General features: G+C 33.8%; 1 protein-coding gene across 3 annotated transcripts; it reads right to left on the reverse strand.

The window, feature by feature from the left end:
• Window positions 1-29008: 29008 nt before the first annotated feature.
• LOC149532059 (BEL1-like homeodomain protein 1) lies at window positions 29009-42773 on the reverse strand. 3 transcript variants are annotated; one of them, XM_089810355.1, is made up of 6 exons: window positions 41848-42773; window positions 41122-41650; window positions 35849-37629; window positions 30705-31081; window positions 30470-30530; window positions 29009-30357 (listed from the first exon to the last, which is right to left on the reverse strand). In XM_089810355.1, the coding sequence occupies exons 3-6, from the start codon at window positions 37028-37030 to the stop codon at window positions 29464-29466; spliced, it is 2514 nt and encodes an 837-aa protein (XP_089666481.1). In that variant the 5' UTR covers window positions 37031-37629; window positions 41122-41650; window positions 41848-42773; the 3' UTR covers window positions 29009-29463. The 3 variants fall into 3 exon arrangements, with proteins under 3 accessions (XP_089666481.1, XP_089666480.1, XP_089666479.1); XM_089810354.1 differs by having other exon boundaries at window positions 40784-41650; XM_089810353.1 differs by lacking the exon at window positions 41122-41650.
• Between the last annotated feature and the right edge of the window lie 29316 nt (window positions 42774-72089).

The raw sequence follows: 72089 nt of genomic DNA on the forward strand, positions 1-72089 counted from the left end.
TTAACTTACTTTTGAAGACCAAAGACCACACACTCTATGAACCTTCCTTCTCCATTGATAACTGTTCCACTTGTGTGAAGATTTTGCTTTCTTATATTCCGTCAATTTTCTAGAGTAAGCATGTTAATTATCAGTCTTAATACCAACTACATAATATAATAATCATTTATAAACTTAGTGTCATCAATACGCACTTAACATCCATTTAAAAATACTTCATTCAATTTGAGATGAATAAAAATTAAACGCACTAGGAGCTTGCTTAGAGTCCTCTCTCAAATTAAAACTAATAAACAGACCGCTTATGTTCCTCTGAGCATTTGCAATAACATGATCACCAAGCATCACAGTATCATAAATGTTATGGATATGGTGAATAAAAGGATGCCTCATGTTATCCATATGGAAATATTGCAATCAGCCAACGTTCTTAATTTATTTTTGGGCATAAACACACAGGGATTTGAACCTATTACATAGTTGTAGCGACATGTTGAGTATGATTGTTGGTTTCAAGGTTGCCATTTCATAGAAGTCTCCTTTTAACACTTGATAAAAGTTTTATGTAGAAGTGATTGACCATGGGATTAAACTTCCAATGTTTCATCTGAAGTCTTAGGTATGGAGGGCAGATCATTCGATTTACTTCTAACTCATATTTTAGAGTGTGGAATGTCATGAAAGTTGGGACCCGTGCTAGAAACTTCCATACATGAATTCACAAGATCGATGTCTTCTTTAACAGATATAAATACTAGCAGTTGCACGTTTTTGTATGTGCAACGATGAGCTGATAGGAGTGTTTTCACTGTGAAGATAAAAAATTTACCAAAAAAAATGTCAACTCAACTCACAAACTAATATGCCTTTGAAACCCTACTCAACATTACCTAGTCAACATTATAGACCACCAAAACTATGAGCAAACATAAATGTCTTTTTCTTAAATGACTTGATTAATTTATACCAAATAAATACATTATAGACTATAAAGAAAACTTTGTAGTAATAGAAATAATTCTTTTAAAATAAAAGAATCTAATAATGTTACCATCCAATATTTTTTTGAAATAATTTTAACTTATGATAACTATTGTTTTAATTGGTGAAAAATTAAATATCTCTCTTTGAATTTGGTAATAAAACTTTTAAAACATTTTATTATTATTATTTGCATTCTATAAATAGAACTTAGCCACAATCATTTTTACATTTTAATAAATTATCGATAATTTTTTTTTAAATCAAAGAAATCAATTGCTAATTTCTAACCAATATATTATTTTAACTAAATTTATACCGATAAATATGTGAAACATTATAGAGAAAATTGTATAATAATATTTGCAATATTTTTACTAATAATTTTTTTTTAAATGTATTATTAATATTTACATTTTATAAATGGTACTTGTAATCATCTCTATTTTTTATAACTTGCCAAACCAATATATTTCTAAAAGCTAATATATTTTCCTTATCTTATATCTTGTCTCTTTCTTATATGTTTTTGCATAAGAAGCCATAAAATTTTATTAAATTGAAAAAACAAAAGACAATTCATTACCTCAACAAATGTATTTGAATGATAAAATGCAAAAATATACATTTTCATTGTTGAAGTTGTGTTTTTAGGAAAAACACCTTCACTCACCAACATTTCATAAGAATTTTTTTTGAAATATTTTAAACTTATGATAACTATTGGTTTTAATTGGTGAAAAATTAAATATCTCTCTTTGAATTTACTTGGTAATAGAAGTTTTAAAATATTTTATTAACATTATTTACATTCTATAAATAGAACTTAGCCACAATTAATTTCACATTTTAATAAATTATTGATAAAAAAAATTTTGAAATTAAAGAAATCAATTGCCAATTTCTAACCAACATATTATTTTAACTAAATTTATATCAATAAATACATGATAGATTATAGAGAAAATTGTATAATAATATTTTTAATATTTATACTAATGATTTTTTTTAAATACATTATTAATATTATTTACATTTTATAAATGGTACTTGTAATCATCTCTATTTTTTATAACTTGCCAAACAAATATATTTTCCTTATCTTCTATCTAGTCTCTTTCTTATATGTTTTTGCATAGAAATTCATAAAATTCTTATTAATTTTTTTTAAAAAGACACAATTCATTACCTCAACAAATGTATTTGAATGATAAAATGCAAAAATAGACATTTTCATTGATGAAGTTGTTCTTTGGAAAAACATTTTCACTCACCAACATTTCATAAGATTTTTAATTTATAAACAAGCTCTTAAACAAAATTAGAAACTGGGTCTCTTATATCCTCATGATGGATCAAATCTTGACACAATCATAATCCAAAATTCAAATGAAATCTAATGGATTGTGGAAATCTTATAGCTCTAAAATTAGAAACTGCTTAGAGAATTAGAAATTTGCCAATGATAATTAAAAAGTAGAGGAGGTTCAATACAATTTGGTTATCAACTTAAGTAGATTTTTTCAAGTTGTTAAAAGAATCATAGCTGAGTGATGACTAAGAAAACTTACTTAAAGAATAAAACAAAAGAAAAAAATTGTTTAAATTAAACCATTTTTGTGATGGTAAATGTTCCCTAATGTTTGGATTGGAGAAATCATAAAATTGTAAATTTATATTGTGTTGCTTGATTATGAATAAATTCTAAGTCAAAAGGCTACGAATTTTTTTAAAGGAAAACATATAAATGTCCTGAAAATATTCTCAAGATAGAAAAATTACCTTTAAAATGACACATACAATGGTACAATTGATTTTTTTTTAAAAATTTATGTTTCTATTAAGATAGATTGTGTTTTAAATCTAAATAGAATATAATTTGGAACATAAATGAAAAAAATTCAAATCTAAATAGAGTGTAATCTAGAACATTCATGAAAAAATTCTAACAAAGTATACTCAAAGAAATCTAAAATAAATAAAAACTTGATACTTGTATTTTTTCAAAATCTCATGTAGTAGAAACACAATACACAATTCGTTTAGAAAAATAGCATATTAATTAAAATATTCTCTATTCCATCAATTCTAAGAAGTGCAACATATAATTATTCAAAATAATTATAGCTTTACAATATTTTATGACCTATTCAAATCATTAAATTATTCAATCGTACAACAATAATATTGAATATTAATAAGAATATTAATTACGAACCTTAAAATAAGAGTATTTAATCTATTAACATATCTATGAATACACATTAACAAGATGAAAAAATATATATCTCTAATTAAAATATATATATCTCTAATTCCTATCCAATCTAAAAACCCACATACCAAAAAATAAAAAACTCCATCTCAGAAGCCAAGTTTCTATTGTACAATTTCATTACCACAACCTCCAAATACTTTTGATCACAAGTTTTCGACAAATTTAATGTTCTATTGCTAAAAATTTGCATTGGAAAAAAAAATGTAAGTTGTGGCTCAAAATTATTTTTGCAACACATAAACTAACCCCTACAACCAACATGCCCTCCCAAGAAAATCGTCATTGCTAAATTGTGGAACAAATTTGTGCAGAAACTGTTGAATCAAATAATAGACAAAAGATATGGCATCTTGGCATTGTTCCATGGTAGAAGCAAAAAGATAAACACCTGCATCCACCTCTATTAGTACTGAATCCATTGCATAAATGAAGAGAAATTATAGTTGAGCATTACATTAAGAGTCAAAATATTTTATAGAAATAGTGGAAAAAATAGAAATTTAAACTAAACAAATAAATGGAAACTTTCTAATTATTAATTGGTTTTTTTAAATCATGAAGAAGGAAAGGGTTTTTATCCTTCATTGAAAAATAGTCTTACAAAATTTCCGGCGAAAAAATAAAATCCGGGAGCAAAGCTCCCACAATAAGCCTATCAGCTTAACAAGGGTTTTAGCATGAAGCAAGGGAAAATAAATAAATTGTTGATTTTTTCTCTTTAGTTCTTCCACCAAGTGGACTTATGGCACATTTTATTTCAAGTTGCAATGGTAGAGGTATTTGATTACTAAGCTTAGAATACTTCCAAGTTATGTGCTTCTATATTTTATATGGTTCATTTGTTTTCTAACATGTTCTCAAAAATGTAAGTTGTATTTTGTGCATTATGATTTCAAAAATGAGTTAGTTAAAAGATTTATACTCTAGAAGATAGTAACATTTAACTCGTATTTAAAAAGAATTTCCTTTAATATTGGAAATCCAAGTGTATTTCATGTATCATCATTCATTTTTAGATTTATGTGCTATTATATGTAATTGTGAGTGCTATTATTAGCCAAGTATCTTTTATGTTAATCTCTTTCTATCACTTTGTTGCATATGGATAATGTAGATAGAAAGAGATTATCTTTCATTCAGTTAAGCCAAATGATATTTCAAAGCTTGCACTATGCGAAGCTACGTACTTTCTCATTTATTATTGGATACATGGACATTTTCTAGATAGATATTTATATTCATACATAAAATTCAAAATCTTACAGATATTTAGGGAATATATACATTGTGTAATCATGGTCATAAGAATCTATATGATGAAATTTCTTCCAATGTGTGTCAAGAGATTAGTATTTTTTATCATAACTTGCCCTATGTTTCCATATGAACCAAAAGAGAAATTGTGTAATGCTACATCTACTTTGATTATTTGAGAGAATAAGCATACTTGACATCCCTTTAATATCAACTTGTACATGCGAGTGTGGTTGATAATGACATCAATGGTCCCATAAGTGGCATTAGTTTTAGTAACAACATGTCTTCAATGTTTGTGGAGACACTAGATGTGTATGATTGCATTGTTTAGATATTCTTTTTATCTTTCATACCACTTTCCGCACTTTCTCACTTTGTCCTTCTTATCATGTTATCCTCTATCCTGTATTTTTATTTATTTCTTTCCCTTCTTGGGCTCATCTTTTTATGTGTGTTGTTTGGCACCTATACTTTTCATGTCCTTTATTTTCCCATGTGTATTTTCTTTTCTTTTCTCCATCTCTTCACATAAAGGAACTAAATATGCATCATCAGATAGGTCAATTTACATGTCTAATAATTTTGAATTTATTTTTTCTCAAAAATGTTATATTAATCCACCAAGGTGTGGGACATACTAAAACCCATTCACCCAATCAAATTGGTAAGCTACTAAGTGTTGGCAATATAGTCAGCTAGATGTATTGATGGTTGTCATTTATGGCAACATATAGTCAGCATTTCATTTATGCATTCAAAGACAAAAAATTGTCTAAGTATTAGACAGTTTGCAGGAGTACAGTATATAGATCTTAATAGTATGGACAATGTGGAGAGAGCTAAGCTTATGCATAGTTAAGGAAAGTTCATAACTTTATCATGATGATGTGTACCAGTGTGCATGTGTGTACGGTTAGTACAGCACAAGTTACAGTAAGTTTAACTGTGCTAGTAGAGAATAGTGCAGAACAGAGCATAACAAAAAATAGAATTGTATGACTTTAGAAATAATTTTGATTACAAAATCATTACTAAGTCATGTTAACTAGACTATGTGGATATTATTTTATGTTATATCAAGATTGTGAAGACATGGAAGCCAACTGGGCAACAATTTTTTAATGCACAAGGTATAAGTAAAGATCTTATGTTGTGCAAATGGTGTGTAAGTGTGTTGCGCAGTGAATAGATGTGATGCGTAGATACTGTGGAAGTTGCATAATTAGATGTGGCATGCGAACTGTTGTGAGAATCATTTGCAAGGCTCATGTAACGCAAAATCTGATGTAAAGGTCAGAGTAAGTGTGAATTAATACATCAAGCAACTATTGTATGTATATCTATTCTATGAAGGAACTAAATTGTATAAATGCATGTTAGAGTAGTGGGCTCTTCTTGCATACATTGTAATTGATCTACCAACTCCTAATAGGGTTGAGGCTTCTAACAAAGCCTAGTCCTCTAATAAAGACTCGAGACACTATATGTACTTCATAAACTCCTAACAGGGTTAATATCCTTAACTGAATCCTATTGTTTAGTGAATCATCTAGTGGGTATCATCCCCACTTGGGCTTTCCCTTGGCTAGGGTTTCCCTAGTTGACAAACAATGGTGTTATGAGTTCTCTATGTATGGTTATATTTACTATTTAGCATTGTTGGTTTACTTTCATATGCAAGTTATAAAGTAATTAACAATATTCAGTTGTGGGCAAAAGTTTGTAAAATACTAATTCAACCCCCCCCCCCCTCCCCCCTCTCAATATTATATGTTTTTAACAATTAGTATCAGAGCATAGTTACTTTGAAAAGGCTTAACAGCTTAAATAAGATCTCAGTGAATATGGAATAGTTGAAGAAGAATCTTGAAGAAGCTCTTGAACAGATTGACCTTCTTCCTAAAGAGAGAGACAACTTGAAAGATGGATACAAAGATGCAAAAGTTTGCATTGACAAACTAAAGGATGATATTGATGATTTGAAATTTGGCAAGGATTCATTTGCGCAGACTAGTGTTAATGATGATATAGAAAATCTCAAGAAAGAGAATTAGATCTTGAAACATGAGTTGAAAATTGATTGATGAACTTGAGTCTTAAGATTGGTAGCAATAAGAGTGAACCTGGTCTAAAATCTAAGAATGTAGAACTTAGATCCCAGCTAAGTCAAGTGACATCTGAATTAGATTCTATTAAGATAGAGCATGCAAAGTTGGAAAAATACAACATCATTGTGAAAGGAGATTTGACACAAACTAAACAACAATTAGAGAAACTTTACACAAGGTCTGAGAAAAATGATGAATAGATATTTCATCAAAGACCTTATAACAAGGTAGGCCTTGGATATCTTCTTGGAGAGAAGTTAGCAAAGAAAGATGATATTAGGATAGAACCAAATTCTATAACATAAATCCCTAAAGAAAAGCTCAAGTGGTCTGATGAAGTTGAGAAAATTGAATTGATAAAGAAATTCGATGAACTTAGAACAACAGAGCAAGTTGAAGAACCTAAGCAAGATGATTCATGCAAAGAGGGAAGACATTAATTCAAAGGTAGATGTTTCACATGCAATGAAATTGGACATATGAAGAGAGATTTTACAGGTAAGTCTTTTAAACCCCTTACTAATTTCTATTGTTATAATTGTCATGGTTATGGACATAAGGCGGTAGAATGTAAGAAACCTAAATTTGCTGATGATAATAAGAATAGTAGAATTTTTAGGAATACTAACCCTACAGGCAATGGAAGAAGTAGATCACAAAGAAGATCTAATGATGGAGAGAAACCTAATGGTGAGAGGAAGCAGTTTTTTTGTTATAAATGTAACAATCTTGGACATATTGTAAGGAATCACATAGTACTTGAGAGTCAAAATTGAAACAATCATAGGAGGAATACACTTGTATGTCAATAATATAATAACTTTGGACACACAGCAAGATTATGTAGAATGATCAGAGGGAACTTTAACAGGAACCTTAATCACAAAAGGAAAACAAGAATGATAGGAGGAATGAAAATGGAAGCAACAATAGTCAGAAAGAAGCATTCAAGGAACATGTTGAGAAATTCAAATAAGCATTTGTGAAAGCTTGTAAACCAAAAATTTCACATAGAGTATTGCAAGGACAATTCTTTGATGAACTTGATGGAAAGTTGAAGTCACAAATTGTTTGTGACTCAACCTCCCTGAATTAAGCTATTGTAGTAAGCAACAGAGCATCAGTGATCAGAACTGATGTTAGAGAGTGAGTTAGAGTTTACACAATTAATAGAAGGTAGATGTAGTGCCTACCCCTAGTTTGCATTTTGCTTTTAATGCCAAACTCTTTTAGGCTAGTTTTATGCTTATGATTAGTAGCATTATTTTAAGATTATCATATATTGTTTCATATTCGGTTGATTTATGATGAGATTACTTGATACTCTATATTTCATGTTTGCATGATGATTATTACAGTGATTCAACTATTGACGATGATTAGTTAGATGGTTTATTATCCTATGTGTTTTTCTTATGAATACTGACCCCATATTGCATGTGTATAGTGTGTGTGTTTGTTTTCTTTATGTATGGTATTTCTAATGTGGTTAAGGAAGGGAGTCGTAGTCACCTGCTAGTCGGGATCTACACGATGCACCACTTCCTACCATTGCATGTTTAGCTTAGAATATTGTGTTTGTACATGTGTGGATTTTATGCAAGTTACAGGTACTGGGTATCGACTTCCCTAAATTGTCAGGATGAGCGTACCCTATCGCATTATCTCAATGGTAAGAGAGGGAAGATAAATTCTTAAGTCCAAATCCTAAACCCTTAAACCATTTATCCTAATTGAAAATTAGGACAAGTATCTGAGTCGAGTACCCTCTGAATGCATCAAATGACGTTAATTCGTGATTATAACCTTTTAGTTTGATTTTGTATGTGTTTTTCTTGATGGGTTTTAATATGTTGTTTTATGAGTCTTTGGTGGATTTTCTATTAATTAAGTCTAATTAAAAGATTAAATTAATGATTTAATTTAATAAAAAATTATTATGATATTTTAATATTTAATTATATTTAATTAATTAGAAAATTAATTAAATTTGAAGATAAAAGTCATAAGGATAATTTAGAACGTGATAATATTTATTTAATTTAATAATAATATATTTAGAGTTCATTTTTAAATAAATGTTAAATATTATTATTTAAGTTAATAAATATTTTATTAATTAAGTTTTGAAAATAAATTTAAAAAGTGAAAACATATTAATTTATTAAAAAATTTAAGTTTGCATGATGTATGCATGAGATTTAAAATTTAATAAATTAATTAAAAGTCAAGTCAAGTAAAAATTAAATAAAACAATTTAATAATTCAATTTAACGTGCATGGAAAATATTAAAGAGAGATTAAGAAAAGTTAGTTTGGAGTTCAAGTCTGGTGAGCACAAAGTTCTCCCTGGTGAACGCATAATTAGTGCCCTGATTTAAGGAGAGAACTCTTTATCACAATTAGAGGGTTCATTTTTTGGGGACGCAAATTTGGAAGTGGATTTTGGAAGGGAAATTTTGGAAAAAAAATTAGAGAGAAGATCTTGGATAGAAGTGAATTCTCTCGCAAATCTTCTGGATGTTGCGATTTTAGCATCAGAACTAGGTAGGTTCTTGAGTTTTGTTCACCCAGTTAAAATTACATTATTTAGATAATCTTGTCTTCTTCGTGATTGTTGAAATTGATTCTCTAAATTTTGTTGTGTGAATCTTTCATTCTCTTGTTCAGAATCTACAATATGTGTATTGTATCTCATCTGTATAATATGATTGGAAGATAAATAAATCAATTTGAAAACCTCGTTCTAGGTAAAAAGGAAATTCCAATTAATCTGGGAAGGGTTTGAAATAAAAGAAAAAATTTAATTCGAAATTTGATTGGTTAAATGTATTTTTCCTATTAGACTAAATTTGTAAATGTTATTAAAAATATATTTTTAAAATATATATATATATATATAAAATGTGGGGTGGTCTTTTTTTTTGGAAAACATTTATATTAAAAATTTATTATTAAAAAAATTAAAATTAAAAATATATATTTTGGGAGGGGAGGGTTTTACCCCACCCCATCCCCACTTACCTTATCGTCGACAACTCCATGTTTTCTATGCACTGTGTGAATCATAGTTTACATGCGATGGGGAGTGTTAAAGGGTCGCACGACTCTATTAAGGGTAACACAGCTGAATTAACAGGCTGGCAGAATTATTTTAATATGCCATGTTTTGATTTATTTAAAGGTTTGTTTAAAAGTTATAAAATTTATTAATATTTTATTTTGATTTAATAATAATTTATTAATATTTTATAATATAAAAAATTATTGTTATTTAATAATATTATTAACGAATTTTAATAGGAATTTAATATTATTTAATAATTGTGTTAATGAGTTTTAACATTTTCATTATTATTTAATAAGCTTTATTAATATGTGTTAATATTAACTTATTATCATTTATTAATAATGTCGTTAATAAATTTTATTTAAATATTTAAATAATATCCATATAGTTATTTTTTATGATGGTAAATTAATTTAAGTTTAATTTATTAAGATTTGGTTAATGTGATTAAAGTTTTATTAATAGAATAATGATTATTTTATTATTAATTTAAAATAAGTTATGAAGAAGTAAATAATATTTAAATTTAAAAAGTTTTAATTAATTAATATTATTATGTATTTGGAGAGTAAAGAAAGATTATTAAATTTTAACAATATTTAATTAGATTACTTAATTAAACTATTATTAAAATAAATTGGAAACAAAAGATATGACTAATTAGTAGACAAACTTGTGATGTTGTTTCCTAGTAGGGTTAAATGAAAATGTAAACTTGAAACCTTACTGTAAACTGAAACTTTATGTTCTTTAAGTCAAACCAAACTGTGAGACCATTATGTTTTCTATGTGATGTCCATGTTTTGGGGTTTCTGGGCTATCCTAGTATTGACTGGCTTAGGTTGTTACTAGAGGCTTAGGGGTTATGTGATTGTGATGTCATACTGATTTGATCTCGATCTTTTTATACCCAACCATGGTAATGTGATGGTATGCTCTATGATATAGTTGTATTTATTGCTTTTTATTGCTTTCCAGTCTTCTTGTGTGAAGCTGAGGTGTATGTTTATGAGATATCTAACTTAACCATTTTTTAGTTCTCGATCAGTTATACTTGGGTTACTTTCCAGTCACCTTGATGGGACTGAAGTGTTTGCTTTGATTTTGCTGATGTCATTTTGTGACATGTTTCACTTGACCATTTTGGAGTCTTCGATCAGTATTATTTTGGGATACATTTTGGTTGCTTGATGAGAACTGATGGATATTGTGATTTATTTTGGGATACCTTATGGTTGCTTGTTGAGAACCAATGGATATTGTGATTTATCATTTGATGCTTTTTAGTTGCTCGTGGAGAACTGATGTGAATGTTGTGAATTATCTTTTGATGCTTTTCGGTCACTTGTATAGGACTAAAGTGATTTTACCATGATTCTGTGAATTGTGATTTTATGAGCCTAAGGTAGGTTATCTACTTGTAGTGTCAAGAAGTGGCTTGCAATGGGGGTCGGGGACCCTAAGTGGTCCTAGGGGTAACCCATTGTAAGTTGTTTTAATAAGTGAAAACATTACACTAAATGGGGTTTAAAATGAACCTAATAAGAGTCTTGTATGTTCTCGCCCATGCCTCGAGTGCTAGTACAGACTAGGATGGGAGTAGAGAGAATACTTGGTTGCGACCTTGCATTCCGTAGTATGCCTTGTCAATACAAGAGGATACTAGTGGCTGCAATGGGATCACTAGGGACTTGGGAGTCCTAAGGGACTGCTCGAGTAACTCTGAGTGCAATTCATGTGATGACACTTTCCCCTTACATAGTAGGTTTCCTACATGTCTTTGTGTGCCTCTAGGAATTAGATGTCATTTTATTTTAAAACCTTCGAGTTAGATTACTTTTAGGATTTCCTAGACTTAGAGAGTATTTTTGTTATGTGATTTGATTTCTATTTGGGACTTGAGACTATCTCCTCAACGCAGTGAGAGTGAGCCATTTAGGTTCCATGCAGTCAGGTGGTAGTGCTTTTTCACTCTGACCATTGAGATTTGTTCATAGTCACCGTGGCTGGAGCTTCTTTGGATGCTTGTTTATCATGTTTAGATGATGTTATTTACTAACAAATTTCCTTATATTGATGATTATCATGTGATAGGTGATGTTATCTACTTTGTAGGATCATCTTATGCTTTATTCTAGCATGTTAGATTTCCTTGTGCATATGTTGTAGCATGTTTTAGTAGTGACGTCCCTATTATGATAGTACCGATGATTTGATCAGTAGCTTGGGATGTTACACACAGGGGATGGCTAGGGCCCACAATGGTCTTATGATGCTATTGACAGTTGGGAGGAACCGCACACTTAGTTAGTTGTGTTTTATGATGGATAGTTGTATTTCATTTTGGATGTTTATATCTTTTATGATGGATGGATGTATCATGTATCGTGGATGGTTTCAATTATTTTACTGTACTTTGTATCATGGATTCGAGGAGGAGGATGTATTTCTATTTCTACATACGTATATTCTTTTAAACCTTTCATACCCTGTGACATGTACAGTTGAAGATTGAGCATTTCGAATTAATTTTCCAAGTGGTATTTGAAACAAATGTATATTATGGACTTTGAACGTTTCATTATTCTTTCATATGGATGTGGTAGTTGTTAGACTTAGTATTAGATTAAATTTAAATGTGATTCAATGTCATATGATCCTTAAGGGATGTAATATGTTATGTATGCTTTAGTTGATTGTATTTTATTGCTTCCACTACTATGTGTTTGATGTGTATGTTATTCTTTCTTATTTTATTTTTTTTAAATGTTCGGCAAATTTAGTAAAACTTTAGGTTAATTCTTTTGGATCCCTTGGCAGGGGCGTTACAGTAGAAGACATGGAGAGAAAGCTACATTTCAGTGCGCAAGTCTTGATGAGATCGCAGTAAGAGGAAATTGTAAGATCAAGGTCACTAGTAAATGGAGACAGTATTTTGAGTTTGTGGTAGATACGCATTTATTGCACAGTGTGATTTGAAATGATTTAAGGATTACAAACAAGATTTGATGTACCATTTGTTCATGCAAAGTGTCTTGAGCGAATTGAAGAGAGATTTGATAGTAATTGAAGTACAAAGAAAGTTTGTGAAGTCGAAAGTTGTAGAAGCCCTAAAATCATGAATTTGAGGTATTTTATGGAATATTGAATCCATTTTTTGAAGTATTTACAGTTATTGAAGAATTGCTAGTCAAAGAGTGCATGATGTTAGTGATAGACCAAGGTATGAGTTCAAGAAACATCCATTTGTTTCTTTACTTGATGATCCTGTAGGTGTATTTTTGCAAGTTCCAAAAAATCTGTTACATGTAGAGGATATAAGGAATTATATACATTGCAAAATTGAGAGTACAGGTGATAAGGAGATTCACAAGGACTTAGGAGTCATGTGTAATAATGACTTATCCCTAAAGTCTAAGTATGCACACCTTGAAGATTTGAATTTGGTCAAGTATATGTTCTACGCAAAATTTGACAATCACGAGTAGACCCGAATTATACTAAGCAGAGTTCATGACGATATGTTCTAGTTAGGTGACGTGTAGATTGTCATTGACAATGACCTAATCCACAAGGTCACAAAATTTATAAATGATGGTTGTAATCATGTTAATGAGAAAAGCATCAAAAAATTAGTAGAGATAAACCTAAAAACCAAGTTCAACGGAAGAAATATGAAGGTTGATCCTATTCAAGATAAAGCAGTCAAGTTGTTGACTAAAATCTTAAGGTGCAAGTTGACCCATGGATCAGGGCTAAAATTTGTACTAGTTGGATTCATTTGTATAGCATATGTGATGTCCAATGAAATGAGAAAAGTTAATTTGTGTGACATTGTTAAAAGGCAGCTTTTGGACAATATTGTGAAGATAAAGAAAACTAAGAGTGTAGTGTTTAGATCTGAGTCCCTATTGACTCATTTATTCTTTTATGTTACTAAGAAGTTTCCTAGAGTAATCAGTTGGGATAGCAATGGGTGCGCAATGAAGATTGTCACTCAAAGCTACAGATCTAAACCTAAGAATGTTAGAGACATTGATATTGACAAAATGATGAATCATTTTCAGACTGGGTTGAAATTAAGGTATAGGATACCTCCCTTTATGGTAGAGAAGTACAAGGATGATTTGTGCTTCATGGTGGGAACTAATAACACATGCATGGAAGCATTGATACCTAGAGTGAAGTTCATTGAGCCTATGGGCTATGATATGAGCGCAAAAGTTATTGAAGGGTATGCATAGATCATACTCAATTCTGAGTAAGATACGAAATGTCCTAGATGGGGGACATATTATGAAAGGTCAAGAATTGTAGAGTCTGAGCTCCATAGCAAGGAAAGTAAAAGGAAAGTAGAGAAGGAGATAGATTCCATACTCAAGGAATCTGGCATGACTAGATAGGAATTCAATGAGATAAAGGGAATTGTGCTAGAGATGAAGACTAGTGGGCAAACAGAAGTGTTAGCAGCAACACCTATTGCAGTGGCAAGACCTTCAAAAGGTGTAAAAGTGGCACAACCATGTGCGCAAGCTCCCATTGAACCATATGCAGTAGTTTCTCAAGTGCAACATGTAAGAGAAAGCTATGAGAAACTTACAAGTTAGTCAGAGGTGGAAGCATCTATTGCATTGAGGAAGTGAGGAAGACTGATGAAGGTTAAGAAAGAACCTGCACCCCAAGCAAAGAAACAAGTGAAGAAAATCAGCAGTGGGCCTGGAAAAAGGAGAAAAACCATGCAAGTGAGCAATTTTGAAAGCTTAGAAGATGATGCTGATGATGAAGATAAAACTGTTGAGCAAGATGTGCAAGAAGCCAAGACAACCACAGGAAATAAAGCATGGAAACCTAAGGTAGAGAATCTGAACATGTAGATTATAAATGATGACAATTTTGTTCAATTGAATAAATTCTATAGTATGTACAGCAATATGGATAAGAGGCAATTAGAGAATGCCTTAATTAGAAATATGATTTTGAGAAATAAAAGATTTGACAATATTCATAATAAGATTCCAGAAGACCTATACAATAGGTTGATCAACAGGAAGAGAAGGGTAGTAAAAGAAGATCTAAATATGAGGATCGTGTCCATAAACAAGTTATGTGATGTTGGATCAAAAGAGGAATCTAAGACAATTTTGAAGGATATTGAGTCCTTGCTGAGGAACAAAAGAAGAGTAATTCTTCTAATGGGAAGCAATTATGAGGAAGTTAGACAAGAAACAAAGGAGGCTATATTGAAATATATGTCCTTAGTACCCAAGGAGAGTGCACAAGAAAAACACCAAGTTCAGTGTATATTTAGGCAGACACACCTTCCAATAAAGAGGAAGAAGTGGAAGAGACACAACAAGCACTATCTCCACCCCACATTTTTATTGTTACTAAATCCATGCAAGTGGATAGTGCGCATATAATTGTGGACACAAAAGAAAATTCATTTGTACGTGTGGGGAAAATATTGTTGGCAATATCATTGCCTATACCAATTATGATGATGAAGAGGAAGAGGAAAAGAAGGAGGAAGAAGAAAAAAAGGAGAGAAAGGAACTTGAAGAAAAGAAAAGGAAGGAAGATGAATAAAAGAAGATGAAATTAGAAAAGAAGAGGAAAGAAGAATGGGAGAAGAAGCAGAAAGAAAAAGAAATAAAAAGATTAGAGGAAGAAGAGAAGAAGAAGAAAGAGGTTGAGGAAAAGAAGATCGCAGAGGAGTAGATGAGAAAGACTATTGTATCTTCAGTAGTGTTAGTAGCTAGAACATTAGCAGTAGTACCTATTCCATCTGATGATGAAGAGCAGAAAGAACTATTGGGTACTTCGAGCAAATTATTTGAGAAAAAAAAATCTGTAAAGTCTTTGGAGAAGACTCTTGCTGAAGTCTTGGAGCACATGCAGAAGAAAAATTCTACAACTATAGCTAATCCAGACTTGAAAGCTAAGGCAAAAGAGTTGGTGAAGACCTTTGATGGGGAATTCACAACCTTAGCTGAAGTAGCAATAGTACAATCACAAAGCAATCATGATGTACCACTATTCAACATAGTGTGCACCAATCTGCACAATGATTTGAAAGCACTTGATTGAAACATCAAGGAATTGAGACAGGATATTGCTGAAGGTAAGAGTTTATACGGATAGTGTGTAATGTCCTATACTTATCTAATTTTGATGCAAAGATCAAAGTCCATGTAAGTGAGATTCAGTCACTCACTACAAGATTGCAACAAACTAAGACCAAAATTGAAGATTGTGAGAATAAAATTTAGGAGATCCACAATGGTGTCAGAAGCATTGAATTTGACAAGGAGAAGGTAATAAAAATATTCTCTATTCACAAAGAATATTTGGCACACAAGATTGTAATTTTGCAAAGGCAATTGGAGAAATGTCTTTCAATAAAGAATTCCTATGACAAATTCGCCTATACTGACTTGAGCACAATTGAAGTAGCATATTATGTACTTTACACACTCATTAGTATATCAGATACAGTCAAAGGTAGCTAGAAGAAGGAATTTGACAAGCTGAAGATTGATTTTGCAGATTGCATATCCAGAATGATGAACTGATTAACAGTAGACAACAAGTTTTTGAAATACAATTTTTATTTTGACACATTTTTCATTGATGTCAAAGGGGGAGTATTATGTAGAGAAAATTGTATAAATGTATATATATGTTAGGGGGAGCTTATGTATATATCAATATAAAGGAGTGATAAGGAATGTAATGATCCATCAAAACATAAATAAAATTGTTATGTTTTGAAGGCAATTAAGTATAGTTATTTTGTTTTGTTTTTGTTGTGTATGACATCATTTTGGGACTTAGCCAATTTTTCAAAATGTTTCCATCAATGCCAAAGGGGGAGATTGTTGACAATATAGTCATTTACATGTATTGATGGTTTTCATCTATGGCAATATATACTCAGCATTTTATTTATACATTTAGAGACATAAAATTATCTTAGACAGTTTGTAGGAGTATAGTGTACAGATCTTAATAGTACAGGCGATGCACAGCTAAGGAAGGTTGATAACTTTTTCATGATGACGTGTACCAGTGTGCATGTGCATATGGTCAGTATGGTGCAAGTTATAGTAAGTTTAACTGTGTTGGTAGTTAACAATGCAGAACAGAGCATAATAGAAAACAAAGTTGTACGACTTTAGGAATTATTTTAATCACAAAATAATCACTAAGTCATGTTAAGTTGACTATGTGGATATTATTTTATATTATATCAATCATGTGAAGACATGGAAGCCAATTAGGCAACAATTTGTGAATGCGCAAGGTCTAAGTAAAGATCTTATGTTGTACAAATGGTGTGTAAGTGTATTGCGCAGTGAATAGATGTGATGCATAGATACTGTGGAAGTTGCATGATTAGATGTGACATATGAACTATTGTGAGAACCATTTTCAAGGCTCATATGATGCAAAATCTGATGTAAAGGTCAAATCAAGTGCCAATTATAGTAGCAAGCAAGCATTGTATGCATATCTATTCTATGAAGAAACTGAATTTTATAAATTGCATGTTAGGGTAGTGGGCTCTTCTTGTATACATTGTAATTGATCTACCAACTCCTAACAGGGTTGAGGCTCTAACAAGGACTTGAGACACTATATGTACTTCATAGACTCCTAACAGGGTCAATATCCTTAACTAGCTCCTATTGTTTAGTGAATCATCAAGTGAGCATCATCCCCACCGAGGTTTTCTCTTGGCCAGGGTTTCCCTAGTTAACAAAAAATGGTTTTATGAGTTCTCCATGTGTATGGTTATATTTATTGTTTGACCTTTTGGGTTTACTTTCATATGCAAGTTATAAAGTAATTAACAATATTCAGTTGTGGGCTAAAGTTTGTAAAATACTGATTCAAACCCCCTCCCTAGTATTATCTATTTATAATACTAAGATATTAGCTACAAACGACACGCCAACTTTGATGTGTCTAAAAGGTGAAGGAAAACATTTTTTGTAGTGATGTTTCTATTAGATTATTTCTACACTTCCTAGATAAATATAGCACTTAAGAGAAATTTAATATATACATAACTGATTTATGCACAACTAGAACATCAAGCATTGTTTCTATATTGATGCAAGAGCATCTTGGGGTAGTTGGCTATCCTGCATAATTTAGGAATTTTAGTGGAGTTGACGGGACCTATTTGGGTCTTGGTTAATTGGTTTTTATGTATTTAATGAGTATTGTAAGCCTTTAAAGGAATTTCATATTTAATTTCTGTTGGAGGCCGACTTGTAGCTCTTCAAGTATTTAATGTAAGGGATATTTAGTTTGTAGCTTACTAGGCCAACTTGTGGCTTAGGTTGGTATAAGTAAGGGTTTTGGTGAAGTCTTTAGTCATTCTTCATCCATCTTGGAGAAGAGGAGGTGGTAGAGGAGTGAATTTTGGGAAGGGCTAGTAATTGAGGCTTAGGAAACAAGGAGATTGCTTGGTAGGCTTGCAAGTACCAGTTGGATATTCCGTGGAGGTTCTATGAGAGTGTGGATCTAGACTAGCTAAGGTTTGGATGGGAGCTTGAGGGATCTTGCAAAACTATTACTTTCTTTGTATTTTGCTGTAACCGGGAAGGCCTTACAGCTTGACACTTTGCATGTAATCAATTCTATCTATGAATAAATTATTGTGATTTGGCTTCAAATCTTGCATTGTTATTGAGTTTCTATTTTGTGGTTATTTTTTGGGGGCTAGGACATCTCCTTTCAGGATTCTCCTACCTTGCACTAAATGAAATGGTATCGGAGCAAAGGTTGTTTCTGAGTGTGTAGATCGAGCGACGAAGTTGAGGTAGTTTGTACCAAGATCTTGATATCAGAGGGTTTGTGAATATCTTGGAAGATGCCTCCAAGAAAATTGGACCCTAGGACAATTGATGATGTTTTGGAGGAAAGGATCTCATAGAAGATTAGAGAAGATTTCAGATCTAAGATTGCATTGATGAAGAGTGACATGATTGCTGAAATTGTGAGTGTTTTAGGTGGTGTACCTCGGCATGCGGGTACTAAAGATGGTTATAAAGAAGTTGTTGAAGATTTTGAAGCCTCTGGATTGAATGGTGAGGATAGGACTGATCATGTGGAGAGACCTATGGGAAATAGGGTTGGTCAGTTTGCTAGACCTAGATCTCTATTGAAGTTGAAGCATAAGATGGAGGTTTCTAATTTCTTAGGTACTTTGAATCCTGAAGCCCTGATTGATTGGATTGGTGAATTGGAAGACTACTTTGAGCTTGATGATATTAAGAATCCACTCAGAGTATGGGTGGCACAAACTAAGCTGAAGGGGAATTCTGCTCTTTAGTGGAAGGAACTGCAAAGAGACAAAGAGGAGGAAGGTGAAATGAAGATCACTAGATGGAGATTGATGGTAACTAAATTGAAGGCTAAGTTCATTCCTATTAAGAATTGGCTAATGAAGATATGTAATTGTTGTCATTTATGGCAACGCATAATGTGCATGCTTGTAGAGAACCTTGGAAATAAAGATACTTGGCTTTTGGTACTCAAAAAATTGTCTAAGTATGAATTTGGTTTTCAGCAGTGTATTATTTTGTATGTAACTTGTTACTAACGTCATACTATGATTAGCGAAGTTAGATGGAGATCGTATATATATTGATGATGATGTGTATAACCTCAAACATCAGTATGGACTATATAAAAAGAGATGTCCATGTTTTACTAGTAAAATAGGATAGTGGAATTAAAGGAAAGGAATTATTTTGTTTACAAAATAATTACTTGACCAATGAGGGTTGACATCCTAGATGTTTACTCTAAATTGGAAAAGTATATTATGGTCTTAGCTAACCTAGCAGCAATTTTTTAAAAAGGCATGGTATTTATGCAAAGGACATCTTGTGAATTAAAGTGTAAGTGAAAGTGATGTGCATCAATGTGTAATTGTGATATGCAAACTTTCTATCAAGTGATATATGCAAAGTTTTAAGAACCTAATTTTGTGATCCAAGATCTAGTTGAGGTCTGAGATCAGTCAAGAAAGAAGTTACATCACCTATATACTAGAGGATTGATTACTTTTTTGGGCAATGAGCTCTCCTTCTAATTGGAAGTGCATGTTTAGGCAGTGGGCTCATCTTGCATATACTCTACTACAACTCCTAACAAAGTTGGAATCTCCTAACATGGATTCAAAGTCTCCTAACAAGGACTCTTTTTACTGAAATTTCTCATTGACTCCTCACACGATCCATCCTCTAACGAGGAACATATATATCAGTATATCATCTAGTGGGTATCATCCCCACCAGCGTTTTCCCTAGTTAACAAAATATGGTGTTATGAGTTATCTTTATGCATAGCTATTATTACTGTTTAGCATTACTTGTTTACTTTTTTATGTATGGTTCAAAGTAATAAATAATATTCAGTTGACAACTAAAGTTTGTAAATTATTAATTCACCCCCCCCCCCCCCCCCCCCCCCCTATACCCCCCCTCTCAGTAATTCCTATTTCTAACAATTCATTTTGATTATGAACTTGATTTGTTTAAGAGGTTGCAGAATCTGAAGTAGAAGGATATGACTATAAAGGATTATACTGAGGAGTTCTACAAGTTGACTATTTAGTCTAGGCATAGAGAATTGTCAAAGGAGAAGGTAGCTCAGTATATTAATGGTTTGAGATTCAATATTTGGGATGAGGTTGGTATGCTGAATATTTCTTCGATTGAGGATGCTTTTCAGTATGCTTTGAGAGAAGAGAATTTGAAGAGGAAGAATCAAGGAAGTTCTCAAGGGAAGGAGAAGCAGGACTACTTGGCAAAGGCTAAACTGAGTGCAGAAGATGAACCAAAACCTCTTGAGTAGAAGAGAAGGACAATTAGACGTGAGTTTAAGGGTGCTTGTTTTAGATGTCATGAAGAAGGACATAGATCTTATGAGTATCCGTAGAAGTCTAGTGATAGAAGAGTTGTTGTTATGAATGAAGTTGAAGACCATGAACCTGAGCAAGGAGAGATTTTATTGGCTCGAAAAGTATTGGTTGGTTAGAGGACACTAGAATCTTATCAGAGAAGTAATTTGTTCAGGACTCGTTGTAAGTCTAGTGGTAAAGTCTGCAATGTGATTGTGGATGGTGGTAGTACTGATAACCCTTTTGCTAAAGAGATGGTTTAGAAACTTGGTTTGAAGAGAGTGAGACATCCTTATCCTTATAGGATTGGTTGGTTGTGAGGTGAGCATGCTTTGGAAGTGAGGGAGTAGTGCCTTTTTGATTTCCAGATTGGGCAGTATAAGGATCAAGTGTTGTGTGATATTGTGGACATGAACAGTTGTCATGTGTTACTTGGAAAGCCTTGGCAGTGTGATTGCAAGGTTGTGCATGATTATGTCAAGAATGTGTTTACATTTGAGAAAGGTGGTAGGAAGCATTCCCTGATTCCTTTGTAGAATGAAGAGGTCGGTAGAAGGAACTTGAGTATTGGTAGCTGAGTTGAGTTGGCAGATTCTGAAAGGGTTAGTGATCAGTATGGATAGAAAACTTGTGGAACACCAAGGATAGAGGTGAAGAAGAAACAGAAGAGCAAGGGAAAGAGTGTACAAGTTGAAGACTTGAAGGACATCTATGTGAAGAACTAGTTTGGGATTTATGTGTTGAATCCCAAAAGATGTTCTTCCAGCTATTGAGAATATCTTTTCACACCTAGGGAGTCTAATGCAAAGCATCTTGGTGTAGTTGGCTATCCTGCATAATTTAGGGATTTTAGTGGAGTTGAGCGGACCTATTTGGGTCTTGGTTAATTATTTTTGATGTATTTAATAAGTATTGTAAGTCTTTAAAGGCATTTGGTATTTAATTTCTGTTGGAGGCCGACTTGAGGCTCTTAAAGTATTTAATGTAAGGGATATTTAGTTTTTATCTTACTGGGTCGAGTTGTGGCTTAGGTTGGTATAAGTAGGGGTTGTGGTGAAGTCTTTAGTCATTATACATCCATCTTGGAGAAGAGGAGGTGGTAGACGAGCAACTTTTGAGAAGGGCTAGTAGCTGAGGTTCGAGAAATAAGAAGATTGCTTGGTGGGCTTGCAAGTAACAGTTGGATCTTCCTTGGAGCCGAGAGGTTTCTACCAGAGTGTGCATCTAGACTAGCTAGGGTTTGGATGGTATCTTGCAAAACTATTACTTGCTTTGTATTTGGTCATAACCAGGAAGGCCTTACAGCCGAGCACATTGCATGTAATCAGTTATATCTGTGAATAAATTACTGTGATTTGGCTTCAAATCTTGCATCGTTGTTGAGTTTTCATTGTGTGGTTATCTGTTGGGGGCTAGGACATCTCCTTTGGGATTCTTACCTTGCACTGCATCATATATACCTATGATACTCTAAATATAGATTGTCTATATTCATTTATCACATTAAAGTTGTAAATATTTTCATGTATGTAAGATTAATGACATGCTTTTAAAAGAAATAGTATGCATGTCAATTTATTATGGTGCTTATTTCTTTTGCATTAGGATTACACTTCTAGTTCATTCACCATCTTGGTTATTTTTGTTCTTGGAGGATTCATCATCTCCAAAGGTACATACAAAACCCTTATAAGTGTCATGATTACATAGTATAGTGCTTTTGTTGAGTACATATAAATAAGAGTTACTGACCAATGCTTGGTTATTGTGATAGATGATATTAAAGGCTAGTGGATATGGGGTTATTGGATCTCTTCTCTCGTGTACACTCAAAATGGTATTGGTCAAGGTTCTAAGTTTTTCTTTCTCGTGATCATTTATATGTGTTTTTTTTATTGTCAAATAGTAATAGTTATATTTGATGGTTAATCTCATGTATTTATTGTTGTTGATGGTAATCTCATTGTTACTTATCAACTTGCATTATGGATTTTATCACTTAAAATCTTGCTTATTTATATCATATGGTCCTTCATAGACCTTTTTAAACTTAAAACATAAACTAGATCCCTACCACCCCAAAAATAGAAGTATGTCCTCTTTGACTCCTTGGTTAAAAAGGAAAAAGAAAATAGTCCATACTAACTTTCTCCCATGGCCTCTCTGGTACAAGTAATGATTGATATTAGTCTCTATTCTACTTGGTTCCTATTTTAATATGTTGATTCAACAACTTTGTATAATCTTCCTAAAATATTATTGCAATTGCACCCAAAAATAATGCTCACTAACTAGAGAATAGGTTTATCTTGACCAAAATGTCGAGTAAATCATTTGCAATGCATCTTCTTTTATTATGTTCTCCCTCATGGAACTCTTTAGAATGCATAATTGGATATCTACAAATAACATACCGTCTTAGACTATAAAATCCAACCATTTGGTCCTATCTAAAGTAATAGGTTCTTTGCACACTCTCCAAGCCTCACTAAAATCACAATCCTCTAGATACAAACTTTTGAGCTTCTTGGACCTAATAACTTTGATCTACATCTCTAACAACAAATTTGTCTGACTCAAAACAACTCTAATGACATTTCTACTAGCGTCATAATCTAATTGAAATACCTTATTAAAATGTGAAATGCCAAAACAAGTTGCTTTGTAACTTTTCTTTCTAATAAATCAAAACCCTTTGCTTCTCATGTAGTGCAATAAATCTCCTCTATCCTCTATCATTTTTTCAATTAGAGGTCTACTTATACTACTAAATTTTTTGATAAACTTTATATAAAAGATAGTGAAACCATGAGAAGATATTACCTCGGTAGAACTCCTTGGAGTGGGCCATTAAAGTATAGCATTCACTTTGAGACAAAAATATATATATCAAGCATCGCAAAATTGCACTTCTTTAATCAAACTTCTTAAAGACCCTATGAATATACATTATATGTTCTTCCAATGCTTTACTATAGATCAAAATATAGTCCAACTAAATAATACAAAGCTTACTCAAAAAAATTTAAATACATTATTTATGAGTTGCATGAATGTGCCCAGTTCATTTGTTAGCCCAAAGGGTATGACTAACAACACATACAAACCCTCCTTTGCTTTGAAAGTTGTTTTCCATACATCTCTTTCTCTACTCTTTTGGTGATATTCACTCTTTTAGATCTATCTTTTCGAAGTACTATGCTCCACTTGAACAATCCATAATATCATCCATGTTTGGAAATGGAAACCTATACTTGATAGTAATCTTATTAATAACCCAAAAGTATATACACATCTTATACTCTCCAATTTTCTTTATTGTTGGTACTATTTGGTGCAACACAAAGACTCAAACTCTCTTGAATCAAACCCTTTTGAAACAACTCTTGCACTTGTTTGTTCAACTCCACTCTCTTCTAGATCAATTATATAGATTATCTTATTTGGAAAATCGGCTCCAGGAGTCATGTTCATTTGATGACTAATCTTTCTTACTATTTATGATACATCAAATATATTATTACATACAATATCATTTAACAAATTTTTAACTTCCTCATGGTGGATGGGGGCTTTGCAGCAAGCAATATTATACAGTGGTCAAAATGCCTGCATCTGATGTGGAAGTCTCCCAAGTTGCTACTGTTATTTTTCAGCATCAAGAAGTTGATGATGTCCCTTCTTCTATTCAGAAAGTTGAGTCTAGTCTAAAGGAGGTTGTTACTATGGTCCCTCCTCTGGTTGGTTTTGTTACTAGAGCCTCTGATACTTTTAATATTCTTGCTAATTAGATTTTGATTGATGTTGTTGACTCAATCCAACATGGTGTTGTTAAGTCTATTGATAGCCCTCCAAAAGGCCATTGTTGTGAGTTCTTTTTATCTTGTTTTCAAGTAGTTATCTTGCAGAAATACTCATGACTTTATGGTTTTAAACAGATGAATTTATGTTCTTATATATATATATATATATATATATATATATATATATATATATATATATATATATATATATATATATATATATATATATATATATGTTAAGACATGAAGTAGAAGTATGAATAGTTCAAATATTTTATATTTGCTTGAATCTATGGACAAAAATGGTATAATGAAGTAATGTTGCATGATGATAAATGGTTCCCCATTTATGTTATGTCTTGGGTAGTTTCGCTTCTGTAGCCATAGGATTTGCAAGAGTGGTAATTTGAACTTTGCACCTTTTCTCTAATATTGATGATGAAATATATATATGTATGTGGAAGTTGTGTGTGTATTGAATGTTTTATAGGTGCTTGTCGCAAATATTCAAAAATCAACACCTCAATGTTAAAGTCAAAGCCAACCAGATTGTTGAACCATCGCAAGTGGAGCAAGTCATTAAATGTTTTCTGTTGGTGTCACGCATGAATGTAGCTTCCATAACTTGCTACATTCCTAGAGGATTTAATCTTGGTTAATGTTGATTCTATTTCAAACTTTATGAGTCTGCAATTGATCCTCATTAATGGAGTGATCGTAAATTTGGGAAGTAGTTGTAGTTTCCTTTAAATAATGACTATTGTAACTTTGAGCGCAGTTTTGGAAGAAGAGTAGGATAAGTTGGTTTTCATAGCAGCAAAATGTGATATTGTTTTTAATCAAGTGTAATTCTTTCACCATGAATGAATAGAATGAGCAGTTCAAGTTTATTTCTCTTATCTTGATTGTCTTTTTTGTTCACTCGTCCAAGGGGGCCCACTTGGTGAGTAAAATATTCCGTTAGAATAGATTTCATTTCCTTGTTTGTTTCCTTGCGAGGTAGAATTTTGTTGCTCATGTAGCCATTGATAATAGAATCAGTGAAATGTTCCTGCAACATAGGTGCATAGATAGGTTTATTGTTTATAGCATTACTTTAAGCTTTGATTTAAGTCGTTGTTTCAATTTCTAGCATAGATTTCCTTCAGCATTGCCTTCGCTTTGTTTGTAATGACTTAAAGAGGAATTAGAGCATATGTCCAATCCTTTGTTACTAAGGTATTAAGTTGACCAACCATCTATAAAGGTGGGAAGTGGATGTAATAGTGTTATGGCTTCCATGGATAGGATTAATGAGGCTAGCTTTGTTCATAATGGATCTGTGAAGCATGGATCTTGTGCTATTGGGGTAGCTATTGCTGACCCTATCTTTTTTGGTGTTGGTTTTGTTGATTTGTTGGCCTGGCACTCTATGATAGCCAAGATTGAAGAGGTATGGATTACAGTTAAAGGAAAACATTCAAAGAAATTTCCCTCTCATTCTTCTCCTAACACCCATGAGAAGGGGGTTAATGGGAAATCTTAAATTTTCTTGTCTTCTTTTTATAGGGTGGTTTGTTTATTAAGTGTTTATCCTTTCCTTGACCACTAGTAAGTTTTGTTGGGGGCTGCGATTTGTTTGTTGACCCCTTCTCTAAGTTAAGTGTATCTTTGTCTTGTGTCTCTTCAAATAGCACGATGTTTATCTTTCGATTTGGCTCGCAAGTTGTTTAGCTTAACACCTGTATTGTATTTGGGTTTCAAGGCCCCTTCAAAACCTATTTTTACTTCATCAAAAACAAACTTACAACCTCCATAGGGACATCTGCTACTTTCTCTTTATTAGTCTTTGGAATTTTAAAAAATCACATATGCACATGCTTCATGCCTCCTAAAAACTTCCATCCATCAACTAAAGATATTCATGCACTACTACTACTAGTGCATCTTGGCAAATATGTGACTACGTGACTAAAACTAATCGTATTCTACTATTTTTTGCAATTTACAACTATAGATGACTAAATAAGTGACTTATTTGGTCATCAATTAAAATCATAAGATCGACCAAATAAAAATAACTAAACAAACAAACCAATTAAATGATTGAATAATCAATCACTAGTAATTAGTCATCTCGACAAAAACGTGTAAATAAATGACTAAATAGTCACTAATAGTCAATCACCCAAAAAAATACTAAATAAATTGTTTTTACTCATATATCCTTATTAATGATTTTAAAATCGTTAACACTAATCAATCTAACATATTTAGTACCATTGTGAGTGAGTTCATCCATGAAAAGATCCTCGAACAATATTCATCCAATAGATAAGTTTGAATTGTTGTCTCTGAGAGTCTTGAGTCAACCAGAACATTCATTACATTGAACAATACTAAAGCTTTAGAGAATTTGAGACTTGCATATTATCCCTAGAAGAAAGTGATTAAATGGCATGCATCACTTTTGTCCGCACATCTGCTCACTAAACTTCATGAAATGTACAAAAACTCAATGTAAGGGTAGAATTTTCTTGTATTTGCCACATTATACCATCTCAATAAGAGATTGTCTACTCGATATGTCCCACATAATGATTCACATAAGCTCTCTCAATGATAAAATGTAAGGCTCTAAGAAAAAGAGATCAATAATTTTAACATGTTAACACTCTTCAGTCGAATTATGTTTAGTACCACAGTGAGTAGTCCATCCATGAAAAGTCCTCAAACACCATTCAATTGGTAGATAAGTTTGAATCGTTGACTCTGAAGGCCTTACAAATCATTCATTACAATGGAGGATACTAAAGCTTAGACAATCCGATTCTATAGACTATCAATCTGAGTCTTATTGGCCAGTAATTTGCAGCCAGTTGACAACGTACCAATGTAGGCGGGATGTGTTGTTGCATGTGCCCTCAAGATGCAACCCATCATTGTCGTTGCATCATACCTAGTTTCCTCGTTGCATTTTCTTTAACAATCTACCTTTTTGTCTATTTTCTTGCTCCCAACTTCTTATCAATCCCAATAATATACCTAGGTAGATGCTTCTAATGTCTCAATTAACCCTTGAAAAGAGCCAGACTCTTTATCTGTTACCTATTTGATCAAATGTATCACCGGATACACAATATCCTTTGCAGACAAACATTTATCGAAAGAAAAATTCTAGCACTACTTTCCAATGCTTCTTTTCTCTATGGTAATTTGTGTCAAACCCTACTCATGGTCCTGCTTGTGTCAAACCCTACTCATGGTCCTGCTAGTGCGCTAATAATAACGTTATAATATCACCATCGGACTAATCCACTTTTGCCTTTTCCACATGCTCTTTTCTTTTTCCAATGGAGCCATTAAGTGTTGACCAACCCAAATAATCAAATAACGAACATGCATTGCATTACTCATCCTCGCTTGCCATTTGTAGATTACTGTAATGAACATTCAAAATAACTAAATAGCCACGTGTGCTAAGGTAAGCTACCTTTGTAAATGCAATAATGAATCTGTCTCATCTGAAATGCTGCACAGAAGGTGAACATTGATGTAGAAATGTGTCGGGACAATCAATTAGATCTCTACTAAAGAACTGCAAAAATAAATTTGAGCAACATGGACTCAAATATAGTGATAAGTAGAAATCTCGGAAAGATAAAGTAATACAACATTACAAAAATGGAGCATTGAGATGCTTATATAAGCAGCAGTGAGCCCAGACTTGTGATTAATGGCCATTGCAAAAAAAAAAATGGTCTCCAATCACGTGTGAAATCAAGCAGCAATACTGTAAGCATTTAAAAATACAGCAGGTGAGCTGCAAATGGGTCTCTAAGGTCAAGGAAAAGAGTCTTTGAAATCTCATAATAATGGTCTCCAATCACGTGTGAAATCAAGCAGCAATACTGTAAGCATTTAAAAATGCAGCAGGTGAGCTGCAAATGGGTCTCTAAGGTCAAGGCAAACAGTCTTTGAAATCTCATAATGGGTCAAACGAGAGAGGTAAGGAAACCTTCGCACATAACCAGAACACAACAGTAGAACTTGACACTGCTCATCGGAGGAATTTTAAGATGAGATGTAAAAGGTGACAATGTAGAATGTAGGAAGGAATGGGAAGAGGGTGGAGGGTGCAACTTTTAAAAGGCTGGGCAAATACCATCATCAGTTACTACCAACCCTGGATAGTATATAAAGAATAATTCAAACATTACACTATATTTGCAAACACAACTTACCAGATATAGCTTATTTTGCATTTACGCCAACATGTACCGGTGCATCAGTTATATAAGAAGATTGTATCGGCAGACAGGCTGATTTTAATGACAACTAAAACAAGATGGAGTTATTATGGAGCCAATGAAAATAAATAGTTGATACAGCCGACATGAAACATAAAGCATACTTTGGTGCCCCTCCAGGTTTGAGTCTTAATGATCAACACAGAGAAGATTGCTTACTCAGATTTATTGGATCAATAGAAGAACCATAAACATGTACATCCATGGCTTGTTTTCCATTAATAATCTGTAATCAACTAGAACGAGTTAAAAGCAAGGCTATATGTAGAATAACAGCTGATTTCCATCACCAAAGAACCAGTAATAGCAAAATTCTAAATAGAAAATATTTATTTATAACATGTTAATCTTCGACAGCAGCAGACATGCAATACAACTTTGCATATTTTAATATTTTTACATGAGGTATCAAGCTGAGAGGAGTGCTCCCTGGGAAATGAGATTATTTACAAATTTCATAATGAAAGGCATCTTTATATCAATTGCAAAGATTGCTCGAAGCAACCAGTACTCTTTCTTTCATTATACAGTAGGCCTCCAGTTATTCCCTCCGTGTCAAGGAGAAAAAAGAAGCCTGGAAATAATATGGTTTCCCTACAATTTATGGCTTATACAGAAATCTGACACGACTGACAGAAAAAGTAAATAAAATATAAGTTACAACTTTCCTAAAGGATACAAGGGCAGTGAAAATGAGTGTATAGAATAGCTAAGCTAAGCAAGCTATACTAGTTTTGTATACAGCATACCTATCCTGACCTAGGCAACATAGTCGCGCATTAATTGAGCTGCAAAGCGCTTTCGGTTCTGCATGTTCTCATATGCATTTCCAGGATGAGCAGTTGAAGTTTCAATGTTGCAATAATCACTAGTATCATTACCAAGATCATGCCTTCTCCCTGGTGGTAGACCATGGCTAGGAACGTAACTCTGCTGTGTTCCTGATAATGATAGACCATCAGTGTGCTGTAGCCCCAAAGTGAGTGACACACCACTACTACCAGAAAATCTTGGAGTGAATGACTCCTGTCCATATCTGCTCAAATCTGCAAGCTGATATGACCCAAAGCTTCCAGTATTGTCTGGATGAACCATGGCATTATGAACAAGACTGTAATCTTCAGTGTTCTGCCTGTCATCGCTGAATTTGTTATTATCGCCAAACTCTCCACTGTTTGTATCTTCCGATTTCAAATCAACATCAATGCTCATGTTTGGGGACAAAAGGGATGCAGACTCTTGAGTTCCATTCCTGGGTTTTTTAAGCTGCCCTTGTCTGATGCTATCATTTTCAACTTCATGAAACACCTGTCCATCTGACGTCCCACTAATCCCGAAGGATTGGTTTCTGCCATTCATCAAACTGGAAGTGTTATCAGATTTCAAAGCACCAAGATTTTTTTGGTCATTGCCTGCATCCAGTGTATTATTATCAAGCTTTGTGGGTTTCCCAAGTTTCTGATCATTCCCATTACCACCATTCCCAACAGATCCAGCCTTTAATGCTGCTTCGTCTTTCTTTTCACCACTTTCCTTGCTCATTTTTTCATCTGAGCCACGCTCTGGGTCTGACTCTTTTAGTTCCTCCATATACATTTCTTCTACCATAGGCTTCCAAAGGCGGACACGTGCATTTATGAACCAATTTGAGACCTGCAATAGTAAAACATAATTACAGTTTGTGTTAATATAAACATTAAAAGATGGGCTTCAAAAGATACTTTCTCAGATGGTTAAAGTGAAGATTGGCCTCCTCCAGTGGTACCTGGCTTCTGGTCAGACCAGTCTGTCTTGCTAGCATAATTTTATCAGCATCTTTTGGATACCTAAAACAAAAAGGTATGGAATAAGATACAAATTAGCAAGTGCATTCAGAACTGGAAGTGCTACCACAACTGCAAGTTACAACCACCACATCATAATACATATTCCTGAGCTCGTCATTGATTGAATAGCAAAGATAGCAGATTATGGTCCCACAATTCAAGTCGATTACTTACGGATGCAGAAAATGTTCAAATAACCAAGCCCGCAACACTGAAACAGATCGCTCTGGAAGCCCTCTCTGTGGCCTCCAGGCATGTTGTTGAATCATTCCCAATTGTTGAAGGGCACGTTGCTGTCGCAACTGCTGGTCTACAAATCGAAGCCGAGATGTTTCACCTTTTCCACTTCCCGTCGAGTCTTCCTCTCCCAAACTTTTGCTGGTGGACCGAATTTGTCCACTGATAGCATCTCTTAAACATCGAAAATGTCTTGATATTGTTTGCAGTGCAAGAGCTGTGTACGTCTTGGCAGCTCCATGCCCTGCTGCAGCTTCAAATGAGGCAACTACAATCTGCATCTGATGATAGTATTGTCTGTATCTCTGGTCAACCTGAATTGCAAGAAAATACATAAAGAACAAGGGATTATTACACATCAGCAATGCATAGTGTATGTACACAAAGCAACCCAAAAATATGACTACGATAGTAGTTGCTAACTGCTTTGATGTTTAATTGTTGTGTCTAGCCCCATGGAAATGACATATCAAAGAAGAAAACAAACTTTAAGGGATATATATATATCTTGAGACGTGGCAAAGATTCTATTTGCCACACAATTAAATGGATAAAATAATTAGAAGAAAAGGTATAGCGGCATCATACACTACTCAAATACCAAAATATTCAAGCTAGATATTCAAAGATTGCAGTTAGTGACCAAAACTAGAATGATTACACATAAGATATACGGGATAAGTTAAAAAGACAGTTTTACTGAATAATGCATCTGATAAAAAAATATGCCCTTCTTAATAGAGACTCTACTGACCACATCTACTGCATGTTCAAATGAATGAGTTGAATCTAGCACATAAAATAACACGAATAGTTAAATTCATTCTGAAAGCAATCAAGAAGACTCTTAACTCTCATTTACTCTCAGGAATTATTGTTACACTTCAAGATGTGCTAATACTATGGCAATCACCTGCTCAAAAAAGTTGTAACAGAAAGCCTTAACTGTACAACAGTATAACTATATATATTTGACCTAAAGTATGGGGCAGCTTCAAAGTAACAACAATCCAAATAAATATGCAAGCAGGATGAAGTCCGCTGCCCAGAATTCAAGCATACCTTATTATAAAGGGATCACTGGATTACCAAATCTTCACGTATAGAGCCAAAATCCATGTACGGAATGTCCCAAACTCAGAAACTGGATCTAATCAACTGTGGATTTGACTAAGGTATCTTCTGCGACCGCAAATATTTTGGCCTCTTTCACATCAAACTTGTCCATTTGTATTGCATGCAAAGCAATACTAGAGTGCACGAAACCAAAACCAACCTGTTTTTAGCACTTTTTTCTTTCACCTCGTTCACCAACAAAACCCTAATGATGGCATATAACATTGTACCCTTACTTTTAGCCACTGCATGAGGTAAAGACAACAACAGGCGATGCAATGGGGGAGCTTTTTTCCACTCAATGTCTACATTTCAAGACAAACCAGCACACTGCAGGACAGTATTAGGCAAGCTGCTGCAGGTTCAAACTAACAGATTGAAAAAGACAGGGTTAGATTTTACTAAAAACCATAGATTATTGCACGGTTGCACGGGGACGGGGTTACTCAGGGTAAGGGTATGGATACGACTTTTTTTCAAAATAGGGGACAGGGGTACTGGGTATGTCAAATATTTCTTTTAAATAATTTAATATTTATAGAAATATCTGAAAATACGAGTCATGACAATGATTCTTCAAAACAAGAACAGTGATAAAGCTTGCAGATGTAAAGTATTGTTTTCAAATTCAGACTTACCATATATTTGCAATAATAATATATGCTAAATGCTTCAATACATAACAGAGAAGGCAGACTTTAAGATCATAAATCATATACAATAATCATAAATCATATATGATATAAGTTATAACAATGACATATTACAAATAGTAAACTTCTGACTTGAACAGTGACAAAGTTTACTGCTAATCAGTATTATATCGAAGTTCCAAACTAATTACATATTGAATTAAGCTTGATAAACAACAAGCTGATATACAGACAAAAAACAAAAACCTTAATCTTAAACAAGGTAGAGATTAAGATTATTGGAATATGATGCTCTACACTGAGTCCATCTTATTAATCACAACCAGCTTGAACAGGGCTTCAAAACGATATGATATAAACATCATTGGAATATGATATGGAGCTTTTACAAATATTAAATTAGCAGCCATATTTTTGGCTTCTTTAACATTGAGGGAGAACTTAGTGATAAGTCAGTCAGAACATAATGTTAGCAATGTTAATCAAATCTGAATATTCATTTCTAAACAATATTATATTGATAGTTTACTAAATCTGACAAAATTAATATAATGAAAAGATCAGTTTATCTGTCGTCACGGAGTGTAAAGAGATGAAAGAAATTTCCTCTGGGTATTTTAAAAGAGTCACTGTATGTTCATATACAGTCGTGAATTAATAAATTATGATACTTGATAAACTAATCGTAAAACTTTAGAATAACAAATTTACCCACAAATTAACAATCTGACAACCATTTAGGTTTTCAATCTTTTAATTCGATGATTTGTTCAATAATGTGGCCTTCAAGCCCAACTGGATTACACTGTCGCAATAACACCACTTATAGTTCCACCAACATACTATCTTTCAAAATAGACCCAGGTTCAACTTTGTGAAGGTATGCACAAATAATAAGATCATTAATCTGTGATTGCACTGTGCCTTATAGAGTCAATGATTTTGAAAGCAATTAAGTGTGAGTTGCAAGTGATAGATGCACAACTTATTTGTAGCATCTTTATACATTGCATTCAAGAAGTGTGTCCTCTAGATGTTATCCAAAGTCATAATGTTTAATGCAAAAATCACAAAGAGGCTAGAATGTCGGTTGAGACATGCTTCTCAAATATATTTTGAACTCATGCCATCCACTGACTCAACCTCATGCTACAAATGTTGGGAAAAAGAAGAAATTAGATAAACCAAATATATACTAAAGCCCAAAAATCAAGTGTTCATCAACGACCACCACATGTTGCAAGCCATTTTTTTATCATTATCACAATAATAGCTGCCAGCATAATTTAAACAACGCATTTTTTATTTGGCTTTAGTAATTTTTTAAAAACATACTTATCTGTTCATATTTTGTTTTTTATTTCAAAAAGATAGCTGAATATCAAATTTACATCCATCCAATCATATCGAGACGACTACTGAAGGTGCACAAGGCACTTTCTAACATGGCCATTTGCCTATCTTAGTCCATATGAAGTTAATCCATCAATCAATGGGCAACAAATGTAAAGCAAATGATTCTAGATGACAATGAATAGGATCAGATGGAATATATTCTTAGCATGATCCATTTTACCAACATAAGTAAACCATATCTGGGACACATTTACAATGGCATTGACTTAATAATTGACATAATGATGTCCACCATTCATGCAAAAGAGCAAGATTGTGAGGAAACTTTCTTCCAAGAGGTGCAATCAATTTGTGTTGAGCCATGGATCAAAATGCCCAACTAACTCCATATTGCTTTTGTGTTGACACAAATATTACAACGAGAAGATCCTTGCTATACCAACAAGGTTGTCACCATAACTTATACAAAAGTCAATTAATGGTTAAGGAAAGTACTTACTGAACTCTCCCATGATTTTCATATGGAGGATGTAATTGCAAATGACTGATAACTTTGCAACCTCCAAAGGTCAAAGTGTTTCTGCTCTGCATGACAAGCATAAGAAGCATGCTCACTCTTTCTAGTGCCTCAATGGCCATATAGTGCCACATCTCCAAGTTCTTTCCATTAATATTCTATAGCAAGTTCATTACCTGCTCTCTAAATTTATAATTTTTTATTTTAAAACCAACTACTGTCAAATTTTAAGTTAAATTAACAATTTATTAATTTAACAACTCCAACAAAAGCTCCTTTTGCTTCAATTAGTTGCAAGCTCTTCATTTGAACCAAATTGGGCTAAAATACTCCATCCACTCAAGGGCACACAATCAGTTGGCATTAAGTATAGGAAAGGATCTAGTTCATGTGCACTGCAACTTGTGTCTTCTTACACACAAAGACGATGAATAGAAATTAAAGTTGTGGGAATCTAAACCTAGAGTGGACACTTGGATCTCTCTTCTTTTCCACAATCTTCAAGTTTTGCAGAGTTGAGCAGCCAACATTCTTCAAGTCCAAGTGGTGATGGTATTCCATCTTATTCTCCTAATCAAGTTTCGTCATCTAATGTTAATATTGACAATGATGTTGATCTTAACGATGACTATATGATACTAATTACTAATTTCTAAATTTAAAAATGAGTGATGATTATCAATTATGACATTCAAGTTGACAAATTAATATCAAATAGTATATCGTATTTCAAAATTTGAAATTCCAATGGTTTTGTAAGCATATGCATGATCTATAGCATTCTAAACATATTTATTTTCTGCATATGTATATTTATGTAAGTGTGTATTGTACTAGTACAAAGTATATACAGAATACAATATATATGTATATATACATGCATTATACAACTAGTACAATATATATATATATATATATATAGATATATATAAAAGCATACATATTGTACTCTATAAGACTAATATATACACATATATATATAATATACCTTGCCCTCCAAAAAAAATTGTATTGACACATCATAGCCACAAACGCATACCCAAATCTAATTTGATAACTTGACAAAAACAAGACCTCAACTAAAATATACCTATCCCTACAAACCTCAAAGAAAACACACCTAGCCCTACAAACCTCCAAGAAAACAATACCTAGCCCTACAATACAAATATTGTACTGACGAATCATAGCCACAGATCGCCTAAGATTTCAAAATTAACCTACAATATCAAAACTATTGTAGGTTTTCTAATCACGCTTTTCTTTTTTAAACTTGGTGTTTCTGCAATGTTTTGAACTCTTCCCTTCATATTACCAGTAGTCAAATCCATCCAATATAAGTACCCTTGTACATAAAATTTAAAACTGACAAATACTGCATACAATAGTTGTTGCCATAAAACGAATTTGAGAAAAGATTGAATAAAATAATAGTTTACCTCATCCAACATGGCTAACAGCTTTGCCTTTTTCATTTGAAGCTCTTGTCTTTCTGCCGGTGATAGCTCAGGGCCACGATCATTTTTCTCTTGGGCTGAACTTGAAGGCCATGTAGATGCAGCACTGGTTCCATCCTTTCCACCACCCTCAGTACCACTATTCTCTTTATTAGCCATTGTGCCAATCCATGATTGTGACTTCTGATGTTTGCCCAAATCAGGCTTAATTCCCTTCCCAACATTGACAACTTCATCTAGCAACTGCTGTGCTGCTTTAAGATATTTTGAGCCTATCAGAATGTTTGGAATTCCTGCAGCTCCAGTGGTGCTGGAATCCAGTTGCATCTGTTTGCCAAGTCCAGGCCCATGCAAAGTGCTTGAAAATCCAGGGCTAGAAAACCCAGCTCCTAACATTCCATCTCTTGAGGATGCTCGAAAAGGAGCAAGACTCCCTCCTGCCCATTTGTTTGTGCTTCTGTCACCCCTGCTCATGTTCTCATCTGAAGTTGCAGAAAGGCTACCAGGACAGTTGATGTCCGAGTCAGTAGGATGGTTTTGAAAAGAGGACAGTTGCACAGTTGATGGCTGCTGTGGTGAAAGGCTAAGTGAAAGTCCCTGTCCATGTCCAGTGGAACCATGCGAATGCTCTAACTGTAAACTTAGTCCACTTTGAAGTATTCCAGTTTGTTGTTCTTGGATGGAAGATGAAGGTGCTCGTCTCACCCCTAATTGGGAAATCTCTGCAACTGACTGATGGCTCAGACTTCCAGAATTGTTCAATTGTCCAGACAGTGACTGATTACTACCCGCTGCATCTGCTGCCTGCAGAAATGTCAACTCATTTCCTCCATTCTGCCACACATTGTAGGGGTGTCCTCCGATTCGTGATGCAAATAAATTTGAGCTGACATCCTGTGGAGCTGTTGGAGAATTGCCCATCATTCCCACAGAAGTACGCTGAGAAAGTGGAGCAGTGGGCAGGGGTATCCCGATGAAATGCTGAGAGTGGTGTTGCCCACCAGCCATATTATTAGTTTGCAATGCATTTCCTACAGAGTGATTTAGAAGAACCATGTTGCCAGGAGTTGCTGCATCTGTATAACCTGCATAACCTGGGTTCATTAAGTAGAGGGTCTGCATATTATCAGTTTGAATATTTGCACCTGGAAAATAGGTGGCCATTGTTTCAACTTAGCTTCTTAGCCAAGTTATATCTCTTGTAAACCTAATGCTTGGGCTAATCTAACCAACAAAGTTATACTGTCAGTGTCTACCACTGCAGAGATCTCATTTCATGTCTTTGTCAGTACAGTCAGTCAGCTAGTTAAAGTTGCAAGTTGACTTTTTTTCAGAATGAAAGCTTGGAATAGAGCAGAAATCCTGTAGCACGAGCAGTGCTAGAATAGCCACTACCTTTTACTGCTGGGAATGAGTTGCAGTGATATAAGATATCAAACGGATGCCATTTGGGGGATGAACTCCACTCCCTGGCTATTTTGTACTGGATAATCTATCCAATCTCATTTGGTAGTACAAACATGTTTGACTGTCTCAATATAAACTATGATTCATATACCCATTGCTGGAAAGTGGATCATCCAGATCCTAGAATTCTTAGTTTTTGATGGCGTGTTCTCCAGGCAGAATGGATCTGTTTTCAATTCAGGTTTACCAAGGAATTGAACAAAGGCATTCAAGCTTGCCACTGTGCATCCCTCAGCCACTCCTTTGTTTTTGTCGGCAAGTCGAAGTCAGAGAATCAAGATCCGAGATTTGCTGTTCTGCAATAAAAAGGGGCAGGGAGATTAGACAATGTACAAAACTAATGTGTTATTCATTAATTGCAGGGGAGATGTAAAAATTATGTTGTAAAGAGCTTGCAGAAACAAATTTAATCATTCCCTTTAAAATCAAGCAAGGGTTCATTCCCATTACATTCAAGCAAGGGTGTAGTATATAGTTGATATGAAGAAACTTTTCCATGCACTTATAATTAATCTTCAAACAACTACATTTGCTAACTCTACAAACCAAGATCACAAGACATGCAACAATATCTTATAGTTAGCTTTGAATAAACAAAAAAAATAGAAACATAAGAAAAGTACAAAGAATTAAAAGTATAGAAGTTTAGTATAATCTTCCTAATGGTACACACCATCTTAATTTGGAAGTTTGAACTTCAACAAACCAATTGGAATTTTCAAATTGTTAACACAAGCGTAAAATCCCATCAGTGCACTATGCTTAAAAATTATTACTTTAACCACAAAACAAGTCCATTAAAAACACTGAAAAGACTTTTAAGTCGCAAAGAAATTGCCCGCCAGCCTACTTAATATTAAAATGGTGAGGAAAAACAATGTAAAACTATAAAATCCAATTACCAATTAAGTTTTTGCTACTTCACAAATGTGATAATTATATATCGAGGTCCATTTATTCGAGGATAAGGTCCCTTTGGCTTCAAAATTTATACGGAAAATAAGGAATGAGACAGCTAGTATGATTTTTTCCTGCTAATATGATGCAAGCAACTCTTGAGAGATAATGGAAAGGTTGCAAAACAAACTGGATTTCACAAATGCTTGCAGAAATCCATACATATAATCAACAAATACCCATATCCAATCCACATAAACACCTGCAAAACTTTTAAAACTGGAGCTTTGACTGAAGCTATTGGAGGCAACAATGTAAGCATAACAAACTAAAATCCCACTCCAGAGTATGAGATCTTGAATTTCAGCATTTCATTTAATTTGATTATAAATGATACACCAAATCTCAGATCGTCAGAACTCGCTTTGCTGAATATATTTTTCCCTGATTCCAATGGTTCCAACAAATACACATTATATGTAAACTCACTGTATTATCGTGGAAGGAACTAAAGTATTAGGTTCCTATAACTTATTCTCATTCTGTTGCCCAGAGTTCAAAGGCTTCTTTAATATTTTCCAGTTCCTGAGCTTTTTGTACAAGAGCATTTGACCAGAGTTGAGATAGATAAAATATTGTACAAAACCTTATTAGAAATCAAACTAAAATTTGTTTGTCTTTAATATGTATCCGTTTAATGGGGTCCTACTTCCACTTGTGTGAACTCTTCTGAATAACATCTCAATATTTTTCCCTATTGCACATGATGCAATGAATGTCTCTACAGAAGAAATTTCAGTCCGAAGATCTACAGCATTGTGTTAGTTTACTGATATTATCCTCCTATAAATAGCTCTATTTATAGTTTATGAAAAGTACAATGAGTGTCTCTGCAAAAGAAGTTCTGCTCTGGACATTCCAAAAGAATAACATTTTTTCTGCTTGAGATCCATATAAAAGAAAGTAGACGAGGCCTAGAAACTTTTGCAGTGCAAGCATTCCAGATAAGAAAATTGAAACTTCCGCATTAAAAAGGAAGATAGTTTCCCCATCCAGTGATGTATAGCATATTCTGTCATAGAACCCAGAAGAAAGAAATGATTTTCTGATTAAAAAACGGTTGTAAATCAAGTTATTAGTTATATATCTTAATTCCTAAATCTTAAATATTGGGGTTGTGGATCTTTCAGCATCTAAACATTGCGATCACTTCAAATTACTTCTTCTGATAGCACAAGGTTGATCAATCCATTCTTTTCTCACAGGATTGCTATTTCAAAATTTCACTAACCTTATATCCTAAATTTATGTATTTGAGGCTTGGCAAGTTCTGCTTCACATTTTGCAGCCTCCAGTATAATCACAGGCTCTCTGCATTACCAACATGTGAGTCACAATTCCAAGGTTTCAGTTGTCTACTATTTATTATTCATTCTATGGTTCTTTCCTTTCTGGGAGATAGTTCTGTATCTTACTGAACAAGGCCGGTACTTACTAGAGCATATATTTCATATATGAGTGAATAAAGTTTTGTAGATATGTAAACTAAAAAAAGAAAATATCTGATGGTTGGATCTACTGAATATAATAATCAAGATACTCTTACGCATGAGACAGACAATACAAAACAGTAAATGCAATCAAATTGAAATGTTCCAGACTTATTTATAAATTATTGCATATAAGCAAGTTTAGAATGGGGTTCTAATTAAGACTAGTGTCAATATTTCCAAGATTTTTAAGGTTTTCAAAACATTATTGGGGGAGGTTTTATCATAATATCTATCTTAAAGGTTTTCAAAATTTGAAGCATTTGACATATCAATATACAAAATTTCTGATATGGTTTTTAGTACTTCATTACATTTTGGCATCTTAACAAGTAGTTTTTCAAAACGGATATTTAATTGTTTGCCATGGAAGTATGCAAACCGTGGAGCTTTTGCCCAATTTTAAGTTCCAACACAAAATGGCAGTATAAGAGACTACTGCAAATCTTTCCCAAGTCTTTCTTTGATACCAAAACTGTGACAAAACTAGCATTCATCCTCCACTTCTTAACTCTTATAAGCAACCTATTGTAAGTTGTACTGACATCATTTCTATCGGAGAATTCAAAGTTTAAACCATTACAAAACTGATGTTCGAATTGAAGGACTTATGGCAGGACTTGTCCTGGCTTAAACATATCAGCTCGCAGATACAAGGCTTATCACAAACTAATAGCAACCAAAAACAATTCAAGGTGGTTAAGTAATACATAGAAGCGTGAAGGCAAGCAATAAACTTATTTTATCTATCTCTATCTCATGCACACAACTGTCTAAATCATTAGTGGATCCGCTATATCTCATCATTAGTAGATGCGCTGTATCTCCAATATCAGTTTGAGATGTCGACAATCCAAAATAGTGCTACATAAACTTTAGGGCCTTTTCCCTTTCTTCAAATCAGGAAATAGGCAGCACAAGTGTCTGTCTTCAATTTAGCACACTGTAAAATTCAAAATTGGGTATGTAAATAGTTAAACTAGCGAACAAACTGTTATTTTACCAAATGAGATATTGCAGATTTGGGTTTCCACGAGCAGTAGCCTGGAAACTATAATACCCGATTCCACTTTCTACACGCAGCAAGCGAGCTTGCTCTTCATGTGCTCTTCTCGAAACCCCCATAGTCGTGCACTTGAAATCATAAAAATCCTTAGTTTCAATTGGGTGTGACCTAAATCGGAGAAAAGGACCCTCCAAGAACTGCTAAGTTTGATGTTTAAGGAATCCGATTTCACCATGTTGGGTGATCGAGGGTTTGAAAATCTGACAAGACTTCTTAGGTAGCAACATGTGCTACAATCAGAAATACGGGGAAGAAAGATATTGTTCAGTGCTCACCGTGAACCAAAAGCGGTTTGCGTAACACAAGATTTTCCCCAATGGCACGCTGAACCTGCACGGTAGTCCATACCCAAGAACATATAAAACCACAGGCAGACCTGTTGTTCACATGGCAATGCCTTGGTGGATTACTTGAAATTGAACCCCCGACGGCACTGAGGTTTGTCCTGTTTCCCGTAAGAAGGTCAAGCCACACTCCATCAAACCTCAAACAGATAGCAGTCACTACACGCTCCATTGAAGCTGGAACATCAAGGCCATCAATCTACAGCCCATCAAATCTCCAATGTAAGGCAGGCATATAGTTGAAGAGGGTAGTGAACATGAGGGCCTAGGTTCAAGGCACGAGAGTCCTAACTAGCCCATACTTTTCTCACAAACTCGCTCTCCCTCTCTCGTCTTCTGAAACTGGATGACATCCATACCGAACCTGACCAATGCAAAGCAGTTGCTTTCTTAAGAGGTGTTTCGGAATCCTTTCGCTCACATGTAGAACATGGGATCTTAGGCACGAATTGAGGGTACGCTACAAGCATTCAGATTATCCAGAGGTCAGTCAATCAGAGCAAAAGAGGGCACAGAGAATCCGGTAAGAGTTACAGCGTTGTGCAGGCACGTGAGAACAAGAGTCTACAAGATTTAAGAGTCCGCCAAAAGGAACAAAGAAAGAAAAAGCATTCAGTATAACATGGACAGGAAAGAGAGAAAGGGTAAAGATAGTACCTTAGGCTTGAATCATGCTTGTCTCAGTCCTGGCTGCGTGAGAGTGATTTGAGACAGCTGCGATGTAGATGTAAAATACCGATATAGACATGGATTGTGAGCACACAATATATAAATATAATTTATATATTGCGCACACGCCGGCTGAAACTGTCAGCCTTCTTTCTAGTTGACGACGACAATCCCCAACATCCGCTGAGCAGCAGCACACACAAGAAGAAGAAAGAAAGGAAGGCAGGCAGGGGGGAGAAAGAGGCGGAGAAGGAGAAGAATGCAAGAGGAGATAATATATAAAAATGCAAGATACAAGTAGTCTTTTTTTAAATGGCTAGCCCAGCCCCAGAGTATATTAAAAGCAAAAAGGAAGGAGTCTCTTCTAGTCGGAACAACAACAACAAAACAGATCCTTGCGCATGATGTTGTTGGGTGCTTTTGCTATCTGTCAGACTAGAATTGTGCACTGTAGGATGCTATCCAGCAAAAGCTCTCCCTACTTAATATTTTTTTTTTTTTTGGCCCTTTAGAGGCGGTACCCTGTTGTCCTTTTCTGATTGATCAAGGCAGAGCAGCGAGCGCAGGCATCAAGAAGCCTGATTGATTTTCGTGATTTGACTCTTTCTCATTATTAGTGGACGTTGTCGGATTGTTTTGCGTTAATGCAGGGAAGCAAACGAATTGAAATCGAATGAATGCCCCTCTAATTTCTTTTTCCTGTCAGAGCATGAGAGAATATGAACAAGACCCTGTGTGTCAGTCAGCAGCAGCGACTACAGATCACTCATGACAGAAGGAAAAAACCCTAAAAAAAAGAATTGGGGGAAACGGAAAAGGAATGAAATGGGCTGCGCGAGACGAGGAAACGTCTATTTCTCTGCGCGTTCCATCGTAGCCGAATTTTCCTTCATCCACTCAATTTACATCACATTACATTACCCATCTCAAATTTCAATCTATATGAGGAAGGCGATGAGGAAAGAAATGTATAAAGGAAGAAAAAGTCTTGTCGATTTGTGATCACAACCACCATTTTTTCTCCCCCAGGGCCCATTCCATCTTTTACCGCCTTTCTTCTCCCCCGCCCAACTTGCCGACATACTGTGCTCTCTCCCCTTCAATTGACGAACAATTTTTCACAGATCTCTTCCCTGCTGTACGTCACTGACGTGGGCAATGAGATTGCAACTGGTCCAGCCGGTAGTGCACGTCAATTTCAAAGATCACTGTTCTTGCCAATGCCGTGTAATCTCCCATCTCAGCATTGATTCGGACGGATATACGCCCCCATTAATAATTTACAGCTGCCGTCAGCCATCGTTTTCAGATTTGCCATGAAAAATCCACTGTTGCAGCTCTTCTTCCCTTTTCATCTACCGTCGGTTTGTATTTTGGCGCGATTCCTCCATTTTTTTCCTCATTTTTTCCACCATTTTTGCCAATTAGATTCTTCCAGGAGTACGAATAAGAGTTTGGCAGCAGTCCCACAATTCAACGTTTTTCCTACTTTATCATTATGACGCTCGCACCTACTCCATTATTTTATTGATTTGTAGGCCTCTTTTCACATTGCCTGGAAGAGCGTGCATAGAGTGGAAAAAAAACTCGTACACATTTTCATCTTCCTGCTAGCTTAGCACCGAGCACGCCTACGGTCTAAACATTTATCATTATTTTTGCCCTTTTTTAAAAATTTCTTTTAGAAATGATTGAGATTGAATATTATTATTATTTTTACAACAGTTATACGTGTTCACAAGATTTGGTCATTAACAAATCCAAACTTGGACTTCGTCGCCCCAAACACGGACATAATGCAATCACAAGAAACAAGTAAATAATAATAATAAATGGGTTATCATGAAACATTACATAATTGACTCACTCACACACGTATCTTCTTCCTCCTTGGATATATTCTTATCAATATCAAATGGGTTTTTCTTTATTTAGCTTAGTTTTCAACACTCATAGTTGGGAGTGGTGGATGGGTACACAACACATATATATCATGTTGTTGTTGTAGTATAGTGTACCAATTTGGTACTTTCTCTTAGACTAGAGCATATTCATATTGTGGGACTACTATTTTTGGAGCATGGTAAACAAAAAGAAAATAACACCCACTCACTCCTTAAGACATGAAATTATCTTTCACTAGCTCTTTCTAGATTGTGATGTCTTTGATAGTCCAAGCATTCTTTCCTAGCACGTGTGATATTTTGATTAGTGTCACAAGAAGGGACATGCCTCCCTCATCTATTAACATTGTGGTGCATCTTACCATCATCTCTTTGTTTTCAACCAATAACACATATATTTGCCTCTATCCAAATACTTTATATAGGTAGATTGAATTGATTGGTTTGTGATTTTGTAGATTGAATTGATTGGTTTGTGATTTTGATTGTGTGTTTGCTATTTATTAATATTTGTGATAATGTTAAATGATTTATTTTTCTTATTTTCATGATGATTTATTGAATATGATTCAAAATATTGATGAAGAATCAAAAACATTCAAATTTAGAAATCAAGAAGTTAAAATACATTGTACACTATAACTCATAGTTGTACATCTTTTTACTATCTGGGTTCCTCATAAATGTGTTAGCTTTTTATAGTTTCTCTAAAAAGTATTCATTATCATCTACGTTTTCACCTAATAATGCTCTTTGTTTATATAGGTAGATTGAATTGATGATTTATTATTGTGATTGTATTTGATATTTATTAATATTAGGGATTGTGTTGGATGATCTACCATTTGTCTTTTGATGATGAATCATGGAACATGATTTGAAGCATTGATTAAAAAAATCAAACAAAATCAAATTTGGAAATCATCAATGTAAAGTCTATCATATACTATAGAATATTCATGTATCTTGCTTGTCTTGCGCATAATAGTGCATCTTTTTAAAACTATTAGATTTTTATAGTTTCTCTTAAAAATATGGAATACTATGAAAAAATAATTACTTATATCGTATTTCATCTCGAATATTATAATGCTTGCTGTTAATATAAGAAGCTGTAGATTTCCACGCATTTAATATGTACCCTACTCTTATAAATTTGGCATGCTAGTATTTAATATTTAATATATGATTAAGTGACAGTCCTACTGCATTATCACACTAGTATTGTTTGTAATAGCATACAATCATTTCATTGTTCACAGTCAACCTTTAATCATTTCAAGTAAATTCAAACAACATGATTATAAAAATAATGACAAATAGCATATCAATTGAATAAATGTGAATTGAAGTCTTCACTAAAATATTTTCAAAAAAAAGAAATATAGATTAATAGTCTAGTCTAGTCTAATCAATTAAAATCAATTGATATTCTTCAAAACACCAAGTAGAAGATTATTTTCACACAACCGCCCAAATATAATGTGGTAATAATCTTCACTCTTTGTTTGTATATTCTTATGAGGCCAAAATTTTAGATTTTATTATGAAATAATATCATGAACAATGCTAAATATATGAATTAAACTAACATCTCTATCATATGAATTATTTAAAAGTTTATAGATAAGTACAACATTATTTAATAATAATAATTTTTTTTTTAAAAGTACCAAGGTTGCGCATTCAAGAAGTAACCTAATAATAAAAATGTTTAAAATTTCAAGTGCATTGTCTTATCTTTTTTGTGCAAATCGTATTTGAATATAATAATTATGAACATTAAAATGTACTTTAATTTATAATATCACTTTAAAAATAAGTGTAGATACTATGAATGCTAAAATGTACTTTTATTTATAATATATTTACATCTTAGAGATAAGTGTAGATACTATTTTACAAAAAAACAATATCTTATAACATAGTTGCATGTCCCACAAATAATTTATATATAAGAATAGAGACTTTTTATCTTATTACATATTCTTTTCTATTTTTATATTGAATTCATCTTTTTAATATAAATCAATTCTCGTATCAAAGATTAACCCAAGTAAGAATCTCATATGAATGAACCCTTTGTATAAAATTGAAAATGTCATGGGTGACATATAAGTTCATTAATAAATTTTATGACTATATATAAAGATATTGAGTGATTGGTTTGATATTGATTGATTATGTGGATGATCATGAAACCTTTACATAATTTTTAATTATAAGTGTTAGACTTATATTTATATAATTTTAGTCTATTATTAGTCTTTTTTTAAATGAATATTAGAGATTATATAAATGAGTATTAGAAATTTTATATATATATATATATATGTATGTATGTATGTATGTATGTATGTATGTATGTATGTATGTATGTATGTATGTATGTATGTATGTATGTATACATATTTATGTGTATATATACATATATCTACACACACATAATTCTAATTTAGCATCAATAATACTTTTCCAAGTTAAGAGGGCTAACTCTATTAAGAGGAATGTATTATGTATTAAAGTTCCTACAATGAAAAATAATAATTTCTTTTATAGAGCATAATAGATAGTACAATTGTGCACCCAAATTATTTTTTGGTCGTTCCAATATTCCTATAGATAACTCTAATTTAGCATCAATAATATTTTTCCAAGTTAAGACCTGGCTAACTCTATTAAGAGTAATGTATTAAAGCTCCTAAAATGAATTTTAAAAAATTTCTTTTATAAAGCATAATAGATAGTGCAATTGTGCACCCAATTTATTTTTTGGTCATTCCAATATTCCTTACATTTAGTTGTTTCTCCATACATTGCTAAAATCGGGAAGAGTTCCAATCATTTTTATATAATTAAACAATTCAAAATTAAATTAAAATTACTTCTAAACAATATCAAATAGATTGGGAATTTTCAGACATGATTTCTAGTGAGTGATGGATGGAGCCACTTTCTAGCGATGGATGTGTTTTGTCATAGAATATTAGGGTGTTGATAAACAACACATGGCATCCATCCATCGCTCGAGCCTTATCCCTTGTCGTGCCATGCTATTTGTGCAATGATTGTTTTCATGACCTTTGGCCTCACTAGTCTAAAGATATTTCCCTTCATAGAGGCCCCTAATCCCATCATCAAAAAATAACTTACATATATATATCATCTTGTAGTCCCATGTGATCATTGAAGAAGTTAATAATAACAAAGAAGATTTGAGATCCATCCATTTAGAAATGAATTAGGAGGCAATGCCCGAACATTAGCAAATGCATTCACCCCATGATTGATTTAATCGAGTCAAAACCTTCCCAAATTACCCAATTGAAATGAAACGAGCTTATGGAGTACATTGTACAATTTTCAAGAGTGGCAACTTCATCACTTATTGACAAAAAATCTCAACTTGAACAAAATCTATCAAATTCTTCACCCATCCCTTTGAAAAGTTGATCATAAGAACTTTTAAGAATTGTTTCAATATATTCTTAAACGGTGAACTTCATCCCTATTTTCCTTAATCGCATTACCTACTTCATAAAGCAATATTTCTGATCTATAGAATAATGGTATAGAGTTGAGTGGAAATGATTATCTAGCCATCAGGTTGTTCATGGCATCGACGATTGGATGCTACATAGCTAAATGTTTGACATCTCATCAACAAGGCTAGTTTATTGAATATTCATTATGCAATTGCCTCAAACAAATTTAACACCACTTCCTACTAATAAGAAAGCAAAATTTCAATATAGCACCCAACTATTGAAGTCATAATACGTTATGATGACTACTATAGTCATTTCTAAATTTGAATTAGATAGTCTTCACCTAATCTCCATATATTTGGAAATTAACATGAGGGTAGTAAAGTTTGATAGGTGTGAAAGTTTGTTGGGTATCTTTCCTTTGTTTGGAGTACACAGATTTGTAAAGAGTGGCAACTTCATCATTTATTGATGAAGACTCTTAAACAATATATATCAAATTCTTCATTCATTCCTTTGAAAAGTCTATAATAAGTACTTTAATGGATTAGAGAGTGATCTTCATCCCTAATTTCCTTAGTCACATTATCTACTTCATAAGATGATATTTTTATTCTATAGAATCACGGTGTAGGTGAGTGGAAACGACTATCCAAACATCATGTTGTCCACAACATTGATGGCTAGTTGCTACATAACCAAAAAAAATTGCATCTCATCGATAAAGATTGTTTGCAATCTATTCACTATATCATCGGCTCAACGAATTTGACACTACTATTTATCGATAAAAAAGTAAAACTTCAATGTAACATCAAATTATCAATGCTTAAATGCATCCTCTTAAATAGTCATTTCCACATTTGAACTACACATTGATCACTTAATCCCCACACATTTGAACTACATATTCATCACTTAATCCCCACATATTTGAAAATTAGCATGAGGGTAGAAAAGTTAGATGAGTGTGAAAGTTTGTTGTGTACCCTTCCTTTGCTTGACCGGTGTTTGAATGAAAGAAAGAAAGAATGTTGAAGGAACTGTGAACAAAAGAAGAAGTGTCCACCATGATTAGTTTGGATGTACCCTCACAAAAAGAGGTGGTCATGTCCTCCATAGACGATGATTGCTTTGGAGGGAGTCTCGTAGTAAAAACAATGATAAAATTCCAAGGCGTGTCAAATTACCCATCATTTTTCACCCATGCGGAAAAGTGGGATGCAAATCTAGGAAAGGGAAGGGGATTAATCTAAAGAGATGACACGTGAAACGTGAGTTGCGTCTAAGGGAGGGTCTTCTAGAAGAAATTTGTTGGATTTTATAGTGAGTGCCATGGTGGGGCTGACTTAGGACATTATCAATCAATTCAATTCCTCTTATTATTATTATAATTATTATGTTACTAGTGCACCCACTCAAACCATATGAATTGACCCAACTACAAACAAATCTTAAGACACGGGTCATATATTAGTTCCCACTAATGTGAGACTTACACAAAGCCTATATGAATGATGCCCTTTATCCAAAACCTTTCTTAAGTACTACCTTTTTCCCAATCAAGTGGGGACAACAAGTTTAATCATGATAATCACCTTATGCATTATCTTGCAAAACTGTGCCTGAGCTAACCGACATGCCAAGGTTAATGATAGCGAGCTTGAAAGGGAATGAAATACCCTTTATACAAATCTAACTCTAAGCTAATTAGACAATCAAGCACTAACTAATCTAGATGTATTTCAATTTTGAGGGGAAAAGTAGAGAGTTAATATAAATGTGAGAATAAATAAAGAAGATAGGTGTACTTACTTGATGGTGAAGTGCACTTAAGTGTGTGACCAGCAAGCAACATATCTTAAACAATTTAAATGTGAAAAGTATATATATCAAGGATGGTATTAAGGTAGGTAGTTTGGTTTTAGTGTCTGGCTTTTAAAAAAAATTAAATGTCTTATATGAGGACTTTATGAGTTATATAAAAAGAGGAAGATATAGATGGGAAGGCATGATGTCCTAATATAATAGGGTATCTTTAGGACCACGATAAGGTATATAAGTACAAAATAAGATGAGAAAGGGTTTGATGTTTGGGTAATGTAGTAACGAAGCAATCAAAATAATGTAGACCTCGAGCAAGCTATGATCCTTCCTACCAATGAAATGTCCTACGATAACTTTAGGAGCATAGTAAGACAATAAAAACACATGTAATAACAATGTGAAATGCTAGAAATGGTTTGATTTTAGTATTTGGCTTAAAAGATGTCTTAGATAAGGACTTTATGAGTATATAAAAGATGGGAAGGCATGATGCCCAATATAATAGGATATTTCTAAGAGGGGCTTGATGTGTGGGTAATGTAGTATTGAAGCAATGCAAACATAATAGAACTTGAGCAAGTCATGCATCCTACTAATGAAGTGTCATATAGTAACTTTAGGAGCACAATAAGCCAATAAAAACACATGTAATAACTCTATAAAATATTAGAAATAAGCATAAGAATATAGGTAAACATGTAAATGTAAATTATTGTAACTGTGAAATCATAACAAGTGTATGTAGATCAAATCATGAGTATAAGAATGCATATTGTAAGAGTAGGAATAACGGTTTGAAATGGTAGGAAAATGAATAATTAAGGTGGTAAATATAAGGATATAGTTGTAGGCAAGCGAGGTAGAGAAGCAATCATAAAAACATGTCAAGAAAAATAAGATATATGCCCCTAAATGAGAGAAGGTAAAAAATGATGTAGAAAAGGAATACACAATAAATAACTCATAATAAACAAAAACAAAAATCACAATGCAACGCAACAAGTAAAGGACAATGAAACACTAGAAATATAGATATGTAGATGTACAATCTATCACGATCCTTGTAAACTATCAAGCTAATCTATGAAGATCATTACTGTGGACTCCAAAATATCATCTTCATCCCAACAAGTGTCATCATAATTTTAGTAATAGATTATTGTATTTTTCTCCCTCATGACCTACTTTTTATATGACATGTTTCTTCTTTTAAAAAATTGTGAATACACTATGAATTGGAAACACATTAGGTGTTCATTCCTTGACCCATTTTCACTTTTTTTATTGCAAAAATACTTATAATTTATTGGAATTCGATGCACCACAATACTTTTTATTGGATCCATGTGTTCATTTACACATGAAACATTAACTTGTCTATTTTTTTTATTTTGCATCTTTCCTTGGTACAAAAGTAATTAGTACCTTGTCAATATCATTAAAAGGTGTGGATGTACCAAGGTCTGTTAGTATTGAATATAAACTATTCCAAATGAGGTATTTTGGGTTTTAGAAAATATTTATCTAACTTATTTCAAAATCTCTTGAACTTATTAAAGTATATCTTGTATAAATCATCTATAATGTAATTCCTTTCATGACCTACACCTTTTTGTATTTTCACAAAATTGCCAATATAAAGTGGCTGACATGTTAGATATTGGATGATAATGAACTCTTTCAACTTTGGCTCGACCTTTCCTTCATGTACAAATTTGATATATTAATGCAAAACAAAAGTGACAATCTTGCATTTTTATATCTATAGTGTTTTAAGTACCACAAATTTCACAAATATGGTTTTCTTGACAAAATATCTGGAAAAATATGTGTTATTATAATATCCTATAAAGGCTTAAGTAGAGTTTTGTCATTGATGATACAATTGATTATTGATTCAAAGGTTGATTTTTTCCTTGAAAGGCACTCCCAATGTAAATGTTGTATTATAAGTGTATGCACATTCTTTCATTGTTTGAAATTATATATCTTTAGTATTTACACATTTGGCGTAATGCCAAGGGAGGAGAAGTGATGCAGGAGCATCCTAAGTGTAAGAGCAATCTTGCATCACCAAAAAATATTTCCTTTTTGTTCCTTGGATAAGGGTTGTCTCAGTGCAGAGTTGTTGTTTGTGGAGGCTTGCTACTTAGTAAGTATGTCATGTGAGCTCAAATGTCTTAATTTTAGAGGTGGAGTTTCATCTTGGATATATCATCCTACCAATTGAGGTTCACTGCCATATCATAAGTATTCGTGAAGGTATTGCATATTTTTGGTGTAAATTTTTGGTATAAAAACATTAGGCTCAATTTTGAAGGCCTTAGAGGCTCTAAATGGGCTTTGGAATGAGGTTGAGTGGAGCTTGTGCAAGTAAGACATTGTAAATTAAAACATAAGGATTCTGGAATGGGGTCATAATAATTACTTAGCTCAACAGTTCACAAATTATGGTCTTTCAAAGTTGGGTCACCCAATAATCCCAAAATAAATGTCATAATTGTTTTGAGTTGACTCTATATGCAATGTTAGGGTTGGTTGGCCTCAAGGGTTAGGTTTTGATGTCTAGAACCTTCCCAAGTGGTGTAAAATTTCCTATATAAGGAAGGGTCGTAAATTATCTAGGATAACTCTAGGTGATAGTTCACAACTCTATATTGCAAATTATTGTAAGGAAGGCACCTATGTGGGTTTGCATATTGTAATTTTGTATTTTATAATTCCACATTTGTAGAGATAATAAGAAGCCCATATTTTGTTCTCACAAATTATTGTTGCTTCTCTGTTTTTGTTATGTGTTTGTGGTATTAAGGGGAACACCCTTCATCAAGAAATTTCTAAGGGAGATGTATGACTTTGCAACAACAAAAACTACAACATAAATGGAAAATAATCAAACTTCAATTATCATCAAGTTGGTTTGCAAATATAGATTATAGATTTAGGACATAAGCCTTATTTCTAATCTTCACTATCAAATCTCTAGGATAATCTTCCTACTACTAAGCTACAAGCTAGAATGCTACCTATAAATAAGTACTACTTCCCTACTTATATGCAAGGTTGCCAGTGACAAATCAGCTTATCTGATCAACAATCTCCAATATATAGAAACATAGTGCAATAATATAGTTCAATACCCAAATCCATAAGAACAACCCCAATTAGATACACACATTTTATTCAAGACTTTTTATCTCCCATCCCTTATTGGCCTTATGAACTACATATGGATTTGTGCTCAATCACCTTTTTCTCCTATTATGCCCCTTATTTTCCAGTTTCATCAATGTAGCCTCTAAGACCTCAGCGTTCTCTCCATGTGGACAAACCCAAAAACATATCAATAAAGTTTACCTTTTCTAGTATAGGTCAACTTTCTGAGTTGACCTATTCCATGGGGATTTTGGATCATGAGCCCAATTTTGTCTCAAGATTTTAAACTTAATTATTGAGTGTTCCTGATGGCTTGTTTTATTTTTATGCTAAAAAATTGATATAAAAGGAAGCCTAGGAACCTCATTTTTACATCCTTAGATATCACAAGCTATAATCACAAGTTATCAAACATTCAAATATTTTAACAGGGATATTTTCATCAAGCATTCAAGGTGTATGAATATTCAAGGATCCTTTGTGAGCATTTTCTCTTCAAGATATAGTGTTGTGTTTGTCATCAAGGGAGGAGACCTACATTGAGGTGTTCACTATCTCTTTCATTGGTGCACATTTACATCTATGGTTCCATGATGTGGCTTTGGTAGATCCATTGCATGTGTGGATATATCCTACATTCTTTATTACAAGTTCAAAATCTACAACATTCAATAAGGGTTTACATTCGCAAGATGAATATTTATATTTTTCTTGCTTTCATTTACATAGTTATACTTCAATTTCAAGATTGATTCCTCAATCTAGGGCTTGACCAAGGTAATCCCTCATACACCCAAAAACAAAAATAAGGTTTTTTGCGTGCAAGAGCAAGTTAGCGAAATTGCTATTACAAATTTAGAAAACATTCATCGAGCTATTTCTAAAGAAGTTGGGTCAAAGTTGCTACAACGCCATAGGATCATGGTGACATTTTCACCCTCTTATGAAACATAGTGGATTTTTCAACCTGTTCCTAGAGCCCTATGAGAAATGATGTTTTTTGGGTTTTAAGTTGTGATTGTGAATTTTCAAACAAAAGTTCCCTCACCATTTCAGATTTGTGATTTTTCAGAGTGAAAAAGCATATTCCTCTATACATTCCAAGGTGGGCACTTTATCATTAATTTCATCTTTTGATCTAGACCTATTTTATTTTATTATCTTAATTAGGTTGGTCAATTAGATTTAACACCTAAACCTATCTTACACTTTACATTTAATCAACTAAATCAATTGTACTTTTACATGTACACATCTTTAATCAAATTTACAGTGCATGAAATATGAGTTTCTTGCATACTCTCTTGATGTAATTTGAGCTTGGCATTGGCATCCCTTTATCCCCTTGGGTTTTACTAATCTAACTTCAATTATATCGAGATGTATATTTGGAAGCCCATTTTTCTCTTGTATTGAATGGCTTAGTGTGAAAGTAAATAGTTAATGAATTTGTCTTATCACTTTAAATCATTAAATTAATTGCATCCATTTTCCCCCAAAACATTTTGGTGAACCTCATGCATCTCTACTTTTTGACCTTGGATTTAGATCCCTTTGATCTTCCTTGATTTCTATCAATTTCACTTAAATATTTTGGTGAACCCCATTGGTATCCCTTTCTTGGAGTTAGATTGTTTATAATTGACTATTTACCTTTTTTCCATTATTGGAGTTATAATTAGTTATATTTGTGTGGTTAGATCTTTCTTTTTATGCTCTTTGTTACACTGGCATTTGTGTGGTTAGATCTCATTAGAGTTGTTAGAATGATTTAGAATAATTGAGAGGGGGGTGGGGAGGTGAATCAATTATCCAAGATCCAGATATACCAATTGAATTTTTAATCACTTCAAATACTTTAGATCTAAAAATTCAATAGTTCGGTCTCTATTTCAAATAATTAGTAACATAAACTTTAGTCCAATGTCCTAATAGTTATCAAACTTGTAGAATGTAAAACATTAACAGTAAAACATCTCATATGACATCCACACAAGTATGACACCAAGATTTAATGTGGAAACACAATTTGGAAAAAACCACCAATAACATGTCACCAATTTTTCACTCTCCTGAAGTGAGCTCTGTTAGGAGCCAACCCTGTTAAAGGTTACAAAACACACTATTAAATATGACCTTGTTCAAGGATTTAATTACCCTGTTAGGAGTGGCATTATTAGAGGACTTAATAACATTCCATTAGAATGCCACCTTGATTAAAGGATTTACATATGACTATTAAGTCAACCTTGATTAAAGGATTTCAATATTGATACAATGGTTGGAAAGTAACAACAAATTTGATATGAAAAATACAACTCACTTTGCAAATACAAATCACAATTTGGTTCACATGCTAATCCACCAACTTGCCTCCATTGTCATCTCTGCCTCTAATTTATTTGATAACCCTTCAAGTAATCACACTTCAACTCTTCACAACTCTTCTTAGCCTCTAGCTAAAGTTCACCAATCAATAGCATCAACAATAGCTCCCCCACTCTTTAGGTTATCCCTTGTACCTCCTTAAATAGGTAATTATGATCTTTTACCGCTTAAACATTACCGTAGATCTTAGGGTTTGGTTAGATTTATCGAATCCTTCCAACATTTTGTCTCCTATATTCTCTTCTAGAAACTTCTCCAAACTTTGTCTTGAATTCTTGCATAGAAACACTCAAACATGGTTTCCTTTGAATTAAATGATCCATATTATCCATCCTTATCTTCAACATGCTTTACATAATCCAAGAAATCAACTATGTTGGATAGAAATCATGATTTGTCAAATGTTGTCCCTCATCTGACACTATGTTCTATCACTCAATCATCACCGGGTTACTCAATCATACTAACTTTTACGTTTGACACATATACTGAAGCTCGGTCAATACCAATGCTCGGTTGACACTATATTTTCTTGACTTATACTGGCACTCAGTCAACACTAGCATTACTCAACATAAACTTCAAGTTCCTTAATCTTATGTTCTATTGTTCAGTCAAGCCCACGTATTTGGTCATTCTATGATGACTTATTCTAGGCTTCAATAAAACTGTCTCCTTGACTTGTAACATTATTAAAAAATCACTTTATCTTGTCAAAGTCTAACTAATCAAATGCCCATTGTAGTTCCTTTCATAACTCAACCTTTCCATTAGGTCCTTTTGTTATTTCCATCTTCTCAAATCCTCTTCATCAACCATCTTGATATGGTACTCTAATCATATAGCATTGCCTTACCAATAAGGTTTGACAACAATGACAATATAAGAATTGTCTCAATTGTAGTTTCCAACAAGAGTTTCCTTTAGTGATCTCCTCTTTTATTATATTTATTACATTAAGTCCAACCTCTAGCATTCCCATTAGGAGAAGCCAGAGACTCATGGGCTCTTTGGGTCATGATTCCTCTTTTCTTCTTAAGACCGATGGTGACACTAATATATTTCATCAAGATCTTAATCCTACTATGGAGCATAACTCTTGTCACTCTTCCCATGACAAAGATGAATCCTTAAGAGTTCCTCCTTCCCAAGTTGATAAGCTCTCTCATTGATTTGATAAATTGGATCATTGCCTTGTGCAAGAGAATCAAAATCCCGATAGTGAACATGTCACTATTGAGGCTATTAAGAAGCCTATTATCACAATGATTATAGCATATCTATCTTGTGTGGTATATCTCACCTTATTAATACTCATCCTAAGGCTTTGACAAAATGTATGCAAGAGTTAGGATGCACTCCTCCTTCCACAACCATTGAACCCTCTATTTCTATTTCCACTACCATTTCTAGCATTCTATATATGCTCCATCTCTCATATCAACTTCTACACAAGTTTCTAAACCTTTAAGTGTTGGTCTTCCTATCCCTTGACTTCCCTCAAGTGTTCCTCCTACTTCCATACCTTCTTAATTACCTTCTTACAATATCACTCCTTTCATATATTCCAATTATCTTCTCATTCCTTCTAATCCTCCACCAACATCTTTACATTTTCCTTTCACTTCTTACAACTTTCCTAGTATATCCAATATGCCTATGGCTACTATTGCATCCTCTAATCCAACCATTTGTAGCTTGGTTCAAACCACCGCTACTTTGAAACAAGTGGGTCAATTCACTCAATCTAAATACAATATCCCTACATGAGATTTTGTTAATCCTCTTTCCTTAGACATCCTTCATGTTGTTATCTTGCAACATTATGGGATAGCTTGTCTTGAGACTTATAATGGTAAGGGTGATCTAGTGATTCATGTTAGGATATTCCAAACCATATGTAGTGATTTTGCTCACAACTATAGGCTCATGGCTAAGTTGTTCACATGTACCTTTAGGAATAGAGCCTTGTAATGGTATTTCTCTTTACCCCCTCATTATATTGACTCTTTTCAAACTTGTGCTAATGCTTTCATCCAAAAATTTCAAAAATATATTGGTTCTCAAATTTATTTGGCTAATTTAATGTATTGTAAGCATAATATTAAACAAAAAATTAGTGAATTTATTGGTAGATTCCAACACTTTTATTTAGAAATTTATTTTCATGTGGATGACCATGTTATTCAACATATTTTCATTTCTAATTTCAAAAATATATTAGAAATAAGATTCTTCATATTGAGTATACTTCCTTTTCACATCTTTATGTAGTTTTTCACCATTATCAATTACAAGTGAGCAAACTTGAGAGCTCTACTCCTATGAATTCTATTATTGTTGATAATTATGATATCATCATTCATATAAAAGAATCTCTAAGCCTAACAATTACATCAAAAATAATAAGAAAACCAACACAGATGATGATCAAGTGGCTACTACATCCAAAGATACAAACACTTTTTCCTCTTTGGATCATCCTTTTTGTAAATGCACTCCTTTATCTGAATCTTTATTGGTGGTGATGTTAAAGTTAATGATGGTAACATTTATAAACTCTCTCCTATTTGTCCTATTGATACTAGTAAACCAATTCCTATATCATTTGATCACAATGTTTTTTGTCAGTACCATCATCAACTAGGTCATGATACTCAAAAGTGTCATGCTATGAAAAATGCTATTCATGACCTTATTGATTCAAACTCTATATATATTGGTAATAATGTTAACAGTAGAAATAAATACATAGAACCTCTTAATCATAATTTGCAAATCTACACCAATCATTTTCCTTTACATTCAACCAATGTCATTAATCAACCTTCTTCTCCTATTGCTAACATTAGTTATGATGACAAGCTAGATGAAGCTAATCATGTGGTTAATCATGTTGAATCTCAACCTCAACATTTGACTCTATGTTCACATGAACCTAAACCTTCACCTCCAATCACCTTTGATTATACTGATATGTTTAAAGCACCTAATGGTCCTCTTTACATTACTACTAGTGTTTCTCATATCGCTTCTTGTGGTGTTTTGATTGATCCTTCTTCCTCTGTGAATGTTATCACTAAATAATGTCTTTTAACAGATAATTGCACAAGGATACATATGATACATCTAATGTTTGGATTCGAACTTGTAATGCTTTTCTTTATTGTCCCCATTACTCTATCAATATTCCAATGATTATTTTTGATAAAGTTGTTTATACTTTCTTTATTGTTATTACTACTTTTGATCACTTTAAAATTACGTTTAGTATCTCATGGGTCTCTTCTATGAAAGTCATAGCCTCTACTATTCATAAGTGCATAAAATTCCCCCATAAAGGATATATTGTCACCATCAATCATTCTCTTTACAAACCCTCATGTCCTAGAGATTTTGCTAAGATAGATGTTTAATGGCCATCTCTTCCTACAAAACCACTTGAGTATCCTAGTCATCTTTATTGATCATATTGACAATATAAATTATAAAAAGATTGTTGAGATTATCCTTCCTAAGGTTGATCTTCCTCTAGCTATCTCACCTACCCCACCTTTTCCTCTGCCTATAATTCCTTAACCTGTAGATGTTCACCCCTTGGAACCTATGACTGTTGATCATGATTCTTCAAGTTTATCTTGCAAAACCATTTGTAACCAACATTCTCATCAACACCATAAGAACTATCAAGCTAAGTCCAAGGCCTAGGTTCTTGCTTCTCCATCTCAACCTTTTCCTTCCTTCAATCAACCCATCCTTGAGTGTGTGTAGTGGGTTAATCATAATACTATGCAAATAGATAAACATGATGATTATGTTCGTATTTTAGATTCTATTAATCTTGCTATGGAAGATACACTTGATGATGATTCTAGCGCACATGTTAGTGATGATGAATATTGTTCGGCATTCATTTTGCACGAGGTCAACGACAGGAATCCATAGTGTAATTTCTCTCTTGAAAAGAAAATCTTTTCAAGGATCCACTCCAAGGTTCAGTGTTTGTCTTACAACGTACCAAAATCCACTCAGTAGAAGATAAATGTGAATGTTCATGAGGAGGCCTCTGCTGGTTCTAAAAAACTCTTTTATCTTGGAATCGAAGTAAAATCTGTTTGTTGTCTCAAAATATCACACCAAAAGAACAATATTTTTGTATTTTCTATTTTTTAATGAATGCAACTCTAGCAATGCAGCTAATATTAGGTCCTACTCTAATAGGGGTGGTTAGCAAAGCAAATAATGAAACTGAAAGCAAATAACGTGAAATCAAATGACTTGAAATTGAAATTCCTAAACAAACATAAGCTATAGAACACAATTGCGAGTTAAACCTTCGAAAAAATCAGTAGGAAACCAATGAAAACAGGAGCAGTGCTTCCTAGAATCCACTGATGCAATCGTTGGTGAGAATCTTTAACAAATCGAATGATATTTCACTCTTCATCAAATCGCAAGGCCACAGAAAGTGTGCTCATGCGAGAAAAAAAGCTATGTAGACACAAATCGGGTGATCTCTTCTCAAGCTCGTTACATCAACGAAATTCATATATCTATAGCAAACACCAAAACTAAAAGATCGCACAACCAGAAACAATGTAATAAACCTTTGGCTCAATCACAATCTCATGAATAAAATCCACAAAACAATGACACATTCAGGCAAGAATAACTACACTCCAAATGCTAGCACCAAAAGCATAACTTTACTGCATAATAACGACGACCCTTGTTACATTTTACAATGAGGTATTTATAAGAAATCATCTCCTCAATTTGTGTTGAGAGTGAGAGATATCTTGACGCAATAAAATGCTTTTAAAACATTTAAACAAACTAAATATATACAAATTGACAATCTAACTGGTGCTTAGAGGGACTCCATCCATATTTTATTCATTAATTGGAGCATGATCCCTTTACATGTCAAAACAGAGAAAAAATGAGAGAGAAAGTAGGAGGAAGCCATCAGTTGAAGTGGAAGTGCTTGGAGGCTTCAAAAATGGAAACTGGCCCTTCACTTGATGTGTGTTGGAGTTAACTTGCCATCAAAATGCACTCCCAATGCATGGAAAGTGTTATTTTTGGAACTGGTAGTCAATTTTTGGTGCACCTCTGAACTGCGTACCTATGGAGCTGCGTCCCTGTAGAGCTGCGGACCTGTAGAGCTTAATTCGCCAAAAAATCAAAGTTCTCAATTTTGAAAATGGTTTCTGGGTTTTGCTCAAATGAGGTTTTAGATCACTTTTTGTATACGCTCCATGCCCCTTTCTGATGATTTACACCCTATTTATAGCCAATTACTTTCATAAACTTGCACTCCCTCCGCTTCTTCAATCGAAAACCTCAAGGCACCTGCATTGAATCTTGTCCCCAATAGCTGCAGAAGATGAGAAACCTGATTTTCTTTATGTGTCAAACCTTTGTATCTTTGACCTTTGTCTTCTCTCCACCTGTCCAATCCTTCCGGGCAAGAAATCAAGTGATCCAGATTATCCAAGACGATCAAATGTTTGCAACTTTTTCATATTTTTCACAAATTTTTTAGGCATTTTTTAAATGACCTTTTTGGAGGTCTTTTGCTCAAAATTTCAAGTTGGAACCTTCGTCAATCCCTAAAATTGGGCAGCCAAAGGCTCACTGTTTTAGGGACTGAAATTAGATCTTCAGTTCTTCTTTCCAACGGTGTAAGTGGTTCTAAATTCTGAGGCCTGAGTCAAAAGTTATGATCTTGACAAGTTGAGGATGCCATTTTTACCTACAAAAGAAGAAAGCATTAGTCCGTAGAGTTAACAATGCATAGTAAAGACACACTAGCTACTCAAGCAAAATTGGAGGTGAATCCTGAAATTTGGCTGAGTCTAAAATCCTGAAGCCTTGAAATTTCCTAGAATCTTTACCTTATCTCGGGGAGGTCTAAAACCTATCTCAAAAGATTTGTCGCATATATTAAAATATATCTTAAGTATAAATATACATCAACTTATACTTAAATAATATATTTTAAACCCCTTTTATGGCCAGTACCTAGACATGTGCACCAGGATGCACAAACCCCTTTTATGGCTACTATCTGGACATGCACACCAGGATGCACGTGCAGTGCACCTTCATGGAGGACACACGCGCAGAGCCTCCATGAGAGGCGCGTGCGTGAAGCCTCCATGGAGACGCGCGTGCGCACCTCCACCAGAGGTGCATGGAGGACGCACGCGCCCCTCCATGAGATGAGTGTGTGGCGCCTCCATGGAGGACGCGCGCATGCGCCCCTCCACTAGAAGGGTGCACAGTGCGCCTTCCATGGAGATGCGTGCAGCGTGCTCTCCATGAGAGCCGTGCGCGACACAATTTTTTTTTTTGGTTATTTTTTCAAATTTTGATTTTTTTGTGATTTTTGTACTCAACTTTTAAACAAAAATTCTTCTCTTGACTCTCGAATTGTGAGTCCGAGAGTTGAAAAAGGCAGGGGGTCCCCATTCCTAGTGAGGAATGGTGTGTGTGTTGTGGACACCACAACAAATAGCCTCAAGAAAAGGAAGAAATGACCCAAGCATTTCTTCATCAGTAAACATTCTTCCTAAGTGTATCAATCACCAACCAAGCTTCGAACATCCCAAGCATCTTTTGGATGACTTTTCAATCAAAATCTCAAAACTCAAAACTTTTCAGCTCAGTGTGTGTGTTGTGTATTCATTCCTTTTGACATGTCAGGGCGCAATCAACCAAAGTTTTTTGACAACTCGAAACAATCTTCCACTTCTTCTAGCTCATTCATTTGAAATCTCCATGAAGGCTCTTTATCAATCACTTGCTTGACTAGATGAGAGAATAAGTTCGAGGGCTATTAGTGGGATGTCACATTCTTTTAATTTTTTGCCTTTTGCACAATTGCTCCATGTCATTTAACACATTACTTTTGGTGAAACAATACTTTGAATTGAAGATACTTCTATTTTGTAACGTATCTTTAGCCATTTCAGATATCTAGAATCCTTCAAACTTAACACTGCCTTTTTTTTTCTTTTTTTCCCTTTTTGTATCCTGACTACTCTTAGACTGTGTAGCCAGAACAGCAATGTCATTTCTTGGATTCAATCTCTTATGAACATCCCTTGCGTTCCTCTTTTAGAACTTTTTAGGAAACTCTCATGCCAAACAATGATCTTAGCAACCTTTCGAGGAGACCCCTCTTGTTTCAACTAGTCAGAGTTTGGATCATTTCTCATTATCTTCGACTTGAATTCAACAGCACCCAAAACGATCAAATCTTAAAATTTTCAAAGTGTTGAGAGCTTGTTGGTCTAGGCTTCTGATTTCCAGACTGAAAGTCCCCTAATTCCACAAGGAATGTCTATTGCTTGGTTGGTATAAAACACAGAATTGTCCAAATGTTTTGACAAAGAAATACCTCCTCCTGAAATCGAGACCAAATAGTGGTTAGTAAAATCTTGAGAAAAAATCCAAGTACACCTTACCCCCTAGGACATACATAACTTAAAGAAAATGAACACATGACTGAAAGAAAACATGCAACACCTAACTAGAAAGCCTTAAAAAAGACTAAGAAAAACAAAAACTTATCTACAAAAAACCTTGAATAATAAGAATGTGGGGTAGTTGTCAGTAGATTTCTCATTACGTGCAATAGTAATGAACCACCCCATATAGTTCTCAAAAATGCTGACTTGTCTTTGTACTCAGAAAAATAAAGTTTGGACAATCTTGGTTCAAATTCGGGACACAAATCACACAAAATCAGAAGTTGTGGTAACTCTTTATGGCCATGATTTATCCACAAACAAGTTCTCTTACCTTTAGCATCATATTCAAATTGAAAATCATCAAACTGAGAGGGATAATGGAAAGATATCACCTGATCCAGCAAGTCCCCCACCATAGGGGTACACTCAAACATTGTAATTTCTCCTTCTGGTGGTCTCATCTCATGGTACACCACTTCATGCGCACATGGAGACACTTTGGGTTCCGCTCTAGGCTCTGTTGGACTAGAAAACTCAATTACCAGCCTCCCTTTCGAATTACAGGATTCATTACTATCATTGACCAAGATGTTTTCTGCCTCGTATCCCAAAGAAGTTTGTTCGAAATCATACTTTTCCTCCATTGCGATCTCCCAAGCTAACAAGAAATCAAGGCAACTTTCTTCTGAATGGAACCCAAATGGATGGATTCTACATGACTTAGTTATTGCATGGTTTGATATATGTGTAGAATACCCGCAAAGAGACATTTCCTCAGTCAAGCTTGAGACCAAATTGAACACTCTATCCATCTCTTCTAATGAAAAATCTTTTTTTGAGGGAGGTATCTTATCTTTATCCAATGGGGAATCAATATCATAGTATGAAGAATTGGTATCTTCTTCTTGATGAATTTCTGATTCAAAAATCTCACCAACCTTGGGACCCTCCACATTTTCATCACCTTTTGAAACTTCATGGAGTTTTGGAACTTCAAAATTTCATGCACCCTTAAGATTTCTTGGCATATCCACACTTCTTGCGACATCAACACTTGGAAGAATTTCTTCATTGAATGAGAACACAAACTCCTCTTGATCATTTTCATCAAGTTTCCTCCTGTGGACTTATCACGTCATTCAAACATCATTGCACTAAATTGCAAAGGTTGTTTCTCCATGATTTGGGGAGGCTGATTCGAAACATCATTATGCCCATACCCATTTTTACTTGGACTCATTCTTGTAATACGATTATTCTCATTGTTGATTTTGTTGTAAAGGCCAAAATTTCCACTCTGATTTTGAGAATAATTGTTTTGGGTAGAAAGTTGTCTTGGATGATTGCCTTGGTCTCTTGAAGAATTCAACTTTATTCTCACAAGTTCATTCGATAAAAGAGACATCGTCTCCTTCATGGCCTTAAGCTCTCTAGCCATATTGCTTTCTGCTTTAGTGGATCCAACTACCTTCTACTTAAAGAAAGTGGTCTTTTGAGACCCATATATTGAATATGTAATTGTTGGCATTGGAGCAGCAGTAACCTAACTTGTGAATGTAACGGCCTCTTTGAAAACCTTTTCAATGCTATCAATGTCTCTGGGTGGGAGCCTTCTTAGAAAAATAGAAGTTAATGAATCCATTATCCCAAAATAGATCTGGATAGCAGCCTCTTGCAGTACAATGTATGGAAACTCCATCCTTTGATACATCCTGTAGAAGCGATGATTAAATTGTGAAATAGTCTCATGGGGATCCCTCTTAATTGAGATGAATTGATGATATAGAAGAGTTGGATCAACATAGATCTTTAATTGTTCCGGAAACTTGCTCTCAAAGGAGTTCCAATCCATTATTGATGCTGGTGGCATATTGAGGTACCAATTGATTGCCATTTCCCCCAAAGTGTAAGGAAAAAGGCGACATACCACATCCATATGTTGAATCTGGTTTTGATTACAAATGTCTTTGAAAATTTTGATATGGTCTTCTGCTATTCATGATTCTCCATAGATGAACCGTGGGCAAAACTTTTCAGAATTTGTGTGCAAGTCATGTAATGGTCCAGTTAGGTTCAAAGGTAAACTTTGGGCATTCAAGAAAGACATGGTGCATAATGATGGAAACGTGTGAAGTGGAATGTAAAGCGAGTGATGATGATGAAATGTGTAATGTGAATGGTTGGAGTTCTTGGAAACCCTTTATCACTATGATGCTCACTTAAGCATTTGAGGTCATTTTGCGACCAAAAATTGCAACCAAGTTTTTTAAATGGGAAAATTTTTGTTTTTTTTTAAATAACTAGCCCATGTTGGTCGCAATTGCAACCAATTAGTTTTGTCGAAATTGTGACACATAGGGAAGCATAAAACAAAAAAAAAAGGGCAAAACATTTCATTTGGCTTTTTCTGTGAGGTTCATTTGGCTTTGGTGCGAGCGAGGGTCTCCATCAACATTGGCTCTGCTACAGATCGTTTTCATCTGGCTTTGGCACGAGGGTCTCCATCAACATTGGCGCGAGGGCACGTTTTGGCATGAGGGCATGTCTGATTTGGTGCGTTTGATTGTAGAAATTTTGAGGGCACGTCTAAAATTTTGAGGAGTTCCATGTGATTCCATTACTATTACCATGTTTGTGGTTTGGAGCAGCGGTTAATGGATTCCTAATTTCTGATTAGGAATATCTGTTTGGGTGCATTTCATTTCTATTTCCATTTGAAATTGCTTTCAAACAGTCTACTGCATTATGCTTTGACATCAGTTGATGGGTTTATGATAGTTTGCATTCATATTAATTGGTTATTGTATTAAATTAAAGTTGGCTCAATGTTTTGATTTGTATAGGCATAACATTCCACTTATTCTCATTTGTGAAGGAACTCCAACCGATCACAGTACCATTTTTATCACTAACCATTTATATCAGACAGTGATAAAAATGGTCAGTGGGTCATTCAGAACAGTGGCTTTTCAAAGAAACAGCTTTTATCTCTAAATTTTTGATATTTTACTTGAATTAGATGGTTGCATAGGCATTTATAGGAAGCCAAACAACATTACATAAATCTTTGAAGAGATTGCTTCTCATAGTATTGGGGAACAAATGAGTTGGGTGGCAGGCCACAACACTCATAGTTGAATGCCATTTACACCGCACATCTTTTTCCAAATCTTTTATTCAACAAGACCAAATCACACACCATAATAAAAATGGACCTTCTTGAAACTTATTCAATATCTCAATTATATAGCCCATGCAAGACATCGTTTAACATCACAGTCAAAACAGTCATCATGTGGTCAATCTTTCAACTTATTACCGTATACTACGGGTATGTCTATTGAGGGAATGATTGGAAAATTGCACAGAAAAATTTAAAAAATTGTATAAAACATGGGTGAATACATAAATCTTAAAATGTTGAAACTAAGGGTAGAGATTTTAGGGAGTCAAAGAGATGTTTAGTGAAATGATTAGCTTCTGGCATAGATTAGATTACATAATTAGGGATAAGGATTGTAGTCTGTAACTCTTTTTTGGGGCATCCGTTTTATGATATGTAGTGTATCATCTCATTAGATTCTTCACTCATACTATGCGACATTCCACGAACTGCCTATTTGGATTATGTTCATGATCTCAACTATTAGGGGAAACTTTGCACACTCTGTCTTCTCTCGACTGTGTAGGGTTCTAGAATTTTGAACACTTTTGATCTCCTTACGGCTTGAAGAGCCTTATCTTTATCAGGTCTTCTTCCTTTGAAATGGATGTCGTCTAAATTGACACTGAGTTTCTTATCAAATGCAATTGGCTACTTTGCATAATTCACACTAATAGAAACAACAACACCAACTACTTGTTACTCTACAATGAAAAAGTGAGCATCTTCTGCACCCCTTTCACAACTTTCATGCAATCTTTTGTGTCTGTTACAAAGTGCACTCCACATTTAATGATTCATCTTGATAGAAGTCCTCTCCTTGGAAAATAACAAGCTTTTTCATTCTTGAATAGGGCTTGACTGCTATTCTATTTATCCCAAGAATGCCATGTAAAACTCTCTGCCATATACTAACATATTCGGGCTGTATATTGTTTTTTAATGGACACTTTTAATGGATTTCTACCAAGTCACTACTTTAAGAATATGCTCTCTTTTGTCAAGATTACTTTCTAGGATAGTTACTAAACTTTTTATGTCAATACTTCAGTTAGAAATATGCTTTCTTGTTCAACAACACAAAATCTGCCTTGTCTTCATAATTTTGTAAAGTTCTATGATGCTCATCTTGCAAAATCAACCTTAACATTTTTAAAAATTCATTGAAACATAGTGCATATTCCTTGTTTTTTGTATCATATTTCATTATTCCACAAAGTTTTGCTCATGATCAAATCATACAATTACATAGCTTGACAATTCCTTAAATCAAATTAGCATACATATAGAAAAAATGCACGGAGATGGCAGGCTATGAAAGCAATCATATAGGGCTACAACGTGGGCGGCCTGTATTAATCCTTGAAACCTGCCATCTAATTCTTGTCATTTTATCTGGAGAAATCTTTAATTCCACCACCTATTCAGAATTTGTAACTGCATGCCAATCAGGACAAAACAAAATTCTTAATAGAAAGTAAGGTCACTATGGTAACATTTTTCAATGCCAATTTTATAAATTCAATTGTGTTTATTTTTAATTTTAAGACTTTAGACTACTCATTTGTTTTTTCAATTTAAGACTGCCAAACACTTCAGTCATTCAAGTTCCTCAGTATAGCGACCCAACATAGACACAAATCTATAAGTACAATGGACCAGTGAAAATTTGAACCTTGATGACAGCCTCACCTATCTATTTTGACCTAGCTCTAAATAGATCACCACAATGTCAATTAATATTTACTTTAATATATTTTTATTATAGTAATATCTTTACAAAAAAAATTAATACCAAAATATTTCTTATGAAAAAGATATAAGCTAGTGTAAATGTAAAAAAAAAAACTAAATTTTTCAGATGTTAAAACTAGCACATATGTGAATTTAAAAGATTTATTTATATAATCTATTAATATTTTCTTTAAAATTTATCTCGACTCCAAGGAAAAAGCTAAGGAGTGAGCAAACATAAATTTGAGTGGTAAATGGATCCACCTAGGATTCTATTGGAAGCCAAAGTGGATGCCCGTATTGCTGTTCTTTTTACTAAAATAGATTCAAAATTCATAAGCTTGTATTCGATAAAAGGGAAAACTTTATACAAATTGTCAAAAAATTGTGACTGTCAAATACAAGGCCTTTGATCATTTATGCCATAAACATTCAATAGAAAAATCTCTTGTCCATAAGTTTTGGCTTCCTTACACTTACAGACACCTCAATTCTGATTTATATATCTGAATTAAGAATCATGAAAATTAATTATAGTTCATAATTTTTTTCTACTTTCTGAGATCTATATAATTCTGATGATGGGTGTGATTTCAAAAATTGATAAAAGCAATTTGAGACAATCAAATTAAATTGTAAATTTTTCATCTTGGAAATCTTAGATTTGAATCTATTGAAACTTAATACATAATAACAAAAACATTTATAACAAAATCTACCTGAGCTTTGAAGACAAGTGGTTCATAGTAAACTGGCAAATCCTCAAAATTGAGTATAGAAAGACTTTCAGGCCACTCTCCAGACAAAATCTCTTTCACAATCTCAATCCTCTCCTCTCTTTCCACTTCCACACTTTTACTTGAACTCACATTGAATGCATACCTCACCTGACCTCTTGATTGCCTTCTCTTCCTTTCACATTGAGATACTTGTGTTGGTAATAATGGCAGTACAACAAATGCTACACACTTCAATTTCACTACATTTACCAAAGACATTGGTTGTTCCTCTCTACTTTATTATACTCAATTCAATATCTCTTTCATTTTGACATTTATACAGAAAATTAAATGGGCCATACTGAAATAAATGAAAGCTAAATGGTTTCAGAATTCAGCTTCATTTCGTGCAGATATACATTGAATCTTATCTTATATGTGGGTCCATTTTAAGACACATGTCTATACATTGGCAAAGATTTGGAATGCCTTGGCACATTCCTCTGAATTATTATGCAGTGGATAAGATGGACTAAGCTATTGAAAGAGATTGATGGTAAATTCTGTGAACTTTGATTTGCATGAAACAACTGCGTATTACAAGTGGCTTCTACAATGGAGGACAAACTGTTTTTGACTCTTGTAAAACAACTGGCTTCTATCATGGAAAGTGGGGAAGCTAAATTTTAGGGGCTTCAAATGAAGCCAAATCTTTGAATGAAGGTCCCAAGGGGCTTCACTCGAAGCCTCCATGCCAATATTGGTGTGGGGGCTTTGAATGAATCTTAGGGCTTCATTCGAATCTGACATGCAAACCTCGTTCATACTCTTGATAACCGATCGAAAAAGCTTTTAAATCCAACATTTTTTTCTTTTTTGTCCCATGGTTTCATGTATGAGTTGGTGGACTAGGGCGTTAAGAGGGAGGTTAGTAACATCATACCTTGCATTAGCATCTCCATCTATGGTGCAGGAGCACCTAACTCTTATGAAGTACAACTCAGCAACTGTTTGACAAGCTTTAATAGTTGACATGTAATGGGTGATTGGTGTCAGGCTACTGTGTATGCATTAATCCCGGTCTTGAATGCAAAAGAAATTGTGAATTCACTAAATAGGGTCAAACTTATTTTTGTTGATTTAATAGATTTAATTTGAGAATGATGGTCTAATTATTTGAGAGAAAGAGTTGAGAAACAGATGGAGAGAGAGAGATAATACAAGTGATAGAAAGACTCCTAGATAATATTCTTGAGGACAATGTGTATTATAGTCCTTACCATGTTTTCCTTTGATCTACCAAAAGGATGGTGGCGTCCTGCAAATGGCATGGCTGTTTCTACCACTTGTATTATCTCTCTCTCCATTTGTCTGTCCATTCTTTCTCTCAGATCATCTGACCAACATTCCCAAATCAAATCTTGACCCTATTTAGTGGATTCACAACATAAACTTCAAATGCTTCTCCTATCAAATATGTAGATTTTACAATAGCTAAGAAACATAATTGTAGGCATCATGGTCACATTTTTTTGGAAACGTAATTGGGTTGTGTACCCAAGCAATGCAAAGCAACTTCCACACCTTCGATTCCAAGTCAAATTCATCTGTAAGAAAGATCGCTTGCCAACAATTGCTAAATACATCTGTAGCTCATGAATACAAGGTCCTCCAACAAATGTATTCAACAACTGTTGGCAAGCGATCATTCCTAGCTCATGAATACAAGGTCCTCCAAAAAATCTATTTAACAGATATTGGCAAGCAATCATTCCTAGCTGCTTTTGTTTTATAAGGTTTGTCTCAATCCCAATAGGTTGTAGTTTCATTTTCTAGATGCACTTCGTTGCTTGGGTATACAACTCAATTACATTGATTCCAAAAAAATGTGACCATGATGCTTACAATTATATTTCTTAGTTGTTGTGTCCTAAGATCCCTTATGACCCTTTACGACTGTTTACGATCCCTAAGAATAAATCTTAGAGCTCTTAAAATGTTGTAAAGGGTCATAAGAGACTCCTAGGAGGGGCCATGATGAGCTTCCACCTTCACGTGGTTGGCCATGTTAAGTAGAGAATGCTATAGTTTTCACAAAACAAAGAGAAGCTCAATAATTTAAGGTCTTAGTCCATAGACAAATTAAATTAGACTTATTATCCAAAACACATAAAAAACATGCACATAAACATGGTAGGCACTAAATAGAGATAGTTGGGAGAGAATTAAAAAAAAGATTAAGGATTATGTTATTTTAAGAAATATTTAAATAACAATTATAAATTGAGTTAAATCAATAAGTATTCGTTTCTACCTTTTCCAATATAAATTTAAATATTGAATGGTCTCTCCTTTATATCTTAATCCTTCAATACTCATAACTCTTTATTGCATTCATTTTGATCATTCACTAAACTTAATTAAATTATAATTATATTACATGTTATTTTAATTTTTTATATTTTTACTTTGTATTTTTATTATTGAATGTCATGTCAAAAAGGGGACATTATAGTGAGATGCATTACAATATAGAAAAATAACAAGAACATTATTGAAACAAACTGATACAACATTCAGATTATAAAATCATACTGCTGCAACAACACAAATTAACCTAACAGAAAGCATAGAATACCATTCCCGCAATGACCGAACATTTACCCACTGAACTACACCTCTTCTAAATAATGTAAGATGCTGATAACACGTTGATACTGCCATTAGACATGTCAAATTAGACTGATACACACTAAAAGCCACCCCAATCAATTGTAGCTAACATTTGGATGCACACTTATAATTGATGTCAATCAGAATACTAAAGGTCTGGAATAGGGCATAGTAGTTGTTGATACAACAGGTACAAACTCATAGAAAGCTCACCAGATTTGCCAAAGTCTACATAACTAAGACTTAGCATCAAAGGTTCTCCCTAGGCACCTCAAAACCACCAAATATTGGCCCCAAAATAGGAGCCCTTCATCTTCAAGCTCTCACATACTTGCTCCACTTGGTACAGCACCCCATAAAGGTCATCTATTCACTTTCAACTTGGACAGCCTACAATATGGTCTTTGTATACAATTCATTTTTTGTCGTTTCATTATATGGTTTGAACAAGTGTGGAAAAAAATTAGATTTTTATTATGAATTTTCTATTCACCAATCTATGTTAAACTAATAAGCAAGGTCACTTTCCTAATACTTTATGAATTGGATGCTATTCACAAGGTCAGTTTCCTAATACTCACTATAGTACTTGCTATTCAATTGAGATAGACACGACTCATTAGTTTGTTTGTATTCTCTTTGGATTTTGTTAAAGAAGACAGCTGAATGCTATATGATGAACTAAAATTTTTGTGGTGTCAACAGGCTTGTGCATCTCTTGAACCAAATTACCAGCCCCAGTGACATTTGTTGTTGTTCAAAAGCGGCACCATACTAGACTATTTGCAAACAACCATGCAGATAGGCATTCTATAGATAGACTTGGGAACATCTTGTCAAGTCTTTAGTACATAATAAAGCAACTAAATTTCATAAATTGTTTTTTTGATAGTCAATTTGTTTAAATATTGCCCATCAAAAATTACTTAGTACATCTCATCTTTTTTATGCACAGGAGCTTGCAGTTCTGAAGAATCTAATAGCGAAGAATTTGAAGAAGATATTGTAGCAAAGGTATATTTGGTGTTCTTTTTTAAGTGAAAATGTGATTAGAAATTTTGTATATTGTCATATTTCACTTGCAGAAAGGTCAAATTGTAAATAGAGGTGAAGTTTTATGGATTTAAGTTTCTTCTTCATTATTTATAATGCTCTCGATTCCTCCTTTGTAGTTGTAAAAATACTTGTTTATTTTCACCTTTCCAGATACCCTTTACCAGGTTCTTCAAGATTCTAAAATATCTTGGGCTGACCCCACTCCAGCATGTCCTAACTCCTACTTGGTTCAGAGACCTAACTCCTTTTTATATGTGTCTTCCTCTTACTACTCCATCTGTAGGTTGCAAACAAATCATCCTTCTTCCACCAACGAGTCATTCCATTCAAGAAAGACCATGTCTGACGATATCAATGCACAAAAAAATAGGGAGGCAATTGCTAGACAGCGGTCTAACTTAAAAAGAAAAGGTGATGGAAAATGTTATTGTCCTTGCAAAATGTGTAAGGGCTTAAAGACTCGAAGATATCTAATCACAATAGCTGAGCAACATTATAGGCAACATGGTCACATTGAAGGGGGAAACGAGTATCGCCCATTGGTATGTATTTTAATAGTTTATAAATAACATGAGACATGATTTTATGATGACATCATGGTCATGGTTAATATAAGGTCATCATTTTCATATAGGTCAACA

Source organism: Cupressus sempervirens, chromosome 11, assembly GCF_028749045.1.
Source record: "Cupressus sempervirens isolate cs-2001-9-10 chromosome 11, ASM2874904v1, whole genome shotgun sequence".
In the NCBI taxonomy this organism is placed as follows: domain Eukaryota; kingdom Viridiplantae; phylum Streptophyta; class Pinopsida; order Cupressales; family Cupressaceae; genus Cupressus; species Cupressus sempervirens.

Bases quoted from the DNA above. Each gene is read 5' to 3' on its own strand.
- LOC149532059 (XM_089810353.1), bottom strand. From the start codon at position 37,030: ATGGCCACCTATTTTCCAGGTGCAAATATTCAAACTGATAATATGCAG. The intron at 31,082-35,848 runs GTAAACTATTAT...CTTGCAATTCAG, and splicing joins TGTTAGCCATGTTGGATGAG to GTTGACCAGAGATACAGACA. The intron at 30,358-30,469 runs GTACCACTGGAG...TTACTATTGCAG, and splicing joins CTGGTCTGACCAGAAGCCAG to GTCTCAAATTGGTTCATAAA.